Source organism: Cryptomeria japonica, chromosome 9 (assembly GCF_030272615.1).
Source record: "Cryptomeria japonica chromosome 9, Sugi_1.0, whole genome shotgun sequence".
Classification (NCBI taxonomy): Eukaryota; Viridiplantae; Streptophyta; class Pinopsida; order Cupressales; family Cupressaceae; genus Cryptomeria; species Cryptomeria japonica.
The window spans coordinates 682461472-682532626 of record NC_081413.1 but is presented as its reverse complement, the minus strand read 5'-3'; the positions used below and the strand labels follow the sequence as shown (position 1 = coordinate 682532626).

Sequence of the window (71155 nt, the reverse complement as noted above, 5' to 3'; positions counted from 1 at the left end):
GCGAATTCGGCAGTGGCAACGGCAGCAGCAGGATTCAAACCGGCGAGCAGATTGTTGGGGCTCTGATCTATGACAAGGGTCAGGGGAAGTTCAGGTCTTGGAGTGATGAAGCGGACGAAGCTTTTCCAATTGAAACAATACGGAACCTTACGATCGGCAAGCAACCAGCGCTCAAAACAACAGCATGGAAAGATCAATTCCCAGGCCGACCATGGAAGGTGGATGTACCTAATCTTGTGATGAGAGGTAGTAGGGATCTTGGACCACAGAGGAAATCAGATGCTAGTCACCCCTACATAGATAGTAATCTCAGGACAATAAATTCGCAGGCATGGAAGAAAAATGGCTTCTCATGGAGCAATGATGGTTGGTTTCGAAATGCGAAGCTTCCTGCTTCTGATTTGGCGCGCAATTGGAAGTCAATTTTAAAACCTAATCCCTCTATAACGGAGTCAAGAAAACTTAACATCCATAATTGTCATAGGCAAGGTTTTAAACCCCCTCCGGGTAACGGCCCTAATAAATTTCGGAATAGGTGGTTTAGGCAAGACAGAACCTCGCGCGCCGATCGTGTTGAGGCCTAGTGGTCCACTGCCCCGGCTAGAAACCAGCGATCTAATCTGGATCGAGTTTGGAAAAATGAACATTGGCGAAGATACAATCCATTGGCTCATCCAGCCATCCACAAACTGGTAAGGAAAACTTCGAGTCCCACTGTTATTTTGGATGATAATAAGATTAATTTGGCTAGGTCAAATCTTCAAGATTTATGTTTCTTTACCAAATGGGGTGGTGGCAAATGGTTAAGGGGAAATTTTGAGAAATGGTGTAGATCACAATGGGGGGAGAACATTAACTTCAATGTCCTTCTGAATTATTATTATCTGATTGAGTTTATGAAAAATGAGGACATGTTTAATGCTAAAAATAAAGGTCCTTATACTTTGGACGGGATTGGGGTGCATATCATTGATTGGAAACCAAATTCTAATCCCCGGTTCCATAGCCAGCCGGAAAACACAGTCTGGTTAAGGTTATATAACTGCCCATGAGACTATTGGCACATTGTGATCATAAAAGATATTTGCAAAGAGCTTGGCACTTTTGTTTTTGTGGACGATATTATGGATGATAGGGTGTGGGGTAGCTTTATCAAGATATGTATTAATACCAGCCAGATATCCAAAATCCTAGAAGAAGTCAAAATTATTGGGGCCGGAGAGGTATGGATTCAAAGGATTGACAGGGAAGATCAGTTGCACCTTTGCCCCAAATGCTTCTCAAGGGAGCACATAGGTCTTGATTGTGAAGTATCGACCCCTATCCTTAAAAGTTATGCTTGTGTGCAATCTAAGCCGGTTGACATGAAGTTAGTCAAGGAGAATACAGAAAATCGGGAAGGAAATGATGTTGAGCAATCCTTGGCAGCCAATATGAAGGAGATGGAAGAGAATAATCCTGTTGTTTATTCTCCTCTTGTTGTGTCAAGCCATCAACAGGCCCTTTCTGCCAACAGTGAAAGTGCTCAAGCTCTACTAAATCTTTTGGAAGATACTAAAACCCTTCAAAAGGATATTATAACAGAGTTTGCAGCTACTCTTTCCTCAGTACCCAATAAGACCGGTGATTTTAGTATGATGGAGGACGAGATTACTCCCCCTCTACCAGATGGTCCAACCACCTTTGATGATCCAGGCAAGAAAGGCTTCACCATTGGCTTGGAAGAAGGAGAAATTGTTTCCTCTGCCTCGGAATGGGAAGAAGATATTGAACCGGTTGCCAACCTTATAATGGATGATACTGCAAAAGGGTTTGGGAAGTCTGAGTCAGATATTAATGTACCAAACTTCCATCCAAAGGGTAAAAGGGGGTGCAAATCAAGGAAAACAATGTTGATAATCGCAGGTGCAGCTAATGGGAAATCCAAGCTTAACTTAGGGGAGGGGAACCCCCTTCCCCAGGCTCCATGAAACTACTATCCTGGAATGTTAGGGGCCTTAATGCCCCTCACAAGTGGCATTTAATTAAGCGCCAGATTGATGAGACTAAGGGGGATATTTGGGTATTACAGGAGACTAAATGGAGTCAGTCTGAGATTGAAAAAAAAAATGAAAGTATGGAAACAATGGAAAGGTCTTTTAAGGCAATCCGAGGGAGCCTCTGGTGTCATGGAAATAATCTAGAACCCTTTGAATGTTCAAATCACTCTCCTTGGCGAAGATAAATATTGGCAGCATTGTCTAGTCACTAGTTTATGCAAAAATGAGAGTTTCAATCTCTTTAATGTCTATGAACCTTCTGCTGCTAATGACAAACGTGAGCTATGGGAACTCCTGTCATACATATTCAAAAATATCACTATGGGTAGTTGTGTGTTTGCAGGCGACTTCAATGCTATCTTGGCATCTAATGAAAAGAATGGTGGTATTCAGAGGATTTGTATGGCTCAGAAATATATCCAGGATTTTGTTGATAAGAATCAATTATTGGATGTTGCCCCAAAGAATGGTACCTTTACATGGACAAATAGGCGTACCGGTTTCATTGAAATTACAGAACGTCTTGACCGATTTCTGGTGGTTGGTGATTGGCTAGCTCAAAATCTTATTCTTGAATCAACGATTCTACCCCTTATAGGTTCAGATCATTTCCCTATTTGCCTTAATGTGTCTCTAGGACATTCAAAGGGTGGCCATCCTTTCTGATTTGAGTCGTTGTGGCTAAGAGTGCCAAATCTACATGATTTGATAGCAACATGGTGGAATGAACCGGTTCTCGAAAACAACTCGAGGTTGTTCGAGCTAAATAAGAAACTCAAGTATATTAAGATCAAAATCAAAGAGTGGAATTTGAGTCAGTTCCAAAACATCCATATGGAGAAACTCAGGGTTACGGCAGAATTGGAGGATCTTTCCAATTCTGTCATTAAGTCAAGCATGAATGAAGTACTCTTCCAAAGGGAAAGCTCTCTCAAGTTAGAGCTAAATGAAATTCTCCGGCGTGAAGAAATTCACTGGAGACGAAAATCCAGAGAACTTTGGCTCAAGGATGGTGATAGAAATACCAAGTTCTTCCACAGATCGGCTAATGCCAATCGTAGCAGGTCCAGAATATCGGAGGTGGTAAAACCGAGTGGTAGTATTGCCAGAGATTATGAGGATATTGCCCGGGAAGCAGTAAGACATTTTGAATCTCTGATGAATGGCAGTTGTCAGAATGATCAGGAAGCAAGAAACAGAATTCTAGACGGAATCCCTCCTTTAATTACTGAAAGACACAATATAGAGCTCTTCCAACCTATTGACTTAGAAGAAGTCAGGAAAGTTACCTTCCAGTTGAATCCTGATAAGACTCCAGGCCTTGATGGTTTTCTTGCGGCCTTCTTTCAGCATTTCTGGGACATTATTGCTCAGGATTTGCACCTAGCGGTAGAAGAATCCAGGAAAAAAATGACTAAGCTGGGAGCCATCAATCATACCTTTCTAGCCTTAGTACCGAAAAATAAGAACCCTCAGCAAATGGGCGATTTTAGACCAATTTCTTTATGCAACTCAGTTTACAAAATAGTAACAAAGTTCATTGCTAACAGGTTGAAACCTCTTCTAAAAAATATTATTTCAGATGAATTGAGTGGCTTTGCCCCTGGTCGCTATATTGTTGAAGGCATCATCTCTACTCATGAAACCCTCCACACCACTAGGAAGACTAAAGCTTCTTGTATGATATTAAAGTTGGATATCATGAAAGTCTATGATATGGTGGACAGGGAATTTCTTGTAGAAGTATTGAGGAAATTTGGCTATTGTAATGAATGGATCACTTGGGTCAAGAATTGTCTATCAACCCCCAAATTCTCAGCTTTGGTTAACGGTTCATCTCATGGTTTCTTCCCTTCAACAAAAGGCATTCGCCAAGGGGACCCTATGTCACCATTTCTGTTTATAATTATGGCTGAACCTTTAGGTCAGATGATTAAATCTCTTCGCCGTGATGGTCGATGGTTGGGTGTCAATGTGGCTATAGGTGTTGAACATTCAACCCACTTGCAATTTGTTGATGATACTATTCTTTTTGGAGCCTCTAGCAGAAGAGAGGCAAGGATAATAAATACATGCCTGAATGACTACTGCAAGGCTTCGAGGCAGAAAATCAATTGGAACAAGTCAGAAGTTTTCTTTAACAACACGATGTCGAATATGCAAGTTGTGTTATCAAGAATCCTTAATTTAAGAGTGGCAAACTATCCAGGTAAATTCCTTGGGACTCCTCTTTTTAGTGGCCACAATAAGACTTGCTATTGGACACATCTTATTGAGAAATGTAAAGCTAGGCTTGAAAATTGGAAAGGGAAGTGGTTATCATCTGCCGGCAAGCTTACTATGATAAAATCAGTCCTCTCTGCCTTACCGGTTTTCTCCATGGCTTGCATGAAGCTATCGGTTGCCATAGAAGATGAGTTAATCACCATAATGAGAAATTTCCTTTGGAATGGATTGAATGATAAAGGGAAGTTTCCACTTATTGCCTAGGAAAAAATAAGCCAACCAAAAAATGTTGGAGGTGCTTGCATTCGTCAGATTTCTATTATGAATTTGGCTATGGGTGCAAAATTGGTGTGGGAAATTTGTAGAGGCGGTAATTAGAGATGGACAAGAATCCTTAAACACAAATATCTGGACTCACTTGAGCCTAAAAGGATTCTCACAGTTACCAACCTTCCTAGGGGCTCGGTCATTTGGAATTTTATTTTGGAGTGCAGAGAGATCATCAATGATCAGGTCACTTGGGATGTCACAAATGGGAGGAATGCACCTTTCTGGCTGGATTCTTGGAGTGGCAATGAAGCCTTGTGTCATAACCCCGTTCTTCAACCTATAATGAGAGAAACTTGTCGGCTTCGGGATCACAAGGTCTGTGATTATGGACATTCAATTAAGGAGAATGGTATGGACAAATGGGTGTGGAACTCTTTGGACCCATTGGTTTTAGCCCAAAATCAGAAAGACCTTACCGATATTCTAAAGAATCGAATTATTCATCCATCCCCGGACGAGGACATCATTAGATGGTGTGGCTCTTTTGATGGTAAGTATAAGGTATGTTTTGGCTATAAATTGAAAGAAGTTGCAGTAGACAAGAGGGATTGGCCGGTTAGGTTGTTCTGACACAAACATCTTCTTCCCAAAGCAAGTTCATTTGCTTGGATGGCTTTTCAGAGGAAAATCTTAACCAATGAAAGACTCCTTAAATTAGGTATTAATGGGCCTAGTAGATGTGTATTATGTTGGAATCAAGAGGAAACAATTGATCACCTTTTGCTACACTGCAATTTCTCCAGCAACTGTTGGTGGCATTTTATGGGTAAGTTAAATCTGGTATGCTCTTTTTCGAAAGGTTTGGATGATTGGTTTCTACTATGACATAAATCAAAATGCAAGGCGTTATTTGGGGACTTATTTGTTATCCTTCCCTCACTGATGATTTGGGAAATTTGGAAAGAAAGGAATCAAAGAATTTTCCAGGATAAAGGGATGGGCTAGTTAGCCCTCTATGGGAAAATTGAGAACCACCTGGTTGAGCTCATAAACGAAGCGGCCAAGTCCAAATCGTTGAAAAAGAATCTATACACTGACTGGGATTGGAAGTTAAAGCTTGCGTTCCCAAATTTGACCATCCCCTCACTTTTCGGTAATGGTAATCCTGAGATACTGATTAATCCAAGATTGAATGTTAAGTGGGAAACCCCAGAACTAGGGTGGCATAAGATTAACTTCAATGGTGCCTCTGCAGGGAATCTGGGGCGTAGTGGTATTGGATGTTGTATTAGAGATTTTGAAGGCATCTGCATTAAGGAAATTTCTGAAGACATCGGTCTGGCCACTAACAATGAGGCTGAATTTCGAGCGGCATTAAGAGGTTTGCAATTGGGGGCTGAGTTGGGGATAAAAAGAATCCATTTGGAGGGTGATTCATTAAATGTTATCAATGTTGTTCGTAATAACCATACCCCCAATTGGCATCTCAACCTATGGCTTTGACCTATGGTGGGTTTGCTTGAGACCTTTGAAGATTTTCGGATCAGCCATATCTATAGAGAAGGCAATGTGGATGCAGACAAACTATCTAAGATGGCAATTGCAGACGGCGGTCTTGATCTGGGTATTCGGCTCAGGCATAGGTAAATCTTGATAATAGCAATTATTATGGTTTAATGTTGCATTTATTTTGGCAGAGGAATGAACCACTTTGGTTCCCCGAAGTTTGGTCTCTATCGATCGGGAGTACAAACCAGGGGATGTACCCTTACCGAGTACAGGTCTCCCTTTGATGGTGGTTTTTATGGCCCCTACCGATAAGGGTATCAGTCTCGGCTACCCAGTCTTTACCGATTGGCGTTGTCGTTGTTTACATAGGCCTCTTGCACCTTTCCCCCCAACTGGTAATTTGTACGCTTCATTTTAGGATCTCTTCGAAGTTACTACAGTGCCTTTGTTGATGCTGCCAGAATGATTTTCTAGCAAATTTTTTATAAGCGACTGCATTCGGTTCTCTCTCCAGACACCCTGCTCGAATGGAGGCACATCTACAATTTGATTATGGTGATTTTTATGGCTGAAGTGTTACATCTGATCTTGTTCTAAGAAGGGATGTCTGTGCCCCTGGTGGCATTGGCCCCTATCGATTGGTAGTTCTTACTGAGAGATGTATTCTTACCGGCCTCTTGACTATCCCCAACCGGTATTCTTTATGGTTTCAATAGTATGATCCCACCGGGGTCATTAACTCGAGCTCCGGTTTAGATGTTGTTAGAAGATATCTAATTTGCATCATTACTTTTAGATACGGTAAAGTCGGACGACGGCTGACATCAAAGAGGCAATCAATTGCGATTAAGGTGGCATGCTTAAGATGTACCTTGTTTGTGCGAAGTAATTTGGCTCGCTTAGCTAAGCCCTCGAGCTCCACAACCTTTATGAGCTAGCGAGATAAATAAAGGATGACCTGCTTATTTTTAACATATCAAACTCTTCCCATTTCTTGTTATGTTGCTTACAATGGAAACACCAATTTTGTTGGAGGCAACCTGCCGTCAGATGGCATGCCTAGGCAAAATCTGTAAGAAGCGCCTCCAATTGGTTGTCTCCTCGAATCACCCTTTGATTCTGCACTATGTTAAAAGAATTTTGGGGGAGGAATTCCTTAATGCATACCATAGATACAGAGCTAATGCAGACATCTCAACTTTCTTCCTAGCCATGCTACTCTTTATGGGGACTAGCAAGCAAAGGGCGAAGCTTCTCATCCAAATGGTGTTTGAGCATCGCTTTCTTGGGGAAATTGATGCAGTATTGGATAATGTTGATGGCAATCTCAAATTGCCCTTTCCCCAAAATTATTATATGAGTTTGGGAAATGGTGCGAAGGTGCGGAAAATGGTGATCGTATAAATTAAGCATATATTTTTCATTAATACAAACATTGCACTATACTTCCAGATACAATTACTATTGTTACTTTGGGATTGTTGCCTATCAGTTAGAAGGTTGTTAGATGTAGCAACTTGTTTTCCCTCTATTGTTTGATTTATAAATTTGCAATCTCCCTTGTTGTAGTGTTTAATACTTACACACTACACACTCACTCCATCTAATTGTAACAATCTTTCATTTTCATTAAATATTTTCAACTAACCACAATTTCCATTTCGAATGTTTTACAAGTGTATGTGTCTTGCAATCAAAAAATCTATTCAAACGGATTTTATGGTTTTTGAAAATACAATAAAACATGGTATTAGAGCCAAACTAGGCTTGAAGCCCCAAGCACCTAATATGGCTTGAGGGGTGGTGTTGAAAATAAACCACATCTGAACAAAAGATTGATTGGTCCTATAAGGGCGAATAGCTTTGGAAGAGCATTCCAAGATCAATCAAAATTGAAAAGCACAAATAAATGAATTCGGTTACAGCGAATAAAAATAAACAATAAAACATAAAATTTGAACCAAAACATGTTTAAATTATTTTAATAATGTAAATAAAAATCATTAAAAGATAATATGTTTATTAAGTTTAAATAACATTTCATGAATTCTAAATACTATCACTTTATCATACAAAACTAAAAATTATTTGTGTTTGTCATTACAAAATTTAACAATTGGTGAATCACTCTTTATAGATAACAACGACGATTTAATTACACTGAGAGGTGTATTATAGTCACAGATGGATGAAAAAACCTCTGTCAATAAAAACAAAAAGTAAAAATAAAATAAAACAGATTCTATTTATTTTATTAATTTTATAAAAGCAACATTTTTAATTTTAAAATTAGAAAAATAAAATTTCTATTACATTTTATGAAGAGTGTTTTTAAATAACAAAAAACAACACTAAAACATAATAGATGTAATTTTTATTGTTAATTTGATAAAAGTAATGTTTTTATTTATTTTAAAAACCAAAAAAGTAGAAATTCTATTACATTTTATGAAGGCAATGTTTTTTGTTTTAAAAACAAAAATAGAAAATTCTATTTAAATTGAGCAGGGAGAGGAACAATGACAATATCATCTATTCTTGATCTAGAAGTGTTTGACCTATGGAAAAAGGAAGCATTAGCAAAGAAATTCATCAAGTGCATAGATGACAACCCCATATGTCTAGAAGAAGATGAATAACAAAAAACACTCATAATATTCAATTTTTTTCAACATGTAATTTAGGTGGTTTTAGAAAATTTTATTATTGTGATCTTCATTTGGGTGATTGTGAATTGGTAAATGAGCTTGATGGAACATTTTATTTGATCTTAATTCTCAAAGTGATTTTGGTTTTTTTTCATGGCACAATTTTCTTATGTTTATGCTTGCTTGCCCTTGAATTAACGTTCATTGAATGTTGTAAGACCACATAAATAAACTAATAGGTATGATTAAAAATATCAATAGTAACACTCATGCAGAGGCAAAAGAGCCTTGCAGGATTTTGTCTAGTGAACAATTCAAATGCCCTTTACCAGCTTTGCTTTCCCCAAAATAAAATTCTAATGGTGAATTTCTTCTTCAAATTTTTAGGTTGTAGACAATTCAAATGGCATAGTTATAAGATGATGCCTTTAATGTTGTGCTATGCCTGCAAGAGAAGAGAGGAATGGTTTTCAAATTTAATTATTATGTGTATATTGTTTGACAAACAAAATGTCTATATTATTAGATTAAAATATTATCTAATTTTGATTGTTTAAAATTTTCCTTCAAATTCATTACAAAAAAAATCTTTATTATCATTTGTGAATATTATATACTTCCTAATTCGATATTTCTTGGTGTATTGCACTATAAAATTGGGTATTATTAAAAATTGTATAAATTTAATATTTATTTTTAAATCTATACTTAACTATTGCAATTTTAAAATTATAGTATAAATTCGAATTTCATTTTAAAAGTTATAGTTCATAACTATAATTTTCAAAACAATCTAATATCAAATTGCAAGCTTCAACTTTGATCCTTAGATCCTTATAGACTATTGGAAAATTACATATCGTCCCAAATTTTATGTCTATCTATATATACATGGCCTATTGTTACACTAAAAAAAATTATATTTCTCAATTGTAATTTTGAAACAATACAATATCAAATTACAAACTTCAATTTTAATTATTGAAAAATAGCCTTAATTTTTAGTTCTTGCCCTAGGCAGGATACTTATGCATTCACCTGGGTCTTATTTTTTTTAGCTGACCAATCAGATTTAAAAATTTTAAACAAGTCTATAGTTCATATTTGTTTTATATTTTATGTAATTATAAAAATATCATTTTTCTTCAATCTCATTGGATCATATTGAAAATAGTAGGTAGATAATTCAAGTTTCGAAACAAAAAAATCCTGTTTTTATACACTTGATAAATGAAAGCCTAATGCTTCTACAACAAAAGCAGTCAAATAATTTTAAAAATTTTGGTTGTGCTCGTATGAATGGCATGATTATTGTTGTATTATTTGGAAAGAGCAAATTGGAAGAACAAAAATAAATGTGTGGCTCGTCATTCATACTCCATCGTATGCGAGGGACATTTAGTGTGGGCCCCACCCACCTCTAGACATGGACAAACCTGCTGACGTTACCTTTTGACAAACTCCTACATATGCGAGATAAGTTTCAAGAATTTGTGTTAAGTAAAGGCTAGTGGGCTGGTTGTATTTATTATGTAGTTCATAATATAAGAGTATTAATGTATTACTGTTTGTTAAAAATTCGTATGATTTTAACATCTATCTATCTCTCCCCTCCTTACATATTTATCTCTCTTTATCTCTTTCTCTCTACCTCTCTATCTTTATCTCCCCCTCTACATCTCCCTCAATATGTGTCAATCTCTTTACCTCTATCTCTCTATTTTAATCTCTCCACCTCTCTATCTCTCAATCTATTTCTCCCCCTCTCCATCTCCCCCTCTATATTTATACCTGTTTTTTATCTACTCCAAACTAACCACACTATTGAGAGTAACTTGACGCTTTGCGTCTCTTGTTATAATAAACATAGACCTATTGTAATGTTTAAAGTTATATGTATTATTTATAAATGTCATTTGCATTCAATAACTTTATTGTATATTCTCAGTCTGAAAATCCTTATCGATTATTCAGAGACGTGAGATCAATCTTACTCTTCTGCTCACGAGATATGAGTACAAGCTACATGTAATTATAGTTACACCATGGTTATTGTCAAGAGAGGCTCGCTCATTCTTTTACTGTCACATCGTTTATGATTTCAAGATTGCAGCTGTACCAAAGTTCAGCACAAGTTAATTTATAATAGTTCCCCAACAAACTGGGGTGTGATTGTTTCCATGTATATCTATCTTGATAACCATTGTCGAAAAAATGACTGCATCGTATCACGTTGAGTTGAACTACCAATGTTAACAGTCGGAATGATCTTATTCGGTCGCAAAAACTACGAAAAAATAGTAAAAGAGACATCAGAAACATCTTGAGATAAAATGATAGCCTAAATAAAAATAAATAAACCTGTTGAAGTAAACTTACCTTAACAAATTCTTCAAGTTCTACAAAGCTTGAATGCTCGCTGTATGGAACTCCTATAAAATTTACACCCAACTGTACTTTATCACATGTATAAATTGACATTTTCCAGGTCTTACTAAAGACAATTTAACAAGAAATGCACAGTGGAAGCACAAAAATCAAACACGAAGATGAACAACTAAATAACTTTACAGTGAGACAACCCGATAATAAGAAGCTATATGTAGAAATTACTTTAAAAAGGTAGCATGCACATGTAGCACACAATAAACTTATACAGCATTCTAGAAATCTAGAGAGAGCAGCTGATTAATCTACAACACAATTTGAAAACTGTCTAGATGCTTCTTTGATTAGAGAAGTTTGTGTGATGTCAAACTCTTGAATTGAAGTGATTCACATGGATTATATTCTTGATTTCTTGTTCACTGCAAAGTATTTTCTTAAATACCATGTACGTGAGGGCATGTGTCACAATACAAATTATGAAGACTGTATTAGCTTCTTAAGATACTTAAACGATAATAACTATTTATCTTAAACAATAATAACTATTTATCCAAGGGAAACATGGGCAAGTTCATATCCTCTTTTTATATTGTACTATCAAAAGTGCCTCGAGCATGCTTTATGTGACGTTAGTGAGTAATGTTGTCAACAAATGCACTCTTTTTTCATGTGAATGCATTTGTTTAGGTAAGGACTCTATGGATGAATTTCAAATCCCCTAAGTTCAAGTAAATTGACGATTTGTGTGCTTTTAAGACCACAAAAATCCTTTTTGAGACATTTAACTCTTATTTTTTCCCTAGAGTTTCAAGTTCAGCATTCTTCTAAAAAAGAAGGAAACAAGAAATGTTGTCCTACAAAAAGAGAGGAAATGGTAGGCAGAATAATCCATGTCTATCCACCTCTAGCTTTGAAGTCAAGAAAGCAAGGTGTCCGTCTCCTTGCATGATCTAACTTCGAACTAAAAAATCATTTAATTCATAATATTTGTTTATCATTTAGATTGTCCCATTCTATAAATACCACATCAAGCCGCATTAAAAATGAAGACAACCTTGGAGCACAAAAATCAGTCACTCTTAGTGTGACATCTACAAATCAAACTTGATAAATATATTTCAAATGCATTTCCTCCCTTGCCATGCAAAGAGTCTTTCAAATATGAGTGGTTACAACTTGCACGCAAACATTTTCATATCCTATGGTAATATTTATTTCTAATGCTATCTTTTACATTTTGACGAATGTTCTCCTTGCTACCTATTACAAACAATTAAGAAAATTGTTAAAAAGAAGAAAACTGCATCTGTGATGAATTTCTCCTGATTTATATGCTGAATTAGTAGATCCGCAAATGTAATGCTCATCCAGTATTAAAGAGTTCCAATCAGTTGCATTTTTGGGGTTTCTTTTTTCCTCGAAATCCTCTTAGCTTACAACCTTGGCTAAAATGTGAAACATGAAAGTGAGGATACCCGCCACAAATTTTTGGTATTATAATAACATAACATTCCATGTAGAGAGAAACTAATATTGGTAGTCATTACTCAGTGTGACTATTGATGGGATCAAAGGCAACTAATTTGCATGATTTGAGTGGTCCTTTGTTGGAGGAAGCTATGAAAATATGAAGGCAATGGTAGATATAAACCAAAATGAGCAAATAGGGCTATGGTGCAATGCACCTAGTTTGCATGATTTAAGTGGGCCTTCATTGGAGGACACCAAGAAAAATACGGAGGTTATAGTAGATCAAGAAAGAAAATGTCTAAAAAGACATGTAGCATTTTGTTTAATAGGTGGAGAATGTCATCCCAAGGCTGAAGTGTCTTGAGAATGACTTTCAAGATGCGATCATCAATGCAGCAACATATACAGCAAAGAGACTTTTTCACAAGAGAGACCCTATCAGTTTTTTGAAACTTGTGTTGTCTATTGCATTGATCTCCTAATTGAGGACATACGTAAAATTGGATCAAAACCGATGGTTGAGAAAGCTAGAAACATCACAAAATATGTCTACATTTACCCTCAACTACTTAACTTCATAATTGACCACATCAAAGGAAAAGAGCTTGTACTTCACCAACTAGACCACATTTTAAAACATTGCAAGCTCACTAACATCTCTTGAGCTAATATTCGTGGCTACTTGACGGTTGTAGTTCTCTGTATTCCAAGAAATCCCAAGAGAAAATGATCATGAAGGCCACTTCTGAGATCCTCAAAATAACTTATTAATCTTAACAATACAAATTTAAATAGCGATAAAGTCAATAAAGTTTGTAAAACCTATTACATGTTCTTAGATTTAACACTTACTTTTTACTTGTTGCCACTTACTATAATGCAAATTTCTATTAATTTCAATTTTAAAAATTTGTTCAATCTTTCATTAAGGTTCTATGTGTGCTGGATGGAGTAATCAAATCCAATGGGTTGAGGCCATGGACAAGGCCAAGGAGGCAATCTAACATTATACTAGGAAAAATAAATGGAAAACAAGGTCCCATTTGGCACACAATTGATTGGAAGCGGAAGCAACAACTCCAATAACGCATGCATGCAATGACCTATCACTTGAACCTCATTTTTTTCTTCTCCAGTTCCTTAAATCTCGATAAGGAGGTTATGGATGGCCTCAACACATGTATAGAGAGGATAATACCTGACAAAATTTAAGAACACAATTCTTGATGAGATGCAGATTTACAATGCTGTAAGCAGAGTTGTTTTCATCACCTCTATGCATTCAAAGGAGAATGGCACGTCTTAGTAAATAAATTTTGAGTCCAATTGTAATCTTGTAGATACTAGGCTTCTTTAATAACTGCAATTATAGTTTACTTACAAAGTCATATTTGTCCTCTTTGCAATTTATGGTGGGAAGATTATGATGCAAAAATGTCAAATCTTCATAGCCTAACCATATGTATTTTGCTGTAATATCCCCTTCCTAAGCACTATCAGAATGTTGACCGTTAGCTTATTCAATGGATTCTTGAAGGCTAATGAATTAGGATTAGGGAAGTCATTGGGGTTTTGCTGATCATTCAGTCCAGCTAATCCGGCAATAATAAGCGTTGCATTGAGTTCAGTTGGTTAAGAATCTCATAATGACCCTTTTTGGAGAGGATTCAAACAGTTTGTCCATTTTAACTATTCTTAGTAAGTGACAATCTGAACACCGACTTGGTCAGTTGGTAGTATTTCTATTTTGGCAATGTTGGTAAATGCATTTGATGATGTGTAATGTCCCTACTTTGAAATATAATTTAATAATAAACAATAATAATAATAATAATAATTAAAATACAAAAAAAAATATAAAAAATTAAATTAAAATATAAAAGAATATAATTAAATATAATTAAAACTTGATTGAAGTTATGAATGGTCAAAAGGTATGAAATGATAAGTTGTGACTCCCTCAAACGTGAGATATAAAAAGGAGACTTCCTCATTTGAGGGAGGGAGAATTTGGAAAAATCTGATTTAAATAAGAAGTGCAGATCTGATTGTGAAAGGTTGTGTCCCTTTCAAAGGGCAGAAAGAATCAAGCTTGAAAAACTCGGATTTTGCAATAACTCGGCAAGGCCAAAAAAAATTTAAAACTCGGGACTCGCCAAAACTCGGCAAAACTCGGCAACTTTATCGAACATTTGAAAATACATTTTTTTTTTATATATAATTCAAAAACACACATTTACACCAAATTTGTATAACATATATGATTTCCATGATATATAAATCAAATTTTTTTGGTAATACATAGCAACAAATGCAAGTATCATAGCATAAACCAAAAATCAAGTGCAACATATGAATAAGAGTTCAATACATATCAACGTATCATAGTGACAGTCTCATAGAGTTATAGAGTCATAGACCACAAAACAAGAACCTCTGAAATTCTGATTACATATCAAGTTCAAAGTTTGGTATCAATGAAAATAAGAAATCATAAATTGCGTCTACGACTAAAGCTCAAAACAGATTGTGGCCGCTGGGTGGGTGGTGCTGAAGTAGTGGCAACATCCTCAACACTAACAGGTGCCTCTGCTGCATGATCAACCTCTTGCTCCTCCTCACGTGCTACCACTTCCGCATCCCATTCCTCTCCTGCCCTCTCCAACTCACTCAGCTGCTCATTAGTAAGGAATGGATCCAAATCATTATCAACATCATCAGGAGAAGCAACCCATTCTGCTGCATATGGATCAATGTCATACAAGTCAAGTGCTTCATGTGAATCTTGCCCTAGCACCTTCTTCTCATGTAATCGAATGTTGTACCGCACATAAACAAGATCATTCAAGCGTTGTTGAGTCAACCTATTGCGCTTTTTTGTGTGGATGTTCTCAAAAACACTCCAGTTGCGCTCACAACCAGAAGCACTACAAGGCTGTGATAATATGCGGATGGCAAGCTCTTGAAGATTAGGCGTTGTGGCACCATAATCTTCCCACCACAAATCTACAAGGATACAAAATGTGATTTATAACTTGTAAAGATTTCAATAATCTTAAAGAGAGAAATAAATGGTAAAAATTAAACATATGTTTTTTTTTACCTGGTCGTAAGGTGGCTCTCCTACATTTGCAATCAGGTGAAGAAAACAATTCCCCTAAGGCCTTCTTATAACTCTGCAACTCATCAAGTATCAGGTCTCGAAGGATCTCATCATCAACTAATCTCCGAATGCATGTGTCAAGGCCAATTCTAACCTCTGCATCTGCTCTGAAACTCGGAGAGTAAAAAAAATTGGGATTCAAGAAGTAGGCAGCAGCATGAATATGTTGGTGGAGTTGATGGTTCCACCTCCGATCAATTATGCGCCATATGGGTTCATACTTGGTCTTGTTTGACCCATACAAGTGTTGAATCGCCTCTTTGGCCTTATCCATGGCCTCATATAGATACCCCATGGAGTTATGATCCCCATCCACTATTCGTAGCACCCTCACCAACGGTTCCGACACCTAGATATAAAAAATCTAGCAAAATCAGCAGATTGAAATATTAGAAAATTAAATAATAAATCATCAATTAAAGTTTCAAAACTTACATTGATGATCTCCTCCACTATCTTGGCAAAATTAGTATCAAAAATGGCAATCACAACCTTCTCTGCTTCAGGCTTTGTAGCATAAGGACTCCCCAACCATCTTTCACTCACAAACATCCGCTTCAGGTTGGGCAATGTAGCAAGTATGCTCTGCAAGGTGAGGAAATTGGTAGCAAAGCGTGTGACCCCCGACCGCACAAGATCCTTACCTTCAGTGTGCTCTCTCATAAGATTCAGGACCCATGTGTGATTGTAGATGTATTTGGTGATATTCCTTCCATCTTCAACCACTTTCTTTACCCAACTTAGTTTCCCTATGTCCTCAAGGAGCAAGTCAAGACAATGGGCAGCACAAGGGCTCCAAAATAATGTCGGATGTCTAGCCATTAGAAGTTTGTCGGCTGCCACATATGCAGCTGCATTATCAGTCACAACTTGGATGACATTCTGCACTCCCACATCCATCACCACCTCATCCAACATGTTGCACAAGGTCTCCGCATTCTTCACTTCATTGGAGGCATCAATTGATTTTAAAAATACTAACTGTCCTCCTGAAGCAACTAGAAAGTTGATGAGTGTCCTATTCCTACCATCTGTCCATCCATCAGAAAGAATGGTGCAGCCATTCTTTTCCCAAATAGTCCTTTGCTCTTCCACTAATGCATGAGTGTTTTGGACCTCATCCTGCAATAACGGTCCACTTACCTCGTAACGGCTTGGGGATTTGAACCCCTTACCTGCCACAGTCAACGCGGTGACCAATTGGTCCCAAGATGGACTAGAAAGAGCATTGAACGGAACATCGTTGTAGATAAAAAATCTAGCACACGCCACCTTGGCTTGTTGGTGAGCCTCTTTATTCCATGCAGTGCCAAGCAATCCAGGTTGTGCACCAGGAGTGTTACGTGGAATAAAGAAGTTTTCCATGTTGCTGTCCAAAGTTCCCTTTGCTCGTATCCGTGGCCCAAGGGAAGAACCAGATGTTGCCACATCTGTATGTGACCCTATGGAACTCAAATCTGCCCTTGGGGGCTGCCATTGCCTCTGCTGTTCTCTTTTTTGTTGCCTTCCTTTGATCATATGCTTCAAGCATTGCTATTGCATCTCTCGTAGCCTCTTCAGTACATTCCGTACAGCTTGTGGTATCTCAGCATTGAATTTTTGCAAGGTGATATTTGAACCTATTAATGCCACCTTTTACAATTTTTTTGCAATGGTTGCAAAAAACATCTCCTCGTTTTGGACCTGGTCTCCCATGTTTCCAACAAGGGTCTCTCTTTTTGCCACCAACTTTAACTGTAGAAGCTGAATCCATTTTCTTCAAAAAGATGTGGAAAAGAACCTAGCAAAAGAGAGACAACATTTAGAGATAAATAACATTGTTACCAAAAAAAATCACGAACATCCAAAAATTACAATGACTGTATAACTGTATTTTATTTACAGTCATCTATTAATAGATGACTATCTAAAATTAAAATTTTAATTGGTTGTGTATTTTTTTAAGTTTTTAACTTCAAATTTAAATTTAAATGAAATACTTTAATACACATTGACATTACACAGTTGACAGTCATTTCAAATGACTATGAGTATGTATTACACAGTCATTTCACAATTGACTGTGTAATACACAGTCATTAATTACAATGTACATTAATGATTAATGTATTACACAGTGATCAGTCATTTGAAAATGACTGTATTACACAGTCATTTCAAATGACCGTGTATTACACAGTCATCAGCCATTTGAAAATGACTGTGTATTACACAGTCATCAGTCATTTGAAAATTTGAAATGACTGTAATGACTGTGTATTACACAGTCATTTCAAATGACTGATGTATTACACAGTCATTTCAAATGACTGATGACTGTGTAATACAGTCATTTGAAATGACTGTGACTGTGTAATGAATAATGATGACTGTGTAATACACAGTCATTTGAAAATTTGAAATGACTGTGTATTACACAGTCATTTGAAAATTGAAATGACTGTGACTGTGTAATGATGACTGTGTAATACACAATCATTTGAAAATTTGAAATGACTGTGTATTACACAGTCGTTTGAAAATTGAAATGACTGTGACTGTGTAATGATGACTGTGTAATACACAGTCATTTGAAAATTGAAATGACTATGACTGTGTAATACAGTCATTTGAAAATTTGAAATGACTGTGTATTACACAGTCATTTGAAATCATAGTTTTAAAACTCTCTGACTCGCCTCGGACTCGCCACGGACTCGCGAGTCCTTTGGCGCCGCGAGTCGACTCGCCTAGGACTCGCGTGGCGAGTCCAGGCGTGTCCCTGCGAAAGACTCGCGAGTCTTTCGCAAAGACTCACGCGAGTCTTTCGCTCGGACTCGCGAGTCTTTCACAGGGACTCGCGGGCCCAGAAAAACGCGCCCGTGAGGGTTAAAACCGCGTTTTTTTTTTATTTTTTGACTTCATTTTGGTTTTTTTTTGGCTGGAGGAGGTTAGAAGGGTTTGGAGGAGTAGAGGGAAGAAGGAAAAATCAGCAAGAGAGATCTAGGTAAGGATTTTTCTCTTTCTTTTTTTTTTTCATTTGAATCATTTCATTGTTTTGAAACTGAAAAAAATCTTGAAAAACAAGGGGATATGCTGCCAAATTTTTTTCTATTTTCTTTCCTAAGTTATTTCCTCTTTTTTTTTTCTTGTTTTTGAATGCTATTTTTCCCAAATGATTGATTGTCATTTTTTTTGTTGATTTTCCATAAAACCCTGCTGATTTTTTTTTTTCATGTTAAATCAGCAATGGCAAGTTCAACTCCAAGGGCAACCCCAAGGTCAAGAAGACAAAGAGATAAAGCTTGGAAATATGGGATTGCAGGAAGCAAAAAGGGGGAGGTCACTTGCACCGAATGCACAAGATGGATGACTGGTGGAATCAATAGATTAAAATACCACCTTGCACAAATACCTGGATATGGTGTGGAGGCATGCCCCAAATCAACTCCTGAAATTATTAGAGAGATGAAGGCCATTCTTGCTGAGAATGATATGCATAAGGAAGAAAGGCAAAAAACAAGAGAAGCCATAGCAGCTACAATGAATCCCACATTGTCCACTTCGGGTCCCATTGGTCACAGTCGGGGTCGTCAGTCACTTTCATCTTTTGGTGACAATGAGGGTGAGGCTAGTGGCACTCCTGTTAGATCAGACCCTAATTTTTTTGTACCACGCAATGTTCCAGGTGCACAACCTTCACTTGAAGGTACAGGATGGAATAGAGAGATGCATGAACAAGCACGGATAGCAGCTTCAAACTTTTGGTTTTACAATAATCTATCTTTCAATGCAGCAAACAATGTGTATTGGGAAAGTTTTGTTAATGCATGTACAGTGGCGGGTAAGGGGTTTAAGGCCCCAACAGGTCATGACTTCAGTGGGCCATTGCTAGAGAAAGCTGTGAAAAATACAGAAGGTGTGGTTGATGATCAGAAAAGATATTGGAAGAGAAAAGGATGCAGCATTTTATCTGATGGATGGACAGATGGACGGAATAGGACTCTTCTCAACTTCTTGGTGGCTTCAAATGGTGCAATGGTATTCATAAAGTCTGTTGATGCCTCAAATGAAATAAAAAATGCAGAGACTTTGTGTAATCTGTTGGATGGTGTGGTTCGGGAAGTTGGAGTTGAGAATGTTGTCCAAATTATCACGGACAACGCAGCTGCATATGTATCTGCAGGTAGAATGCTTATGCAGAGGCATCCTTCGATTACATGGAGTCCTTGTGCTGCACATTGCTTGGACTTGGTGCTAGAGGACATTGGGAAGATTGGATGGGTGAAGAAGGTGGTTGAAGATGCAAAAAGTGTCACCAAATTCATCTACAACCATACTTGGGTGCTTGCTTTGATGAGAAAACACACAAATGGCAAGGACCTTGTGCGACCTGGAGTGACACGATTTGCTAGCCACTTCATCACTTTGCAGAGCATTCTTAGTGCCATTCCTCATCTTAAGCAGATGTTTGTGTCAGATGCTTGGTTGGGGTCTGCATACTCCAAAAGACCTGAAGCAGAGAAGATTGTGACCATTGTTTTTGATGAAGGGTTCAATAAAAGTGGAGAGGAGTTGACTACGGTAAGTAACAAACACAAAAGTAAAGTTTATACAATCTTGTCTATTTGCTGATTTTATTTTTTAGGGGTTGATTTTGTACTAATTTAAAATTTGTTTTAATTTTTTTAGGTGACAGAACCTTTGGTGAGGGTTCTTCGTATGGTGGATGGAGAGGGCATGCCAATGGGTTTCATTTATGAGGCCATGGATAGGGCCAAAGAGGCCATTTCACATTACTATCGTGGAAATGCAAGAAAATGTGAAATCTTTTGGCGCATCATTGATCGTAGGTGGACAAACCAACTCCACCAACCGATACATGCCTTCGCCTACTTTTTGAACCCGAAATTCTACTTCTCTGATTCATTTAGGGCTGATGAGGAGGTCATGGCAGGTGTTATTACATGCATTGATAAGATGACACCTGATCCTGAGTTGAGAGACAAGGTTCTTGATGAGTTGGAGGTGAGATTTGACATTTGCAATTGCTCTATCTTTATTTATGAATTCGGAAATGTTCATTATTGAATTTGAGTTTGACACTTTGACTATCTAGTATCTATTTCTGAATTTGGAAATGTTCATTCCATTGTTCAAGATCTACAAAAGTGCAGAGGGGAGACTCTTCTCATCACAACTAGCAATTGATAGGAGAGGAAAACAACAACCAGGTAAAACATTTAGTAACTTAGTTCAATAGTGCAAGAAAAAACCTACAAACTTGATTGTTACATTTTTTTCTCAATTCTAATATTTCTAAATGTTTTTTGTAGATTTATGGTGGGAGAATTATGGTGCCGGCACGCCTAATCTTCAAAAGATAGCTATCCGTGTTTTGTCTCAGCCATGCAGTGCTTCTGGGTGTGAACGAAATTGGAGTGTCTTTGAAAGCATTCACACAAAGAAGAGAAATAGATTGTCACAAAAGCGGCTCAATGATCTAGTATTTGTTCGGTACAACCTTCGCCTTCGAGTTAGACAGGTGGAGGGTGTTTCACATGAGGCCATTGACTTGGATGAAATTGATCCATATGGTGATTGGACCATGAATGAACAAAATGATGGTGATGATGTCCTCCTTACCGAAGAAGAAATTGCAGAAATAGAGAGAGGAGCAGCACAAGATGCAGAAGGAGCAAGATTGGATGAAGATGAGGACGAAGATGAGGATGATGATGAGGACTATGACTTTGAAGAAGAATCATCTCACCATTTAGATACCACAACACCCACTGCTACTACTTCTAGCTCAAGGCCTGAAAAATTGAGCTATATTAGGAAAAATACAAAGAGGAAGATGTAGTCTTCTCTTTGGTTTGTTCATTCACATTGCTGTTTTTCACATTTGCAGTTGGACTTGGACATATCATTATATGTAATTTTGTGAACATTTATATACTTATGCTGCCATTATAGTATTATACATTTTAGAGTTGAAAGTTGAAACTTGAATATGCTGCCATGAATGATGAAATTTCAAATATTGCGTGTTTGTACTTTGTAGATCATATAACATGTGTAATGTTTCAATTATGGCACTTATGTTCTCTAAATGCATTAATTTCTTTATGCTTTTTTGTAAAACTACGGTTTTTTTTTTTTTTGCCGAGTCTTTGCCGAGTCTTTCGCGAGTCTTTCACAAGTCCGAGTCTGAGTCCAAAATTTTGGTTTGCCGAGTCCGAGGCGAGTCCGAGATTTTCAACTATGTTTGAAATGACTGTGACTGTGTAATACACAGTCATTTTCAAATGACTGTGTATTACACAGTCATTTCAAATGACTGATGACTGTGTAATACACAGTCATTTGAAATGACTGTAATTACTAATTACTAATGATTGTGTATTACACAGTCATTTGAAATGACTGTGACTGTGTAATACATAGTCATTTTCAAATGATTGTGACTGTGTAATGATGACTGTGTAATACACAGTCATTTTGACTGTGTATTACACAGTCATTTGAAATGACTGTGTAATACACAGTCAAAATGACTGTGTAATATTACACAGTCATTTGAAATGACTGTGAATTCGAAATAAAACAATACAAAAAGATACCTGGTCGCGCGTGCAAATGCAAACAATACACAGTCATTTTGACTGTGTAATACACAGTCATTTCAAATGACTGTGTATTACACAGTCATTCGATTAAAATTTAAAATGACTGTGAATTCGAAATAAAACAATACAAAAAGATCACGAATAAACAAGTAAAAACCTGGTCGCGCGTGCAAACGCAAACCCTACTGGAAATCCGAAATCGTGTGGCGTTTTTTGCCTTCCGAAGTCGTGCGAAATGGAATAAAGACTTAGGTTTTTTTTTTGCCTGCGACTTAAGTCGCATTTTTTTCGCGTTTTGTGCCGCGTTTTCGGGCGGGTTTTGGCGATTAACGGCGAGTATTTGTCAAAAAAATCGCGGCGACTATATGAAAAAATCGCGCCGAGCATTTCCGCGATTAACTCGCGCGCCATTCTGGATCACGATTACTCGCGAGTTTTTTAATAGCTCGCCGAGTTTTGCAAGCCTGGAAAGAATGAAGAGTTTCACTCTTTCAAAGGGTGCTAATGGTGAAAGAGTGTGTCTCTTGCCAAAGGACATACATGATGAAGAGGTGTGACCTCTCCCTCACATTGGGAGATATAAAGGGAAGGAATCAAAAACATCTAGTGATATCACCATGGATCAGATCAAATAAGATCAGAACTGTTATTAAGTTACAGGCAACAACATCCTCATTCTTGGTGGTATGCATGGGGATGTGTTTACTAAGTATGCTTAATATATGAAGCCTGATAATGTTCTTATGCAGAATTAATAGTAATATTAATATGAACTGCAATATGTATGGCAGTCATACTTAATTTCATATATATTCATAATACATAAGAAATTAGTATACTTATAGCAAAGAAACGGGACTCGGACTTGGCTCGGACTCGGCAAGGCCGACTCGGACTCGGACTCGGGACTCGGCTCCAGACTCGGCTGGACTCGGGAAAGTGAAAAACTCAAGAAATTTAGAGATTTTTAAAGATTTAAAACTTGTTTCAGACACCCTTTATTGAATACACCTTAAAGACACAAAAACATCATTAAACTCGGCTCATTTGATTACATACACAAGTATACATCAATCACATAAGCATAAACGCAAATTGTAGCTAAAGAAAATAACAAACATAGATATATAAATATTGTCAAATGTATACAATATTACAAAACTCATGGAATAAAAAATCCATGTCATCATATGATCATCATCAAATGTTTCATACAAATACCAAAGGTAAATAGTAAATACTAAATACAACTACAAGTGTACAAGCCTATGGCTGAGAGGGCCGTGCACCCTCTCACCCTGGTCCCCTACGAAGGCGTTTAAAGTAGGTCCTGGATGATTCAACAGCCATAGTTGCTCCCCGTGACACCATGCCATGCTCACCAACATCAGGAACGGTTGTGTCATGCTCACCAACATCAAGAACAATTGTGTCACTCTGAGTCTCAGTATTTCCTGTCTCTGCTTGTGCTCTCTGCTCCTCCTCTGCCATGGCTACAGCCTCAGCCTCTATATCTACCTGGTTGATCCAATCAATGTCATCATCACTAAATACAGCTGTAGGAGTCCCAGGAGCTATCTGATTCTCATTGGCCCACTCTGCTTCAAGATCAACCACATCTAGAATGATAGGAGACATGTCAACTGTTGCATTCTTTCTCATTCTCAGGCAGAGGTTGTAGTGAACAAAGACGAGATCATTCATCTTCTCCACAGATAATCTATTGCGCCTCTTGGAGTGTATGTGCTCAAACATACTCCAATTGCGCTCACAACCTGATGCGCTGCATGGTTGGCTCAAGATACGAATGGCCAACTTCTGAACATTTGGTGTCTCTGGGCCAAAAAAGTTCCACCAATGATCTGAGTTTGAAATGAGAAAAATAAATAAAATCAGTCTCACTCATGAACTCATTTAACAAGTTACAATATAGTATTGAATAAAACTAAAATTAAGCCTAACAATTTATTTTTACCTGGCATCATAGTTGTCCTACCGTCTTTGGCGACAGGACGAGAGAAGGTCTCCCCTTGTGCATCTGAGAACATCTGTAGCTCTCGAAAAAGGTCTATCTGAGAAGTACCAGCAGGTCCCATCTTCTCCATGATTGCATATAGCCCATTAAGGACCTCCGCATCAGCCTTGAAAGAAGGGATAAAACGGAATGCCAGATTCAGATAATAGGTTGCCGCATGGATGGGTCTATGTAACTGATGATGCCATCTCCTATCAATGATCTCCCAAATGGGACCATACTTGCTCTCATCTGCTCCATAGACGAATCTGATGGCCTCCTTCGCCCTATCCATGCCCTCATATATATAGCCCATTGCGGGCTTATCTCCATCCGCAACTCGCAACAAAACCACCAAGGGCTTAACAAACTGCAAAATTGAAAATATTGTGTAATTTAGAAAAATGAGCAAATAAGAGAATACATATAATAAGTTATAAAATATGAAGCTAAATTGTAGAATTTATAAAAAAATTACCTTCACTATCTCATCACAAGGGACCCAAAAGCCTTGCTCATCAAAAATGCAGTCTGCCATCTCTATCCCTGCAGGGGTGGTAGCATAGGATGAGGAAGACCACTCCTCACCAACAATCATAGGTCTCAAGGCAGGCTTAGACCTAAGCATGGACTGCAATGTGAGGAAGTTTGTGGCAAATCTTGTGATTCCTGGATGATGCAACTCCTTCTACTCTGTGTATTGTCTCATAAGAGCCAACACCCATGAATGATTATATACAAATTTGCAGACATTTCTTGCCCTTTCTACACATCTCTTGACCCATGGGATTTTTCCAATATCCTCCAACATGAGGTCAATGCAATGAGCAGCACATGGAGTCCAAACTATAGATGGGTGCCTCTCCATCAATAGTCTACCTGCAGCAACATAATTTGTTGCATTGTAAATTGTAATTAATGGAGGTACAAACTACAAGATAGTAATTAATTTGCAAACAAAATTAGTTTGTAATCAAAAGTTTACCCGCAGCAACATAATTTGCTGCATTGTCGGTCACCACCTGTACCACGTTCTCCTCACCCACATCTTCAATCACCTCCTCTATCTACTCACATAGATAGGTGGCATTCTTGCAATGGGCGGAGGCATCAATGGACTTGATGAAAACGGTGCCCCCTGAAATAAAAAAATAAAGCTAGGTCAATGATCATTCAATAAACCATTAAATAAAAAATAAAAAATTAAAGACTATATGAAACTAAAATTAATCAATCACCTGCAGAAGAAACAAGAAAATTAAGGAGAGTTATATTTCTCCTATCCGTCCAACCATCAGTCATGATGGTGCAACCTTTAGTGCTCCATATCTGGCGTTGTTCATCTAAATCCTTTTTCACATCATCCACCATTTGAGACAAAATGGGTCCCCTCAAATCACCCTCACTAGGGGCTTTGAACCCCGCCCCGCATATGGTAATGGCATCAACCATTTGTTGCCAATAAGGAGACCTGTCGCAAAGAAACTCAATGAGATAAGTTAAGTATAAAAATTCAATGAGATAAGTATAAAAATTAAAACAATCAAAGTTATCAAACATAAAAGTTAGTAAAACATTCACCTGGCTACAAAGAATGGAATACAGCTGTAGCTCCAAAACCTGCCAATTGCCATTTTAGCAGCATCATGGACCTCCTTGTTCCAACCCATGCCCTCAAGCGACAGTTGGGACCCAGGAATAGTGCGAGGCACAAAGAAGGAATCCAACCTAGATTTACGAATCCTAGGTCCAATGGTAACATTCCCACTACAACTACTAGTGGTAGGAGCATGAGAAGTGGCGGTGGCACTGCCACTTATAGAAGCAGAAGCAGAAACGGAAGCACCAGCAGTAGCAAACTAAGTGGGACGAAATGGAGGTAAGGAAGAAGGGCCTCCAACACAACCTAACTGTGTCCCTCTTCCTAAAACTGTCTCTCCCAATGGCCACTCGATCCTCCTTTTGTTTCTTTTTTCTTTCAATCTCCTCAACCATTACATAACAATCACGTATGGCCTCAGAGACTGCTTTTAGGCATGGTTCGGCATCATGTCCACGCACACCAGCAATATGGTATTTCAGCCTATATATACCTCCATGGAATATTGTTTTGCAAAACATACATTTTGTTTGCCCCTTTCCTTGCCCTGGAAAATCCTCATGATATTTCCAAGCAAGGTCCTTTCTCATGGGGGGTCTAGAAGCTGAAGTAGACATTTTAGAATAGTTTTGTGAAAGTTGAAGTTGAGGCAAATAATAAAGTGAAGTTTGTTGCAATAAAACATTACAAATACAAAATAAAATTAATACATACATTCAAAAAACTAAAGTAGGGTTTGTAAATTTTATTTTTTTTAAATTGTAGGGTAATTTACAAACCATACATACAACCCTACATAGTACAACTACATACTACATGCTACATACAAATTACAAACATACAAAAGATCTTGCATACAAGAAAATGTAAAACTTTCAAAATAAATGAATAGAAAATGGAATTTTTGCATATAAGAAACAAAATAATGTTAAAAAAAACAATCTTACCTCTTACAACAAGCTTGAAATGAGCTGCAAACTCTTCCTATCCAACTCTTGATGCACCAAATCGAAACACAATGCAGCTCCAATGTGACAAATTGAAGAAAACTTGAGCTTCCTCCTTGTTGGTTTTTCTTCTATGCACCCTTGTTTTTCTTCCCAACTCACTTTACTCTTCCTTTTTTTGCAAGTGAATGAAATGAAAGTCACTTTTAGGGCTAGAAGACAATTAACATTAAAAAACGGATTTAAAAAAACTTTCCAAACTATTTTTTTTTTTACTTTTTAGTTGTGCCAACGCCGGCCGAGTCCAGGGCTCGGGACTCGCCGAGTTTGGCGATTTTGGGCCAAAATCGCCAACTCGGCAAATCTGGCGAGTTTACTCTCCAGACTCGGCCGAGTCCGAGTCCGAGTCCGAGCCCCTGGGACTCGTTTGGCCTGACTCGGACTCGGACTCGCCGAGTTTGGGCGATTTCGGGCGAGTCTCGTTTCTTTGACTTATAGTCTAAATCATGTTATTACTGTCAGTATTTAAGAAGATGGGAATGAGATGTTCCAAAAAGGGGCAGTCTAAATCCAAGCAATAGGTTAAGTCCCAAGATAGGGTGGGGATCAGCGACCCGTAAGCCTTGAGCGTATAGACCCAAGAGAGGTAAGGACTTGGATCTGTAAACTTTGAGGAAACCTATCGTAGTTGGTCTCTAAGCGCTTTGGTAACATACATATCCTCCTCCTTCCTTAAAGCTGAAGTATAACCGGAGGTTGGTACATTGCATTGAGATTTATGGATTAGGGATGATAGAATTGATTATCTAGTATGATAAATTGACAATTTATTCATTAATGATTGATAAATTATTTGAACCGTGACAGCTTTGAATAGGGAACATTACAAGATGATATTTTGGCAGTTAATGTGGTCTAGAGCAATTACTTTAAATAACATTAAAAAGTATTACAGTGAAATTTAATATTTAACTTTCACGTTGTTTAATTTATTAAAATCACCAAGTGGGCGGCCGGGGGGATAAGTTGTTTAATTCAAATAAAGTGGACACTTAGAAGTGAGTGCCAGCTTTGGGAAACATAAGGAGAAAATTAAATTAAATTGAAAGTTCAAAACACTAAAAGTAAGCACCTACAACTGGCGGTACCATCTCTAACTTGGGTGTGCCAATTCCTAGAAGTAAGCACCTAGGCTTTTGTGGATTTTGTGTGCTACAAAGAGGCGTCTAAGGTTGATTATCAGCTGCTATCGGATTGGTGATGAAAAGACTTTTTGTTGTGGTCATTTGGCATCCTTCTCAAGGTACAGTTTGCCGGTTTCAGTCATATCAGACTTATCTGTTGAATCAGCAAATGGGTATGTTGGTGCTATGATTTAAATGTATTTTGATCATCTGGGTATTGAAAATATCAATCATATTTTGCTGTCTATATTTTATAATGAATCTAAAAGCATTTCCAGCTTGTGGGTTTGTTCAATACTGGTGTTATTCTCTTTATTTATTGCTGCAAATTGTATATCTGCAATTTCTATTTTGTATTGTGTTATATTTCAAAAAAAAAACGTCCAGCAAATCAGAAAAAAAAATTAAAAAAAGAAACAAGGGTATATATTACAGTGGTATCAAAGTAGTGTATCCTGCCATCTTGAAGGGTTAGGAATGAACAAACAATGACATGTTTGGGTTTGAACATAAACCTTTCACTCATCATTATAATATCTGAAGAAACAGATTGTTAGCCCTTTTTTAAATCACCTAAAATTTGATCAGTTATTATATTCAATATATCCCCTGGTTAGTCAAGTACACATACAATTCTCAAGGATTTGCAACTTGGTGTTTTCAGTCAAAGGTCCTCACTCTCAGTCTTGTGGTGGGTTGATTCATGTAACTTGGCATCTTTTATTATAATATCAATGAAAAACTCTACAATGTGACTCAAGCAGCCGATAAAGTTGTGGGAGAAGATTCTTATGCAGACATTGTATATTGTAGGTCAGTCTTCTTGATGACAATGCATAGTGTATCAACTATTTGGCCAACTTGTTTAAGTTGTTCAAAATGCCAAAAACAAAAAGAGAATAATTGGTGCTTTATTGGTGCTTTATTGAAGAATCACAACTTGCCGATGCCAAATGTAAAGTGTGATATGAATACTTTGTAAGCTTGCTCAACTTTGAAAGGCAAATGATATATCACGGTTTGTAACCTTATTGACAACTTAAACAATAATCCTAAGTTGGCTGCCTCGCATAATGTGTCAATAAAAGTAGTTTTGTGCCAAACATACATTTCACCAAATCCATCGGGTGCAAGATCTATAAGAATAAACTTAGACAAGGCACAATCCACAATGGTTTGGCAAAGACAAGATAAACACTTTTGTTTGTTCAGCTTCCCGAAGTTACCGATGAAGTGAAGATGCGAAGGATAGATGAAGTAATATTGGCAAGTTCGCCAACTTTGCAAAGTATAGCAAAACACCGATGCACACTCACAGTTAATTATTCTAACTTATTTATCGGCAATTTGATCGAGTTGCGAAAGAGAGAAAGTAAGTCATTATTTCATCGGTGATTTGGAAAGGTTGTGCAAAGTTTATGAAAGCATAGACGCCTTCTTCAAGGAAGAGTTAGTTATCATAACTAATTCTTATATCGCTTTGAAACTACACGCACTCGTTAAAATAACTTGGTAACCATCAAGCAAATGTAAAGTGGCAGGTGCGAAGTTGAGCTCTACAATATTTGTCTCCCCATTTTCTCTGTCAGCACAAAAATGGGAGCTTCATAATAGTTATCAACATTCATCAAAGCACAGTGGCTGGGAAACTTTTGTCAGATATTGTAGTTGGAAACATTCCTTTTCTCATGCATGCTGAATTTGGAAAGATAGACAAGCCATGTGAACAAGTTGCTCGAGTCGCCCCAAGAGACGATACCTACCAGAATATGATAATAGCAAGATTTGCAGAAAATTTATTCATTGTGAAGGCATTATTAATTTTCAAGAAAATTCAATTGTCAGGAGTAAAGCCAAGTTCCATTACCTTTGTCAACATCGACGTGGAAGCTCTGTAAACAGTACGTGGGCATGAACCAAAATAAAATGGTGTTCAACTATAATTAGAACTTGTAGTTCCAACTGCCTTGGTGGAAATGCATGCAAAATGTGGAAACATAGCTGAGGCATGTGAAATGTTAAACATGATGTATCAAAGAAATGAGGCCTCATCACAGCATATACAAAGAATGGATTTGTTGAAAAGGCTTTAGAAACTTTCAAGCAAATACAATAAGCCGAGTTAAAGCTGTGGTGCATGTGTGTGGATATGTCTTTTTGGTGCCTGAAGATCATATATGAATATGCATTGGTCATATAAACAAAGCGCTTGAACAGTGGGATAGAATCACTCCAAAGAAATGTCTCTTGTCGAATGCATGATTGCAGCATATGCTCAAAATGGATTTGTTGAAAGCTTTAGAAACTTTCAAATCGAAGCATGTCACAAAGATCAATGAAGAAGATGAAAATGGATAAGTACCTCACATTGGTCCTAACTTGAAAGTTATAAGTTTCAAGTTGTTTTGTTGTAAAAGTGCCTATGTCATCCAGTGTAACACAACTTCGAATTTGAACCTTTTGTAAAAGTTAGTTAAATCCTAACTTATTTGTAAAGGGTAGTTATTCTAAGTGTTTATTTAGGCAGTTATCCTAAGTGGTTAGACTAAGTAGTTGCAAGGTAGTTATTTTAAGTGCCAAAGTTGGGTAGTTACTCTAAGTAACTATTTTTCTAAAAAGAAAGTTAGTTGTTTCAAGTTGGTGCACTTAAAGAGTTAGTTATTCTAAGTAGTTATAAAAGTGGTTAAGGTAGTTACCTTAAGTGGTTACTAGCCTCACTTATACATACTTCTTTGTAATTCAATCATAGCGGAGACCCTTACAGAAGGGGAGATGCTGGAGAACTTTTGGATTTTACATTTTGTCCTCAAAGTACTCAAAGCTTTTGAACTTGTATACTTTCAAAAGAATAATCAAGAATGCATTTAATTTGTGTGTCTTGAATGTACTTCTCAATTATTGTTATCAATTTCTCGTATGTTAAATTGATAATTTGTTTATGTACTTGTGCACTCTATTGATCTACAGTTCAAATGATATATGTATATGATGAAACACAATCATAGCTTGGTATCTTGGTTTGAATGTGATAAGATAACCTGTTTCCTTGTAGGTTGAGATTTGTTATCCTTCTTTTGTCTTTACATATCAAACATATTTTGTGCTCAAACCCCCTTGTAATAGTTATCAGTTGTGGAATCTCAGTGTGTATTCGTATGCCTACCATTGGGGTTTTTGTTATCTACTTTCATTAGTTTTGTGTTTTCCTTCCTTTATGTACTTTCAGGTTAAAAGTACACAAAAATCCTAAAAAAAACCCATCATATGAGGGAGCTGCCCCTCTCAAATGCAGAGGAAGATTGCAGTTTGATTGCAATCTCTCCAACTGTTGGAATGGTTGTCACTGCTCTTCGCCCAAGATTGCAGTTTGATTGCAATCTCTCCAACTGTTGGAATGGTTGTCACTGCTCTTCGGGCGAACAGGGTCAATTTTGAAGGAGAATTCACAGTGACAAATCTGTTTACCAACACAGATCTAACCCAAACTTAGTAGCAAAAGGTGAACAGAGAAAAGTAAACAAGTGATAGGGATGCAAAACATGAACATGTAATGAACCTTTTGAAATACTTTGGTTAAGGGACAGGAGGAAGCAAATCAGCATGCACATGAAACATATCAGCAGATTGCTTAGTTAAAAGACATGATGGCTCAGCATTTCAGAGGCAACAACAATAATGGAGGCAATAATAGACATGGAGATAACTCAGTTAACAACAGAACTGTAAATCAGTGTGCGGAAACTAATAATTATAGGCCACTAATGCCGGTGTCTCCTCATAGAATACAACCTTAGGTAGATAATGAACATCCAACAAAATGATTTGCAAGATCAGTTCATAGAAGATTGGACAGATGGAGGTGTGGATTTTCATGCTGTGATATCTTTCAAAGATTACATGGCCTCGGATTGAAGCATAGGCCCTGTGCAGGCGGAAGAACACATAATAATGATTTGTATAAGGTTGGGAAACTAACCCTTTCTTATTATGATGGATCCTAAAAGACTTCAACAAGAACTCGAGTCCAGAAAGTGGACACATTTTAAGCTTGATCCCATGCTAGAAGATGAAACTATCAAATATGTCAATATTCACCTGGATGGTATTGTTCATATTGGTGGCATCATGGGATGATCACTATAAGACATGAACAAATTACTTCATACGCAGAGTTCATTGAGAGGCTTATTAATAGATTTGACAAAAAAGATCTAGAACTGCATTTGCAGGAGTTTGCACGAAAAAAAAACAATGGAGTTTAGTGGATGTTTTTATTGCTGATTTTTGAAGATTGTCTGTTTTGGTGACAGATATCTCAAAGAGGAGACTTATTGTTCTATTTATGGATGGTCTATTAGATCCTTTGAGGGGTTGGATTAAGGCATTCAATCCACCTACTATACAAGAAGCCATCAAGAAGGCTAGGGACATGGAGTCTTCAACTTCTAGGAACAAGTTTTAGTCAAAGGGATTCCCACACAAGGACAAAGATAAAAAAAAACATTTACAGGGAATCAAATAAGTCAAGGCATGAGGCAAACAGATTGGATGGTGATCGACTGAATGACCTAAGAAGGAAAAAACTATGCTTTCATTGTAGATAGCCATAGGATCCATCTCATTAGTGCAGTGTTAAGGCAAAGGCTAAGCCAATAGAATACTTTTCAGCTGATGAATCTGTTTCAGATAAATCAGATCAGCATTCAGGTTGTGAGAGTAGTGGAGATAAGAGTTCATCAAAGGGCTCAGGGAAAGAACAGGGTTGTAATGGGACCATTGCCCAACTCTCTAGCTTTCAAAAAGTGGGATCATTTAAGGTTAGAGGTGTTCTGCAAGAGCAAGAAATAATAGCTCGTATTGGTACAAGTGCCACCCACAATTTCATTGATGAGGGACTTGTGGCAAAGAGAGGGCTCCAAACAAAAGAATTTGAGGGGTTAAAGGTAATGGTAGCAAATGGGTAGAAGCTCAATTGCACTCATAAGATTTCTAATCTGCACATAGAATTGGGAAAATATGAGTTGAATTATGATTTCTATGTGGTGAATATAGAGGATACTGATGTGGTCCTAGGAATGCATTGGATGAGGACACTTGTGCAGTTCACAATAAATTTGTAGGCTATGGAGATGAGATTTGAGTCTAATGGGAAGGAGATTGTGCTCAGAGAAATGTTAGATGGTGGTCCAAGAGTAGTCTCCCTTAGAAGGATAAATAAGCTAATTAGACATGATCAGGTGGAATAGGCAGCAGAGTATATCATAATGCCTACAGTCACGGAGCAGCAAAAGAGAAGTTATCATCCGGACATTAAAAAATTGCTATCCAAGCATAGCAAAGTGTTCAGTAGCATACCTCTTGAAGTACCACCAGAGAGGCTGTAATGTCCCAGTCTGAGGGAGTACCTGATTTTTGCCCAAAAATAACAAATCCAATAATACAATTTATTTACAAGAGTATTATTTCACTAGATTACACAATAGCAATTGAATTTAGGAAAAAATTAATTAACATCAAACAAAATGATAATGAAGATTCCTATTGTAAACATGCACACTATAGCTTATTCCTAATAACCAACCACATTAGAAACTTGAGGGGAAAGCACAATAGGGCGCCGGGAGACTGTCCTACACAACTAAGCCCAAGAGCGCCAAACAACCAAGTCAATCCAACCCCTTGGCCCACATGCAATCCAACTTAATGGGTGGTCTACTTATTTGAGGGAACCTGTACTCCTGCATCTCCCTAATATGAAAATCAAATGATAGTTACTAATTCTAAGAATCTTGACGGATTGGTGATTTAAATAAATAAATTAGTTCTGTTCCTAACCAGATTCACTAATTTATAAATAATAGTTCAGCATGTCGCATATCAATCACTTCAGAAGTATAACAGTCTGCTGCAAGTCACTGCTTTTTTTATTTCTTACTGTTATAACTCAAATACTGTAATGTCTTATTATTCCAATCAGATCTGTTTTCCATCCAACCACTGATCCTTTTTTTTGGAAGCCTTTCTTGGATAAATTATTCTTCCTTCTATATCTCCTATTTGGAGGGAGTCACACCTTTTAAAGTGGGAGAATCGCATCCTTTCTTTTGCAAGGGATACATCCCTTCACAAATGGGTTACTGCTCCTTGTTATTTATTTATTTACTGCTAGTAATACCCTTTAACTAAACTCGGTCAACCTTTTGCTTTTAACTATAATCTTTTAAATCTGGGTTGGTCTTTTGAATTTCCATTAATTATCTCGCATAGGGCTGTTTATAAGGTCCACTCTTTTGAATTTCCATTAATTATCTCGCCTAGGGTTGTTTGTAGGGCAGGTCCTTTTGAAATTCCATTGATTATCTCACCTAGGGTTTTGTAAGGTCAGCCATTTTGAATTTCCATTAATTATGTCGCCTAGGGTTATTTGTAAGTTCGGCCCTTATGAGTTTTCATTAATTTATTACCTTAATTTTATCTATTGAAGTTTCGATCTGTGTTACCAGGGCAGGGGCATGACAGAGGCATAATATTTGGTATGCAACCTACGATGAGTGGAATGGTCTCTACTCCACAAATACTCAGTCTGACCTAGCTGATGTTTTGCAACAACCGACAATATTGAACCAAATACCTTTCCTTGACTATGAACTTAAGGAAAGGGTTGGGTATGTCCACTCACATTGTGCTATGCATTGCCTTTCTTACCAACTTTTTTGTAAACTGTAAAGTAGGCTCATACACCATCTTATAGTGTACATTTTAGCATATTGAACCTACAATGCCTTCAAATTTACTTTTGTTGCCCTTGCATGCAAAAACAAGTTGAGAATTACATTTGTCAGCGTTCTCTTTGCATGCAGCCTAAGCCTTCTAATTGTACGCTTGGATTAATTAAACCATCTATGTAACCTCATTCCATTTCCTTTAACTTAATTAACGGTCTTCCAAACACTTCAATGCTAATGATTACATCTGGTTAGCTGCCAGTTTTTCCAAATAACTGTCTTTCTGTTGTGCACTAAGACAAATGATGTTGTGAATGCTACAAACTTGTCCTACAAACATATTTGGAGCAACTTCAAGTTTATGCTAACTGGCATTGAAGAATTTAACTCGCATTTGGAGTTACTTTGGTTGAACATTGTCAAATCTTCAAGGTTGTCAAATGCACTTGGCCACTCAATTTGATCTATGAATTGATGGCCAGACCAAGGTTATCAATTGCACCTATGTCTATCTCTCAACACTTCTCATCAATGAGGTATGCATTGGGATAGCTATTTGCAAGTCATTCGGCATAGCTATAACCAAGCTACCCATGTTTTTAACTTTTTACACATCATTCTCCTTTGGAAGTATGTTTAGCTTTCAACCTTTGGTACCTTATGAGAATAAAGTTGGCCAAGGATCATACAACAATTCATAAAATTCTCCAAAAAACCTCAAGGCACTTGATGATTGACATCAAATACATCAAAATGGCAATCTTCATTTTGTGCACCAAGACAACCAGTGCCCCCCATGTTTCAAACTTAATGTGCAAACAATTTGGGGCAATTTCAAGTTTACGCTAACCAACATTAAAGAATCACACTCACATATCAAATGCATTTATCCACTCCATTTCATTTGAGAATTGACGACCAAATCAAGGTCAGTCCACTTGACACTTTTCATCAAAAGGATTTGCAATGGGATGACCACTTGCATGTCATTCAACATAGCTAAAACCATGCTACCCATCTTTTAGACACCATTCTCCTATGAGTATGCAATGGCTTTCAAGCTTTGGCATCATATGACATTAACGTTGGCCAAGGTTCATACAACAATGGTAATCATGTTTGGATTCACTTCGATAGAGGGAACAAACAACGTCAAGATTTGAAGCCTATAATATACAATCATTAACTATTCTCTAAGAAGTAAGAGCTAACGCATATATCCTCAATCTTCTAGCTCAAGTTGACATCCACAATGTTATCATTAATAAATGAGCACATTGAAGTTGTATGAAATCAGTTGAGGAAGTTTTTATAAAGTCATCATGAAGCTATACTATTCCCCATTTTCAACACCTATTAACTGAAGATACTTTGGTTGATGCTTGGACTTATACCAATCACAAGTAGCCATCACATACCCTGTGAACAACAAGTACACCCTATTCATGCAAACCAAGCAATTCTCTTCAGTTTTCTTTCTAACAAAAGTTCCCAAATCAAATGCAAGAGTTATGGGCAATTTCCTCTATGCAGAGAGGAAATGACAAGGACATCTATTGTAAATAGTATGCTAACTATTGCTATTTACTATAAATAAGTCAAATTCAAATGCCAATGGATTGCTAGTGGATTGCCAGAAATATTAAGTGGCTAGAAAGAAATAAATTAAGAAGAGGTGGGAAGTTCAAAATTGCTAGGTGGGATTACAAAACATTTAATCCCTTTGAATTTGTTTGAAATGATTTTTAGCATACACATTGCAGCTATCATTGTTTTCTATAACATAATTATTTAAAATGATAAATTAACAATGGATATGGTATGCAATGAACATGTAATTCTACAAGTATCACTAATATCCAAAATCTTACTTTCCGATGGATGGTAAGAACAATCCATCCTTGGGACAATGTCAACATGCATCACAAAAGAAACGAGGGTAGGATAATTGCCACATATGCATATTTGTTAATATGTAAATTTACAAAGATGATTGAAGACACATTTAGAGAAAGGGAATACATACCATAGATTGTCACATTGTCCTTAGTAATAGGCTTAATAGATTTCAGCACATTTCCAATTTTATTAGAGTATGTCCACCCTACAATAAAGGAACATAGAGGAAAAGAATTAGAAAACATAAACATAAATAACCTAGGCAAAATCTTAACTTGGCTTACCACAAAAATACATTGGATGTCCAAATCATTTTTCATGAAAGCTACATGTCCCAATTTACACAATCTAATATACATGTATAAACCCATAGGAGCTTGCTCATAATAATTCAAAATGGATCATTCAAAAACATGAAAGATGCACAGACATGCCTTAAAGATAGGAGAGCAAAAATTGACTGAACATGCAAAGTTGATAAAGGTGCAGACTATGATGCAGGAAAGTGTCATAGTCAACCAGTTGTCTCGAGTCAATTTTATCAGAGGGTTCCATAACACTGCCAAGACAAGTAACCAAAAATTGGGTTTATAAAAGCCATTAGCAGCACCCACAAGGCTATGGGAAGGTATTTCCATGGACTTCGTAGAGAATTCCCTAAGTCAAAGAAGGAGCGCAATTACCTTTTTGTAGTACTAGATTGTTTGAGAAAATATGCACTTATAAAAGTAAGAAAATCATAGTAGGTCAGGGGGCTGCTGATTTATATTTTTACCAATCTTTGGGTACAGTTTGAGTTGCCTAGGACCATTGTCTCATTGAGAAATTCAATCTGCTTGTGCAAGTTTTCAAGCACACTGTGTAAAAGAACAAATACCTAGTTGAAGAGGTCCCAACACTTTCTGTCCAAAGCCAGATTGTCAAACAAACAGTTAATGGAACATTCATGTGTCTCTTGAGGATACAATAGAAGACATCCAAGAACATGCTTTAACATTCATGCAATAGACCAGTGCATATATCCACTAACAAATCTTCCGTTGAAGCATATTTTTGTTAGTTGCCTCTTTACACTTTCAATGTTTTTATGGACAGCTGAAAGAGGGTGACAAAGAATTGAATTCTGAAATAGCAAGGATTAAAATATTTGTTATCAAGATCAATAAAATTCATCTTTTAACTGCAAAACAAGCACAAGGCATTTCAAGCCAAAAATAAAGGTAGCCATAACAAGTAAAAAAAATGAATTTATTTCCAGCTAGGGACAAGATATGGCTTTATTTGAACAAAGATAGACTCCAAGGTCAAGCTAAGAATTCTAAATCTTTGAGGTATGGAAAATTTGGGATAATAGATCAAACTGACGATAATGCTTTCAAATTCAACCTCCTCCGTGTATGAAAATGCATTCAACCTCTCATATTGACGTATGGTACAAAATTTCAACCGGATTGACTAGTTATAATAGTTCACTATCTCTTTCATGTAGTTCAATAACTTAACCTGTAAATTTAGTAACATGTGAGCCCCTGTGAGCCCCCACATTTATGCAAATCATGTTACATAGCAGCAAATCATAAGCAAACAGAATATCATTTCCAAATATGCAAACATAGTATTAAAAGTGCAACATTCATGATCAAAATGTTATAATGAACAGATTTAAATTAGTTAGTATGAGATTAGCAAGAAATCAGTTATTGAGTACTTTGCAGCTTGAGCAAATCCATTGAACACTAAGTTATTAAATGCATTCCTATGTGCCTCAAACACATCCTCTCATCAGATAAGCATCAATTATTCAGAACCAGCTATACAGTTATAGATTGTCTATGAAGAAAACAAGATTTCAAGGTTATAAAGATAGCAAGACATGTGAGTAAAATAGAAAGTTGCAAAAGAATCTTACGTGATAAACAAAGCTCACCAATCAAAAGACTTGAGTTTTAACGAGGGAAATACATGGAAACATACTGCCTTCTTGTTCCTTATGATTTCCTCACCTTTGCCCTTCAAATATTGATATCGGTAAGAGAGACCTAAATGCATCATCTTATCACTTTTCATCCTCTCATCAGATAAGCATCAATTATTCTAAACCAGCTTTATGTTTAATAGAGTATCTATGAAGAAAACAAGATTTCAAGGTTATCTAAGTCGCAAGAGATTTGAGTCAAATAGAATGTTGCAAAAAAATTTTGCTTGCTAAAAAAGGGGTCAACAATGCCATTGTGACGTGTGAGCCAAAAGACATTGAAATCAGTAACAGAGGCCTACATGTATCAAATTATCTTTTTTACTATACATCTGGTCACATTCCAATACACATTTTTTGTATGCTTTGAGTTGGAATCTTGGATCATACATCTTCATGTTAAATTCTTCAAAAATATAAGGTTTCTTCCTCTAAATTTACAAAAGGGTCCAGTTTATTGGCATGTTTTCTATATTGATGATGTCAAGAACCATTCTACAGTGGCAGCAATGAGTCTCATGTCATGACTGTGTACATAAAAACAAAAACATGACCAACATAATTTTTTAAACTAAAACTATAAAATCAAAAAATAGATGACATAATGCTCAGCATTTCCTTTAATTCAGTTCTGGTAAGAAGGTTAATGTAGATGTCTTAAAGCTATTCTTCAAGAAGTTTTCATGATATTTCTTAGCAGATGGGGAAGGGTGCTATGTGGATTTGGATTACACTAACGCTTCACTAACCTATGAATTCTAGATGTGTGATGAACTGTTTACAGAAGCTCAGGGATCAAGAAGCAGTTTTAGGTTTCTACTCAGTAATTAGAAGGTGTTGAGATGGTCAGACAGCAGCTTGATAGCTTTTGTTAGTCTCTTGTATCATATGTATGGGCTGTGGCATCCAGTCACGGGTTGTATCATCCGGTTGGACCCATTCTCTTATTTGTTCAGGAATTGGCAATGCCGGCTTGATGTAATTAAAGTTCAATTTAGGAATTTATGAGCTACAACTGGAGGTTTTCTTCCTAGTTCTTTCCTGCCGGTATGCTCTCTTGAACCAGGATTGACGTAATCTCTTTTTTATTAATTAAATTTCTCGGCTACGGCCCTTTATGTATTAAAGAAAAAAAAAATAGCTGACACAATTAATATAGAAATAGAACATATGAATATAAAATAAAAATAGATAACAAGACAAATATAATTATGGATATAAAATAAAAATAGATAACAAGACAAATATAATTTTATTTTACTTTATCTACTTTGTCAACAACAAAAAAAAATACATATAGTAAACTAATTATTTTTTTTAGTAGAAAAGTAATTATTTATTTTTTAAATATAGAAACATCAAAATTTTAATATATAATAATGGCTACAATTGAAACTATTTAAAACAAAACAAAAGAATTATTGAAATAATAGATGGTGGCTTTTCCAAAACTAAAAATAAGAGTTACATACAAAAGTAAACTAGCTTTTCAAATAAGAACAAAGTAAACAAAGTAGATAAAATTATATAATTCATAACTGAAAACTGAAATTTATTTATAAATGTAGATATGTGGTAAATAAAATAGCTCCAAAGTAAAATAAAATAACTCGAAATTGATATTTCTCAACATTTTTTAGATAGATGTATTTAAAATATCTATACTAATAAATAAATTCATTTTGACTTTTTAAACAAGGTTGAAATTGTAGATTCTATAAACCAGACCATATAGTATTATTGTAATACAGTTGATCATACTCTCAGAAACAACCAGGCAGTGCCCTCTAGTTTGACGTTGGGTATGTAAAAATACACACGAGAAAGAGAGTTAATAAAGTACTACAGGATGAAGACTTCAAATGTCGTAAAAATGTGTCCATTTAGCATACCTGTAGGTCGAAAAGCCAACACTGATGTGAACTGCGATTGGAAGGTTTGTGTGTATTGCTTTAATTTCTGCAAATAATGAGCACACACAAATTACTTTGACTAATGATGTTGAAGACCAATAAATATGTGCCTATCTACTCTCTAAGCATTCAAAAGTATTGAAAAACAAATATGGCTCAACAGATGCATACATAAAAATGAACTTATCAAGGTTCTTTTTCTAACATGAACACCACGTGTAGGCCTAAATAAATCTACTTTCTTTACTTCGATCTCACCTTACATAGGGTTTGCCAACATTACTTTTGACAAAACTAACCTTGTTTGGCAATCAACGTCATCCTATCAAAAATAAAACCAATAATGGAAAGACCTATTAACTGTCCAAATAAAACCTTTTATTTTAAAATAAATTCTCCCATTACAAGAAATTTAAAAGCAGCACCCAAATTCTATCAAGCATTAAACAAGAAGTGCTTCTGCTGATAAAAGTAAGCCCTCATCATAACACAGAAATTGCAAGCCTTGGACCATTAGCATAACAATTAACTATTAATTTTCTTAACCTCACCTAACTCTACTTGAACTTGTGCTGGCACTTTCATGACCCATCCAGGATATAATTCAGAGGCATCTAAATATTTTCACAGTATAGAATCAAACATGATCCTTTTCACATGGTCCCTTACAGTGGAGCACATGATGGACTCTTTTCGATTTAAATTTTATTATTCAACATATAGCTGCATTGTAATCATTATTGATACTCTACTAGGGCTCTTGATCTTTAGGGCTCATTCAAACTGTCATCACTTAACTTATTATGGTCATCATTTTCATATGATGCATTGTATCATTATGCCGAGAGGCATCTACAATGAGATTAATGTCAATAAACAAAAATTTCAATTTTGAAACAATTTGACATGCAAATGACGGGTAAATGCATGAAATATGTCATCTTTTGGTTTTTGTGGAGGTGTTATTTTATTACTCCGAATAAAATAGAACCCTTGCCGCTTGTCTCCAACTATATGAAACTGTTACATTCAAATGATAGTGGAAGGGTGCCATAAAATTTAAAAGGGAACAATCAATAAAATCAAGTAGCATTGAGAGGTTAGTGGAGGAGTGGGCTTGGCATTGTGAGTATCTAAGATTCTAATGATTCTAAATTCCAGGTTCATGCTGTCGTTTTAGATAATGCTGGTACATACTCAAGCAACTCTATTATTATCCATATTTTTGAAACTCTTGTATACTAATAATATTGCTGCAATCAACAGATTCCCTTCTATTACATGATATCTCTTGGCATAATTTACCTATATTTTTTAAATATAGATATACTAGTCTTAAATCTCCTTCATGAACATGATTTTCATAAGATGTATTAATCCACTGTTTTGGACCTATTAAAAAATAATAAATGTGCAATCATTAATGAAAAAGTGGGCAAACGTCAAGAACTTAATAACAAATGATATTTAATTGTGCTTGAATAGGTGCTCAACATTATTCCTCGTATCTCCAAGAAAGTAGCATTAACCCTGCTGGCACTTACTACTCTCCCTTCTAAAATTTCAAACTTCATGTAAAGTAATCTTCAAAAGGATGGGATATAAGAAACTAACTTTAGAAAGGCAATGTTTGGGCAGAGTGAGGTGAGATTCTCACACATTTACCCATTCAATCTTTCTTTTTTATTTTACGCATGATCCGTTCTTCTTGTGGCATTCTTTGTGGGTTTTGTTTTTGTTTCATTAGAAAAAAGTGAATTCTCCTTAAACACTGGTAACTGTAAAAACTGGGCTCAGGTTATATGGTGGCTAACATCCAACAGCAAACCACTCAAAATCCAGAGAAGGCATAGATAATGTTTCATCAGAGGAATATGGAGACGAGTGGGGTAGGGAACATAAGGAATATGGAAAAACACCCAGACAGGCACGCTAGTACCATGCAGTTTACTATACCCCACAAAGAAACAAAACCCTCACTCATTTATATCAGCAGGGGTTTTAGAAATACTCTTGCACTTTCAAAAACAACGATGCATGCGAGTCAAAGAATCAAGCACAAGAGAGAAGCTAACATTTGTAAATGCCAAGCAATACATTTTACAACAAAGGCAGGCAAAAATAGCAAGAAAGTTAAAATGTTTGAGCAGCAAAACAATTGTCACAATCCTACATAATCTCACGAGCAATACTCGAGCAGCAACCAGCTCTAAGGCAAAACAAAGGCAAGCAAAGCCACCTGTAGGACAAGAAAACAACGAAAACCAGCTAGAGGTAGTGACACAACAAGATATTGAATCAACTCAGCCAGGGAAACTCCAAACCCAAACAGGTTATGTTTTACAAGGAGTAGGCAAAAACAAATATAGCCCAAGGTGGCATACTGAAAATCACCATATCAAAAGCAACAAGGGTGTGAAGCGGCAGGAAATGGAAACAAAGCTAGAGGCTGAGTATGAGGACAGACATGATCAGCACAGTCCTAATTCCACTCCGTTAATTTGGTCCTCAAATCTGTATATTTGTGAGCTAATGGGTCTAAATAGGAGACTCAAAGGCTTAGAGGTATCTTGGCAGATGATAGGTAACAAATGGTAAGAGATCATGGCTACCAATTAAAAACTTACTCATGAAAACAAGCTACTTAAAGATGAAATAATCAAATAGGTCAACAAGAAATTTTGACCATAAAGCAAGAACTAAAACAAGTAAAGAATAGGAATATCCCTAAGTGTTGACGTGTATTTTGTACACTGCCTAACACAGAATAAAATACCCAAGGGTACCTTATCCTCTCTTGAATAAAACCTCTGATTGCTGAAGATGTCGCAAAAAAGGATCAATCAGGATGACTCCAAGGTTCTTTAATGTAGGGTCTCTACGTGTGGATAAGCACCAGTGGTCGTTGTGAATGCCGTTTCATCAAGGGGCCTTACGTTTCCGTACAGGAACAGAATTTCCTAAAACTAACAATGTAGCTGAATATGAATCCTTGATTCATGGGTTATTGATGGCTATCAAAAAGAAAGCAAAAATACTGCAAGTATATGGAGATTCAGAAATAGCTATAAGGCAAATCAGGAGACAGTACGTCTGTCATGACAAAAGGTTGACCAGATACCGAAATCGAGTCTGGGACCTTATTGAGAGTTTTGAAGCCTTCAACATCAAATCTATATACAGGCATCAAAATCAAGTGGCTAATTCCCTTGCACAGGCCGCCAGTTCTTTGATACCACTAGCAATGGAAGGATTAAAAAGGTTCACGGTGGAATTAACATCGGTACCTTCAGTCCCGGATAACATCACCAATTTTCAAGTTTTCGAAGATGACAAGCACATACTGGATTTCTTGACCAACACGGATGTCTTCCTAGCTCAAATCATTGATGAAGAAGAAGCCGAGGGAGCAGAATTGGATGCTGAAGGAATTTTGAATTTAAAGACTAACACTATTCCAAAAGGAATGGTGGAGTTAGAAAGAATTTTTGATCCCGACAAACTGAAAGAGATGAAAAACCACAGCATGGAAGGAAACATGTGCGACACAATCAACGTAGGTGATGATATGCAAGTTAAGAATGTGTTCATTGGAAAGACCTGCACCGCACCAGAAAGAAATGGAATCCTGAGAAATATGAGAGATTTCCCAGATGTCATCGCATGGAGTTATGAAGATCTCAAGACTTATGACACCGCAATTATCACTCACACAATCCCTTTGAAGCCAGGAAGCAAACCATTTAGGCAGAGACAGAGGCCAGTTAATCCTTTATTGGAACCCCTGATATATCAAGAAGTTAAGAAGCTGCTCTCAACCAAAATCATCTTCCCAGTAAGGCATTCAACGTGGGTCGCCAACCTGGTTCCTGTCAGAAAGAAGAGTGGAGAGATCAGATTATGTGTTGATTTCAGAAATCTCAACCGAGCTTCAGAAAAGGACAATTATCCGCTACCATCGTTGGATGAAGTGTTGCAGATTGTCAATGGGTCACAGATGATGTCTTTTCTTGATGGATATTCAGGATATAATCAAGTTTTGGTCGAGCCTGAAGATCAACTAAAGACTGCTTTTACTACCAAGTGGGGAACATTTGCATACAAAAGAATGCCCTTTGGACTTATCAATGCCAGGGCCACATTCCAAAGAGCCATGGATATCGCCTTTAGAGATTTAATTGGAAAATGCATTATTATATATATGGATGACATCACAGTTTTCTCCAGGAAAAGAGAAGATCATGTGGATGACTTAAGAAGTCTTCCAAAGGTGCAGAAGGTATGGGGTATCTCTCAACCCGAAGAAATGCATATTTGGGGTAACAGAGGGAAAGCTTTTAGGACATGTCATTTCAGAAAGAGGAATCTCCATCGATCCTGAAAGAGTAAAAGTTATATCTACTATCAATTTGCCAGCCAGTAAGAAAGAACTCAAATCATTCTTCGGCAAGATCAACTTTGTTAGAAAATTTATCACTGGATTTGCTGAGATAGTCAAACCTTTGAACGAAATGCTGAAGAAGGATGCAAAGATCGAATGGTCGCCACGAGCCAAGAGGGCATTCGAGGAGATAAAGACGGCAATTGCAGAAGCGCCAGTATTGATCAGTCCTGATTACCTCAAACCCTTCTACCTGTATTCCTTCGCTTCTGACTACACTTGTGCCGCTATTCTCACCCAGAGAAGTGAAGAGAGAGAGATAGAGAATAGCAGTTAGAAGATTAGAGCTTTTGAGAAGAAAGTTATTTTGTAGCAAGATTGAGCATTGAAGAAAGAATTTCAAGCAATTGTTGTCTATGTTGACTTTGAGATCAATAAAATATTGAAGTTATGGTGTTTTATTGCAATTCTCGTGGTTATCTTCATGGTTGTTTACTTTCTTGAATCATTCTCAGTCGAAGTAGTGTTTAAATTTGAAGGACTAAGTGTTGAACTTGATCTTTGGTGAGATTCACATTCCAAACCACTAGCTTCTTACTGATTGTAAGGACGCCTTGTGTGGTCAAATGGAAATATTTGGATTGCTTAAACCTTCAATCATTATTGAATTATTGATATGTACCTTCATGGTAGTGTCTATGATTCTTGATGATTTGAAAATCAATAATCACCTTAGAAGATCGCATCAATCTCAGTAGAGTTGTAATTCCTTGGCAATACTGAAATTGGTCGGATCTTACCAAGTCTAGCCTACATTGAGTCATTCTTAGGATTAGATTAGGATTCATCTCTTGCAAACCCTACCTTTTGATCTTTTTGAGAACTTGTTAGTTTTAGGAAATTCTGTTCCTATACGGAAACGTAAGGCCCCTTGATGAAACAGCATTCACAACGACCACTGGTGCTTATCCACACATAGAGACCCTACATTAAAGAACCTTGGAGTCATCCTGATTGATCCTTTTTTGCGACATCTTCAGCAATCAGAGGCTTTATTCAAGAGAGGATAAGGTACCCTTGGGTATTTTATTCTGTGTTAGGCAGTGTACAAAATACACGTCAACACTGAGGCAGCGGATGAGAGAGACTACTCACATTTACAAGAATATCAATCAGCAATAGCAAACATAGAGGTCAAAGAAGCTAAACTAAAGGAACAATTGGAAAAGGCGTAGTCATGGGCACAAGTGGCAAAAGAGCCAACAAAGAACCAAAGAGAACTTGTAGAGAAGCAGGTCAAACTGCGAATGTTGGAGGAAAGAAACTAACATGATAGAGAAGTAAATATAATTAAAGGGCTAAAAGACGGTGGGAAGGTCAGCACACTAGCAAGCAGAATTGAAAGAATGATGTAGGAAGGCAATAATAGGAATGTAAGAGCAACCCTGAAAAGCATAAAGGACATGAATAGAATTTTAAGAAACAAATGATTTCTTAAAGGTACACATTACTACATTGATGAAGTTTTAACTCCATCACAATTAGAAGAAAGAAGTAATAGGAGAAAGTCGTATTGGCAAGAAATGCACGTAGCAAAGTATGGTTGTGCAGAGAGAAAGCCCAGATCAGCAACAAAATAGCACATAGGAAATAGAAACGCAGGGCTCCCCAAGAACACATCACAATGGTAAGCTAGAATTGCAAAGGTTACCCTTGGAGGAGAGGTCCTGGTTTAGGGCCCATAGCAGAGGGAAAAGTCATCATTGTCCTCATCGAAACACATGAACATGAGGGCAGTAAGGTTATGAATTTTGAGGGTTACAAAAAGATTTCAATTTGGAATGAACTGACCAAAAGTGGCAAGGATCATGGGGGTGTGACAATTCTAGTAAGAGAGTCTTAAAAAAGGAAGATCTAGGTAACCAATACATACGGACAAAAATAATGTTTAGAGAATCCACAATTTATCTTGCTATGTGTTACTTGCACCGCATGGCTCAAAATTTTATAAGAACAACCTAGACAAAAAGGACCCATATGCAGCTTTGACAAAGAACATAACAGCATATAGCACCATAGGAGAAATCATTTTTATGCCTTAGAAATGAGGAGGGAATAAAAGACAACCCTTTATGGTTAGAAGAGGAAGAGAATCAAAAGTGGGAAAGAGACTCCCACAATGAAAAAGGAGGTATCATGCAATACAGGGTAGAATTGTTGGGAATGTGCAACCTATACGATCTAATCATAAGCAACGGAATAAAAGCACGGCCAAGCGCAAGGTGCATTACATGTCAAACTTACAATAGGCAAAGTGTGGTGGATTATGTTATATGTTCTCAGAATCTGATGACAAGGTTAACAAAAGTAGAGGTGAAGGACTGCCATATAGAAATGAAATCTGATCATGAGCTGTTATATGTAAAGATCAATATGTAGAAGGTCACAACAAAATCAAAAGAAAGAGGCTCCTCAAGGCATAATCCTTTTGACACATGAAAACCAAGAAATTTTTTGGACAACACATGAAAACACTTACAAGGAATAGGTGATATTGGGATGGAGAATATAAACAACAGAAAAATAGGCTAGTTCAAATTGATAATCCACAAATCTTTTAGTTTGTGCAAAAGGTCTAGGCCTAAGAGAGGCAACAAAAACAACTTTCCAACAAATTTGTGGTATGGTGAAGACTGCAAAGCAACAAAGAGAATATTCAAAATCCATGGAAATAAAAAGGAATATGAAAAGCTAGTGAGATTTAAAAAAGAGGATCACATGCAAGCAAGATGTAAAGAACTAGTTTTTTCTAGGGAAACACAACCTGAGAGGCTTCTGGAAAGAATCTCAAATAAAAAGCATAACCAAAGAAAACAATAACACAAAATTCGAATGGCTGGAATATGCAAAGGCATTGTATGAGAGAATTCAAGATAAAACGTCCCCCAATAATCAATTAAATGGCTAAACTTTTCTCCATGAAAGACATCAAGAAAGGAATTAAAAAGTTTGCAATGGGTAAAGCACAAGACATTGATGGCTTACAAACAAATACATAAAATGGGGCATGGATGCCCTCACACCACACATCAAAAAAATATTTAAAGGGGTCATTGAGCATGGTTTTCTAGCAAATTGGACAACTAGTGTCACCATTGCCTTACTCAAAAGTGGAGATGTCAACAACCCTTCAAACTACAACACTATAATGATCTATTCTCTTTTCAGAAAACTCTTCGAGAACATGATAGAGCATCAACTCAATATTTGGGCAGAAAAGGAGGGAAAGAGGACAAAAGGTCAAACAGGTTTTAGGCCTAAATACTCTACAATTGATCACTGCATTACCCTCAAACACTTAATTGAGAAGATTTGGGATAAACAAGAAGAATAGATCTACTATTGCTTTGTCAACTTCAAGAAGGCCTTTGACACTATCCCTAGAAGCAAAAAATGACGTAGAATGGAAAAGTAGGAATTCCATACATGTCTAGAGTTGCTGTTCTATACTTCTACCACATCCCCTAGAAACCCCTTTATTTTCTTGTGAGACTCTTAGTCCCATTGTAATTTGGAGTAGGGATGGAACTTGTATTTGCAAAACATTGTTGGTGTGTGTGCATGAGGGTGTGGGTGTGTGCGTGTGTGTGTGCATGGGTGTGTGTGTGTGTGTTGGTTGTGAGCTCTTGATGTTAATATCTACGAAACCCGGTGACGCGTCCCCTACCTGAAAACCCCCGTCCCAGTCCCGGGGACGTTTCGGGGACTTGGGGACGGCCAGGGGACGTCCCCCCCCCGTCCCCAAATTGTCAAAATTTTGAGGGGACGTCCCCGAAACGGGGGGACGGCTTCCCTAGCTGTGGGGGATGTCCGTACGTCCCGGGGACGGCTGGGGACGGATTGGGGACGTCCCAGCCGTCCCGGGGACGGCCAGACGTCCCCCACATCTAGGGCTAGGGAAAAATATTAAAATAAAAAGTCGTATTTTCAATTTTTTTTAATGATGTTTTTTGCGTAATTGAGGGAGTGAAATATCTCATGAAGGGTTTTTTGCCAATAGAAAAATAACACCTGACGCCTATATAAAATAATAAAAGTATTTTTGGCCTCGCGGGGCGCTGCCCCTCGACCCCGCCCTGTATCGCGACAGGGAGCGCGCAAGGGGCGCTGCCCCTTGACCCCGCAAGGGGCGATGCCCCTTGACCCCAAGTTGGGGGCGCTGCCCCCAAACCCCCGTTGAAAAATATAGGGGGGAACTGCGCTGATGGAAGTAGTGAAAATTTAACCTCTGAGTCTGATTAGGCTCCATTATGTATTTTATTTCTTTAATATCTATTATGATATGCATATTGTCAATGTGAATGAATTGAAATTCTGAATTATGAGTGCATATTGAGTATTGAGTCTATTGATAATGTTGTATGTTCGATGTTTGCATTCTAAAATGTTTTCATAGTATCATACACATGCTATATCCATGTTTTCATATGAATATAATGTATAGATGCATGCTTTATCCATGTTTTCATATGAACATTTAGAATTTTTCTATATATTTTAAATTTTCCCTATATTTTATACAGCCGTCCCCTTTGCCGTCCCCCCCCGTCCCCAAATTTGGGAAAAAAATTTGCCGTCCCGGAAACTCGTCCCCCCGTCCCCCCGTCCCCCCATCCCGGAAACTTGGGGTAACGTAGGTTAATATTAATGAATGTCATTACTGTTATATTATTTGTCAAAATTTAATGCACTGATTAGTGATTACTTTTTCGACCAACCCAGACTAATATTGATCGGTGCAAGTGTGCAAAGGATATGCTTGATTGTAGGTACTTGGAGTGCAAAATGAGGCGGAATTTGTGGTTCCACAAAGAGAGTGACAAGTAGACCACAATGCCAACCTTTATGTCAAGAATTTTCTGTTAACATTTTGCCAAATTTACATAACCCAATATAAAATATGCAGTGTGGTGTTTAAATATTTATATTATCAATAATAGTTGAGTCTATGGGGACTTGTCTAAAACCTTTCACCTAACCCTAGGACCAAGCACCTATTCAATTGCATTTGTTCACTCATTTCTGATTATGTTTTTGGCAGGCATTGATGATAACCCAATTTAGTTCTAATAAACCTTAGGTATTGAAACATTAAAAATAATATCATTAAAATATAAATAAACATATATAACCATTCATTATTGTGCCCATCAACCTTTGAATAAGTCAAAAATAAAAAGGAAAATACAAACATGGAGAAGGGTGAGAGCTACTACAGCTTGACCTAAAGGTTTGGCAAAGAATTAATGGCTTGGTTGGCCATCTCCAGCAAGACGCTCGAGGAAGACCATGCCTCTTCAATTAATCACTCATGCAGCTGAAACAAGACACCATTTCCAAAGTTTGACCAAGAATGGTGTGCCAATAGAGAACAGACCCACAACCTCCTTTAAATCTGAATCTTAGGGGCTCATTTCAACAAGGATAAAAAAGGGAGGGCTTTAAAAGGAAATTGGGGAGTTGTGACAAAATTCTGGAAAGGAAGGAGTTAAGGGCAGCTGGATACAGCCAAAAGTAGCTCACCATTTTACCCACTAAGGTCAAGTTTGGATGCCATCAGCAAATTCTTCCCCTTTTCTTTTGTCCGCACTTGGTATCAATGCTTAGAATGTTTGTTTAAATCAATATTTTGAACACCAGATCTGGGAGAACATTTTCTCATTTGCTTGCTGCTTATCATCCATGGCTATTTAGGGTTTGCAAGTGGGAATTTTGACTAGATTTAAGGATTTACTAGTTTGTTGGTTTTAACTACCTACTATACTAAATTAGCACGCCCATTCAGTGACTTTCAAACCTTATCCATAAGGAATAGACTGTGTACCAATACCAATACCAAAAATTCACATCATACCAATACCAAAAATTCACAAGATGGCCATAGACGATGTATATCCTAAGTCTCTAGGTTGACATATTCTGAATTAAGGGTCTCTTTTCCAAATATAGAACTAAGCTTGGTAGAAAAGAAAACTTCCAAGGCAACACTTGACAAAGGGAGTAATGACTCTATCAGAGCATATGTAGAGGGTGTATACTGTTGTTTTTATGATCAGAATTAAATTAAGCAGAAATCAAACAATTATTGAACAATTGACACAACAATATACCCTGGGAAAACCCTCCCACTTGAAGGGAAAAACCCAGCAACAACATTTCTTATATATATTGAAACAATTTGATTACAATATGGCCAAACACAAGGCCAATAATGAGATCAGTTACTAGATAGATCTGCAACTAATATAAGAGCACCTCTTTATTAACAAGAGCAAGTATTAATCTCCTTGAACAGGTATTTGAACTGCTGTGTATGAGTGTATGAAGCAAACTGAAGAATGTATGTGTATTCGATGCAAGTGAATGAGCCAGCCTTATGTATAAATATGTGGATCATACCCCTTCTTGAATAACCGGCCTCCAATAGAAGCAACTATTCAAATGTGAAGAGAGACGTCTCTTTAATAGAGGCGACTCCTCCTTGAGTCAACCTTAAGAGACACATCCTCTTAATAATTAAATAAACATTATTTAAAGTGGGCGGCGATTCTTAATGAGCATCGGCCTCTCAAGGAATATATCTCCCGCCACTACATACTTCAACATATGCCCCCTAAAATGTTGATTGTTCCTCTCCTTCTGAGGTGATCACCAATTGATAAATCCTATGACCTGCATAAGATAAGCTTCTTGATGCTCCAATTTGATGACAGTCGAGGAGCATGCTCAGCCTATAGATTGTCTAACCATACCCCATGGATAACAAGATGGTTTCCACCAATGGCTTGCAAGCCCTAAGGCCAACAAAATGCAAGTGATGAATGCCCTATAGCACTCTAGATGCCTAGATGGTTTCTACCAATGGCATGCAAGCCTTAGTGCAACAACATGTAGGCAATGAATGCCTAGTACTACTCTAAATGGTTGGATGGTTTCCACCAATTGCATGCAATCCCTAGGGCCAATGACATGCAAGTGATGGAGTCATATGTTAACGCTTAACCATCTAATGGACTCCAAGGAAAAGGGAGTTCTAAATAAGAATAGGTAAGTAGGAGTTGGTCAAAACCCCATACTCAAATCCTTGGCATACCCTATCATGGCAAGTGGTAACTCAAATCAGCAATAGTAGGAAACTCCTTGACCCAATAGTTAATAGGTAATTACCTTGTGCACTGTAGGCTAGCATGATTGACATTTCTAAATTAGCCACAAACTTGTTGATGTGTAGCTAGATCGGATCCTTCTAGGGCCAACCTAGTACACTTGATGGCTAAATGGCCTGTCAGCCTTAGCCATATCGTTGATTCATTTTTGATATACAAACCCTTGTTTGGCTCTGGCCCTAATTGGGCGTCTCATGTAACTTGTAATTGTATTGGACAAGACCTATCTACATGTAACTTGTAATTTTACTGGGCAAGACCTATATGTAACTTGTAATCAATAGGTCTGATCCTATTCTTGGCGCCAAAACAATAAGGCCGACTTGAGGTCTATTGGGAGGCATTGATACATATATATACGAGTTGATTTATAATCATTCAATATCATTAACAATCAGTGAAATACTTCTGCATATTGATCAGCAATCTACTACAGATATTCAAGCCTTGAGGTCAGCGAATTCACTTGGATAATCCTCCAACATCAGCGAACTCCTGTTTAGGATTGGCAGGCATCATACAAGGTTGGCGAATTATCATAGAAGATTGGTGAACATCATATGAGACTGGCGAACCTTGTTTAGGGCTGGCAAACTTGTCTACTGTGACAAGGAATACACCTAGGGCTCTTCAAGGTCTATGAATTCATCTACAGCTGGTGAATTCACTTACAAAGACAGCAAACTACACCTAAGGTCTAGCGAACTCAGTCTCAAGGGCAACGAACCTGTAGATCACCTTCAGATCTTCCATATAGTCTACAGTAGACTCTTCAGATAAGTCTGTCATAAGTTCAAGTCAGTTTGCTGCTTCATGTGTGAAGCTAATTGTAGATCTAATAATGATTTTCCAGTGAATACAATTAAGGATTTGTTGCTGGGTTTTTCACCTCCAAGAGGGAGGTTTTCCCAGGGTATCACTGTGTTATGTGTGCATTTCATGTTTTTTGTTTCTTACTGTCAATCTGATTGCTAAAATTCAACATGGTATCAAAGCTTGGTTAGAATTAGGAGTAATCAAATTGATTGTAGTTGTTCCTCCTCTTCCTATTTGCTCTTATCACTTCATTCGAAATGTTGAACAGTCTCAGGGTTGAAGATAGCTTGTTTGGTGCATCCAACTTCACATCAAGGAGATTCCAAATCATGCTTGCATTGAATGGAAGTGATCTTGCAGACTTTGTGGAGAGATCATCCATTGAACCTGAGGCAGAAGAGGAAAAGACTTCATGGAGGAAGAAAGATTTTCAAGATCAGAGAATGCTGGTTGACTCTATGAAGGATCATATTGTACCGATCATCTCCAAGCTGAAGACTGCCAACGAAATGTTCAAGACATTGGAAGAGATGTACGAAATCAACAACACCAGTTGTGCCCTAGCTTTGAAGCAGCAGCTTCATCACATCAAGACGATGAAAGGTGAATACGTCATAGCATACTTCATGAGGATTTCTGATTTGAGAGATCAGCTCTCATCCATTGGGAAGGTTGTTGATGACAGTGACTTGACCATGCTTGCTCTCAATGGTCTTCTGGCATCTTGGGAGTCTTACATTCAAGAAATTAGTGCAAGATCAGAACTTCCCAAGTTCGATCGTTTGAGAGCAGATTGCATATAAGAAGAGTCACAGTTGATAGCAAGAGGAATTGAGCGTGATCATTATGATGTAGAAAATCAAGTCCTTGCTTCGCATATGGATAAAGGCAAAGAAAGAAAGTGTGATAGAGACAGAGATTCAGATCCTGCCTCTAAATCAAAAAGGAAGGACTTATCTCACATCCAATGCTTTAAGTGTGACAAGTATGGTCATTTTGCTCGGGATTACAAATTCAAGTCTACTCTTGCTTTTTCTACAGAAGTTGGCATAGGGATATCTCAGGAGAAGCAAAGGTCAAATGAAGACTTCCTTTTCTAAAAGGAGGAAATGTCACAGGGAGCTTGACATCTTTAGCTTCAAAGGGAGCTTGTCAGGATCAGAGGGAGCCACATCTTTTGGTTAATGCATTCTTCTCTAGGAGAAGTCTGAGGTTAAAGCCCTCGTTCCACCCTCTGCGAGTAGGTATGGTGGATCCACCCTCTACGAGTAGGCATGGTGGTGATGCATTCTTCTCTAGGAGAAGTCTGAGGTTAAAGCCCTCGTTCCACCCTTTGCGAGTAGGCATGGTGATGATGCATTCTTCTCTGGGAGAAGTTTGAGGTTAGAGCCCTCGTTCCACCCTCTATGAGTAGGTATGGTGGATCCACCCTCTGCGAGTAGTAATGGTGGTAATGCACTCTTCTCTGGGAGAAGTTTGAGATGAAAGCCCTCTTCCACCCTCTGCGAGTAGGCATGGTGGACCCACCCTCTGCGAGTAGGTATGGTGGGTATCATGGAAAAAATTCCATATTGTGCTTGTTCATCCTCTGGGAGTAGCCATGGTAATTGTATTCATTTGCATTTTTATGGGAGCAGCCATGATGGTAGTCACTATGTGACTCGGTTATTGAGAAGGAATCCTCCTTAGCTAAGAGGGAGTGTTGATGTGTAGCTAGATCGGACCCTTCTAGGGCCGACCTAGTACACTTGATGGCTAAATGGCCTGTCCGCCTTAGCCATATTGTTGATTCATTTTTTATATACAAACCCTTGTTTGGGTCTGGCCCTAATAGCTATATGTAACTTGTAATCAATAGGTCTGATCCTATTCTTGGCGCCAAAACAATAAGGCCGACTTGAGGTCTATTGGGAGGCATTGATACATATATATATGAGTTGATTTGTAATCATTCAATATCATTCACAATCAGCGAAATACTTCTGCATATTGATCAGCAATCTACTCCAGATATTCAAGCCTTGAGGTCAGCGAATTCACTTGGATAATCCTCCAACATCAGCGAACTCTTGTTTAGGATTGGCAGGCATCATACAAGGTTGGCGAATTATCATAGAAGATTGGTGAACATCATATGAGGCTGGCGAACCTTGTTTAGGGCTGGCAAACTTGTCTACTGTTACAAGGAATACACCTAGGGCTCTTCAAGGTCTGCGAATTCATCTACAGCTGGTGAATTCACTTACAAAGACAGCAAACTACACCTAAGGTCTGGCAAACTCAGTCTCAAGGGCAGCGAACCTGTAGATCACCTTCAGATCTTGCATATAGTCTACAGTAGACTCTTCAGATAAGTCTCTCATAAGTTCAGTTCAGTTTGCTGCTTCATGTGTGAAGCTAATTGTAAATCTAATACTGATTTCTGAGTGAATACAATTAAGGATTTGTTGCTCGGTTTTTCACCTCCAAGAGGGAGGTTTTCCCAGGGTATCACTGTGTTATGTGTGCATTTCAAGTTTTATGTTTCTTACTGTCAATCTGATTGCTAAAATTCAACAAAACTTGGATGGGGTGGACAGGGACTTGTATCCACTTGGGTAGGATCATATTGCACCCTTTTTTGAACCATGGGCAAGATAAGGCTAAGGAAACGACTTGTCTTCAGGAGAACAATAAGGGATGATTTCATTTAGTAATAGCATTTAACCTTCATCGATTTTATTGTCATGTTCAGATTTGTATTGTATAAATGACATCTTAGTTATACATGACTTCATGGAATCTCATATTTCTAGTTAGGTATTTGGTAATACATTGCATGTGTTAAACTTGCAATTGCTGGGATCTTTTGTGCAAATATTGTAAGGGTTTATTAAAAAATCTAAAACTCTAAACCCTTCAGCCTTAGTTTGTGCCCCAATGTTATAATTCATGTGGACCAGTTGAGCTTGTCTTGTGCACTTCAATGTCCTCAAGCAAGCAGACAAGAAGTGCGAGACGAAATCATATTGTAGTGGTGTTTTCAAATCTACAAGTGTAGATTTAGGGTTTTCAAACGTCGTGAATGAGTAAGTTAAATTCCTTCTTTCTATTTAAGTTAAAGTGTTTCAGTTGTTGAAGTTGTGATTACTAGGGTTTCATGGATAATATAGTGATTGTCTATGACCTTAAGAACCCTAGTTGCCAAAAATTATAAAAACCCTAGTTCTTGTAGCAAAACCCTAAAATGAGCCAAATGACTTCTCAAAGAGGAAAATGAAGAGAGGGCTTGAGCAAGACTTATTAACTCAATTGCTCAACTCTTCCAAAAGAGCTAAGCATGCCAAAGGAACTGAAAGTTTGTATGACGCATTGATAGGGCAAAGTCTATAAGAGATGTAGTTATCCCTATTCAAGGTTGGGATTTATTCAACTATCACCATAGGCGTAGTAATGGTGACCATACCATCTCAAATATTTGGAGCTTGGACTTAGGGAGGTTGGTAGTGCCCAATATATTCACTAATGTAGAATTAACTAGGGCGATTGCCACGAAATATAATGATCAATCAAGAACCTTGTTGAGCGCTAAATGTGGACTCATGATGTTCAACAGAGAATTAATTTGTATGGTGTTCAACCTAAACATTGCAGCCAATATTCCCATATATTTTAATACATTAACAAGAAATATACTAAAAACAGATATTGTTGCAAGGTAAGATGGTTGCATCACCACAAGAAGAAGACCTAAGATAATAAGCTCACCTAATTTGCCAAAGATGAAATGGAGCCCTTCAATGTGGACATCTTTAAAGAATACTTTATCAAGGCATGCTATGCCTTGTGCCAAGTATTGGCAGTAGACTTCAAACCACAAATGCCAATGCACCTAATTATGATGGTTGCAAGGACTTGAAGAGAGATTGACTTCGCCACATACATTGCAAAAGGAATCCACCAAGAGCTTGTAACTGTGAAAACTGATGATAGGATCTTGCATTTCAAGTGGTATTCCATCTTGTGCCACATTCTTTTGCATCGTGGAAAAGATAATTGGACCAAGACACTACAATTGTGATTGCAAATATCTGATGGAACTACCATGCCAATCCAAGGCCAAACTCACAAATGGGATACGCATTGCAAGTCTTCAAATTATGTTTTGTTTGAAGAATACTTTGTACAAGTGGTATTGAGGCACTTGGGTGTTCAAAGCAACAAGATGCCAAAGATTGCGATAAAATTCTTGAGGCCCAAGAATAAATGGCCTAAGAAAGGAATAAGCCACGATTGGGGTTATTGGTCCCTGCATTCCTACACTACCCCTATTAGGGTTTATGGTGCAACAGTGGAGCCACATGTATTGCCAATACATGTACCAAAGAGAATTTGCCTATTTGGAAATTTTGGGGCAATGGAACGAACCAGATAAGTTGCATTTGAGGACTCCCAAGAAGGGTTCTTTATTCCCTCCAACAATTATGAATTCTTACTTCTTGATCACTGTGTTAGCATATTTCTGCTCTCATGCTTAATAGCTACACAACAAGTTGCTACTGGATGTTGGAAGAATATGATGACATTGGAAATCGCAGGATTGATAGAGTGCTTCACAGGATGCTGCAGAAGGGCAATGTTGCTAACAACAGCTATATCATAGCACACCGGAGTGGCAGAGCAATGATTCTGAGATTGATCTGGGATCTTACAGTGGTATCAGAGCTGTCCCAAAAATGCATCCCCCCATCCCCTACCATCCTTGACTCGAAAACTTGGTGGAACATAGGTATTTTGAAGTCTATGGGTGAGGTCCCCAATAGAACCCTCTCTAAATTAACCAAATGAATATATTTTATACTTTAATATATTTCACGATAATGTTTCTAAAAATAAAATCATCTCTAAAAGATGTAAAGATGCCTAAGAAACGGCCTTCAACACGAATTTTGCATTGTAGGGCCTTTAAAATGCAAATGTCTGCTAAACATCACATTTCTTGCAACAAAGCTACCTTTACCACAGATTTCAGCAGCACTGTAAGCAACATACTATAGATCAAAAACATACTTGACAGCCTAATAAACAGATCAAGCAGCAAACCACCCTAGCACAGAAAAATGTTTTTTTTCAAGAAATGATCATTGACCTAATAAGCAACAGTAGAACCATTTACTGAGAAAAACAAGCAGTGATCAGCAACTTTGTACAAATTTAACAATATAAAATGCAGATCAAAGTGTTCAATCGTAATCACTTTACGCATCACTTATTAACTTTATTTACATTGGAGCAAAAAGTATGTTTTCAAGGAGACCCTGAATTTTAGATCAGACAAAAAACCACCCTGGCATAGAAAAATGTCTTTTGCAAGGTGTGACCATTGATCTGACAGACAACCATCAGAAAACCATTAATGGAGCAAAACAAGCAGTAATCAACTTCATACAACTCTGTCAACAAACCATGCAGTATAAAGTGCTTAATGATAAATCATATTTCCAGTATTCATCATTATTTACAATGAAGCAAAAAAATATCTTTTAAATTGAACACCCTGAATTTATTTACTTTAAAATCCAGGCCAGTTGGTCCTGAAAAATGGCTTCCATGGCAACAAGAATTCAATTAGATCATAAAGCCTAAAGAAATATTGATCAGACTCAATTTCCATAATTAAACAGGAAAGAAGGACGTGCACATGATTTATTTATGCCAAAAAGGGTTATCCTGCCAGTAAAAGACTCTTTCTTTTGTTTGCTAGAAGGAAGGACCAAAGGATGTCCACAGGAAATAGGCTGGTAATCCATTGGAAAGAGATCAGTCACACACCTCAGGATGCAAAGATGACATGGGTAGAACATGTAAAAAAGTGCACTGAGCATCAGAACAAAGCCTCTCAGACAGTTCAGGCCAATCTAAACATGTCAAAATGCGCCTCCGTCGAGTATCAGCATAGACCTGCACCTGCATAACTCAAAACTAAGCAACTGCCTTTAAGTCAGCTGATCCAGAAAACAAAAAATTAAAAAATACGGCCACCATGTATCATACAGATCTTCCCTGACAAAAAAAATTCTATAGCATGAGAATATGTACACAACTGATTCACTTCAAAGAAGCAGACAATGTTGCTACCCTTACCCCAAGTGCCTTTGCAATACCAAGAAAGACACGCTCCTTTCCAATGCTGTAAGCTCCAACCACAACTAGAGTTTTTGGGTTCTTAGAAATTGCATTCTTTGTAACCTCGATAACATAATTTATGACATCTTTCTGGGATGGAAATCTGAACAAAGATCAGCATCAGATTCCTTTGGAAGCTGAGAAAACAAATACAAGTGACTGTACACCAAATTTTTAAAAATAAAATAAAGAACGATGCTTGCTTTAGTTGCACCTGTATTTAGGATTACAATACGTTGTATCAAGATACAAAGTATTGATATGCACATCTCTAAATATAGGATAGCTATGCATTTCTTTGCATGCCCGAAAGTCCCCTGTATGGAGAAACCGCCGCCCATCTCTAAGTTCAAAATATATCAAGGCTGCCCCAGGACAATGGTTGGCTTCGAGCATCATGACTTTAGTCCCATCAATAACATGTACATTGTCTATTTTTAAGGGATGTATATACCTGAAGAATAGCATCATCTTTTATCATCCAGCAAAACATTTGACATGGTTAAAATTTAGTCAAGGCTCAATTTAAGAATTTCTCACGACTTACACAAACTGCCTTACAAAATTATATTTGTAAATAAAAAATTCCAAGTATGGGTTAAGAAAAAACAGGCATCCTTAGCTCCCAAGTTAGAAAGATATCTCCCTCCATTAGATTAGGAAGAGAGGATAAAGGCACAGTCATAAACGGCTTATTTCATAGTCAAATCCTCTGTACATAATGCACTGTGAAGACTATTTTAAACTTCATAACTCAAAATTTCTCTATTCAGAAAAGTACTCACTTTGAATCAACAGAAAGACACAACTTTAATAGGCGAGAAGTAGCTGGTGTGCAGTAGATTGCACCATGTGTCCATTTCTTGCTTAAACCACCATAATGATCAGCGTGAAAGTGTGTCAAAAAGTATGCACTACAACCATCTACTGATCCGTATCGAAACGCATCAACTGTGAAGGATGTACCTGTAAAAAAGGCTAATAACTAAGAATTGACAACATAACCACAGGTAAAGGATGCATAAAGGATGCTATTTTGAATGGATGGCAACAATGAAATACAACAATTTCAAATTTGGAAACTGTAAATAAAAATTAAAAAACTCAGATCAAAAAGGGAGAAGATCAGTCATGGCATCCAAAATAGGAGGTTCATATAGAATGAGGATGGGAAAGTCCAGCCTAATCATCGTTCCACCCCCCCACAAGCCTGCTGTGCAACATCCCACATCAGCTACGACAACTAATGCTTAAGCCTTAAAATCAAGTATTTCAGACAAAGGGAGGCAATGAAATAAAGAAAATGAAATAATTGAGCAAATGGAAGAAGCTAGATGGCCTAAGGCTGTTTCAAATGACATTTTGTGCAAAAGAAAGAAGACCTGGATGCAATAAAACATGAAGTGGGTGAGTAAATGGAATATCTACTTGAATATGTGTCCCACGAATCGTGAAGAGATAAAGGCTTTTGTTATGGATAAGTTTCACAAGTGTATTCGGGATAAAGAGTTAACGAGAAAGAAAAATTATTATATCGGTGAGTTCAATCCCACTTGTGATCACCATCAAAAAGCATACATAGGGACTAATATTTCGTGGAAAGCCAAAAGTCTTATCACTCAATTAAGAACTAACACTCATCAACTCCGTTGTGAAACTAGTCATTGGAAATGACCAAAAAAAACTTGGGAAGAAAGAGTATATTTTTTTTTCATGTCTGGGAAAGTAGAAACAGAAAAACATTTCATTTTAGAATGTGATGCCTTCAAGAATTGCAGGGATAAGTAAGGTAATATCTTGACAGCTGACTCTTGATATAATTTATTTAGCAAAGACTTTGTTGAGAAGTTGGGGCCACTCATATCACCTTGTATAGAAAATGGACAGAATTGCACCCGAGACTATGGTGGACGTTAAAACTATTTCTTCTTCTTCTACATGGAAAGTGGCTTTAAAACCTTTCCTTCCCTTCAAATAAAGATAAATTCAAAGAGCAACACACCTGGGATTTTCTTATAGAAAGGGCACGCTCTGACCCCCTGCTGCTGACGCATTCCTGCGCCGCCAACCGCTTTGGAACTGGACAATTTCCTTTCAGCCTTGTACTCGCCTTCCTCCGCCGCCTTCTCCTTGCTCTTCAGACCCCACATCATATGCAATTTTGCTTGAACAAGTTGAGTTTTCCCCTCTGTTTTTCCTTTTCCACCATTGGCATGGGAGCGGAGGGAGGTCCAGTCAGCACCGCTTGCATAAAACGAATGTGCAAAGCTAGGTGACCTACAACCTTCATCAGAACACTCGCCCTCGCCCTTGCCCTTGCCCTCATGGGGAATTCCATATTCATCCAGCTCGTAAAGATTTTCAGTTAAGAAATTCTCCTTGTCGTTATCATTATTTTCTTCTTCGTCTCCTGAGTTTCGATCACGCGAGCTGCCGATATGCGAGGACTGCCAGTGTTCATCGGCCTGCAACTTTACGCGCTTCATGTGACCGAGGGCTTACTAGATTTCCAGGCAAGCTTTGGTACACTGATTCGAATTTTTACCCCGCCAGTGTACAGACTAAAAAGCCCTGCGGCGGGAAAGGAAAACGAGGTTTTCTTCTTCATTTGAGTATTATTTGAGTAAATATTTTTTAATGCAGAAGCTTAGGAAACGGAAACAGACTTTCTCTTCAATTAATCAGGCCCGAGGGTTCAGTGACGTGCTTATTTTCTCTTCATGACACTAACGAACGTGAGGTTTAAACGGTCAATATTTCTCATGGAAAAGCTTCATCTTTCTAGAGGAAAATATTTTTGCATTAAATAAAATTAATTAATTAGTAAATAATCAATTTAGATAAAATCGTCGGGAATCCAAATAACAAATGTTCAATTGTGATAGGTAATTAGATTTTGAAGAAAAAAAATTAAGTTGAAGGAATTCATTGAATAATATTTTGGAATTTTGGGATGTGAAATCTCAAATTTCACAAAATAGTTATTTTACCTTTGTTATATTCATAGAGACTTGATGCACAAAAATGAATTATGACTCATGCACCTATTAGAAGGTTGGATTGTTGGAATGTGCTCACCTCAATTTTCTCATGTCTAAATTTGCATAAGGATTAGTAATTTTTAGGGACAACTTCAGAGAATCTATCAAATTGTGAGGGTCAAGTTCTTTCCAATCAAACCCCTAGATAGGCCTATTCAACAACAATGAATGAAGATTTAGGACACAATATAAGCACACAACAAATCTAGTAACTTATGATGATGCAACTATGATAATGCTCACTCAAAGATATTAAATTTTCACAGTTCATTCTCTCAACGGCTCTCTCTCATCCTAATGATGGATCGTGGAGTTTGATCTGAAACGTTGATGCAGACAAAATACACACAGTTGAATCCAGAAGCTTATCATAATATGATTATGCTTTAAATTTTGTATTCTCTAACCTCCTTAATAACTCCTAGATGATCTCTCACAATCCAATATTATTTCAAATGATTGAGTGAATGTCCTTAAATTCAATAGAATAGTACTTGAATCAACACAAATGTGAACTAAGTCAACTCACAATTGCTAGTGAAAATATCAATGAGGTGCGAACTTGAATTTTGAGTTTTAAATATCAAAGTTCAAAACCATGATTGTGAGAGTAACCTAGGTCGAGTTGACACCTATGATCTAATTAAAAGTGATGAAATGTGGATTTAGGGATTAAGCTCATCGACCTTTTGGGGATGAATGATAATGGGATTTATTGGTAAGCATATTTATCAATGTGATTTTCACTAAAATTAGTATGACTTGTCCAATGGATAGGGAAAATATTTACAATATTTAAAAAATTACCTTCGGATTGGTGATTTCCTTTTACATTTCTAAGGGGTGGCACTCTCATATGATGGGGATATTGCGGTTTTTTCTATTTTTGATCTAAAAGTAAAGAATTTACACATATGGGAGAAAAACAATAAGAAATTCTAAATACATTCATTTGAGACATTATTTAAGATTCTTTGAACAAAACTAGAATGAACAAAGTGAAAAATAAAAATAAAAAATTGTAATAACTAATGGAGAGAAAAATATATGTTAATGATTTACCCCTCCCGATGCGTCTAGGAATACGGCGGGAGGAGAGAGCGTGAAGCTAGCAGCTTGGCGGCGTGAAGCGTGAAAGAGGGGAAGAGAGGGTGCCACTTCGATGTATGTATGATTTACCCCTTTAATGTACAAGAAAAAATTGAAGAATCAATTGTAAATTAGACATTTGAATAATTTATAATAAATGAAGAACATAAAGGCACAAAGTTTTCAAATATTCCTATCGATCCTTTTGTATTAACTATATTTCTTGTGTACCAAATGCATAAGAAAAATATGAAGAAACTGATTAAAAGTTGAATCTATGGATAATTAGTTGATAGGCTTTGTTTTATGTGGACTTGCCACACTACATCTTGCCGCAAAAATTGTCTCACACTTGAAAATAGAATGCTAATATAATGTGTATGAAATTTCCTCTCCCACGCATGAATCTAGAATGCCGAAAAATAGGTAAATACTAGCACTTGCACCCTAAGGAGGTGCAAGGGTTATGTCGATAGGAAACAATAACTTATAATCGTAGATGGTTATTTTGATATGTGATTTGTGCACAAAATAGTTTACTTTGAAAGATAAATAATCAAAGTATTTATATACAATCTTTGTTGAGACATAAAAAAACTATCAATCTTATACATTTAGATCGTAAAGATTACTTTTTTCCTTGTTTGGTATGAATGAATTTGAGGTTAGCTTTGTTTTTTTTTCTTTGATTTTGTTATGCACAGTGAAACAAGTAGTTAGTATTTTTTTAGGAGGAATGCATGCATGGTTTTATATAGAAGGTTTAAAAGTAATAAATGTGGAAGTTTGCGAAGCAAAGAAAGGAAGCATTAAGCATTTGATGTAGCAATTTTGGAATAGCAGGCAATAGAATTTTTATTTTATTTTTGTATAGAATATAAAAGTGAAATTGCTTACCTTTTACTCATTACAATGAGAGTTGTTGTAGTCAAGACTCCTCCTTTTTCCTAATAATTGTGTATGGATTATTCTTCATTCTTGAATATCAATCAAAAGAGAATGGTGGTTCTATACGGAGGTCCTTTATTGATTTAACCCTTGCTATAGCTGTAAAAGTTAACCCTTGTCTTTTTGTTTTACCTATATCAATTGTAGCTTTTGGTAAAGTTAATCCTTGGGATTTATGTATGGTAATTGCCTAGGCCATGGATAGTGGAATTTGTCTATGATTACCTAGGGATATTGGTGTTATAGGTATACTTTCGAGTCATCTTGGTTCCAAGGTGGGCCATTGTAATTATCAAACCGTACAACTACATACAAAGGTAAATCTGGTGGCTTAGAACCAGTTGTGTATGCAATATCTAGCACCTCTCCATGTGATCCATTGACAAGGCATGCTTGTATCCATAGGTTGGTTGTTAACATTGTCTGTTGGCCTCTACATAGCAGGAGTTCGTGGGGAAGTTGATTAGCATCATTGTCGGCATTTGGTTTAATGTGTGTTTTGATTGCAACACTAAGTGCAATAGGAAGATTTAGTAGTTTAACCATTTTTTTGTTGTGCATTGTAACTAAATCATTACTGGAGTATAGGTGCATTTCTTTGTAAAAAAAAATTCTTCATCAATAGATAGTAGTTTTTTTGTGCGTTTCATTAGTAATTCCCAATCTTGTTCAATTGGTTGTGCATCACGTATGTTTTGTAATATTCGACGGAAGCCAATTTGATCTTGAGAATCACCCTATTGACGAAATATTGTTTGAAGTGTCACAATTGTAGTGAATTGCTCCCATAAAAACTTGGCATTTGAGTGTGATGCATAGATAGGCTTGTCCATAACAGGTGGTAGTTGTGTTGGGTCACCAACAAGTATGATTGATGTCCCACCAAAGCACAAGTTTTGTTGGTGGGGGAAAGCTTCACGCAGTCTGTTATCTATTTTCAATAGTAGCTTTGGTCCTATGAAGCTCATCTCATCAATAAGGAGGTATTTTATGTGTCTCATATGTTCTTGAAATATTAATAGTGATTGGCCCCTTAGTGGTTGCACTTCTTTTATTGGAATCTTAAGGGCATAATGTATAGTTGAGGCATGTATGTTGAATGCGGCAATTCATGTAGGAGCAACAACAAGGAGTGGGTTATAATGTTTTGATGCTAAACTCGAAAGTGCATGTTTAATGCAATGTATTAGGTAGGATTCGCCTGTCCCTTTTGTTCCTTGTATGATCATGTGCAAGGGTTGGTTGAAGGATTTTTCATTATAATGTTCTTGAATAATGGTAAGTGCAGGTTCTTGTTTGGATGATAGTGGATATGGTGATTCATTGGATTGTAACATGGTTTCTTCATCTTGTTCATGCATCTTATTTATGCTTATGAAATGTTCAACAGTGCCATGTAAATGTGGGGGAATAGAACATTCATCCCAATTATTCATGTTGTCAAAGTCATGTCTACCAAGCATTTCAATGACATTTTGATTTCCAGCAATACGAAGCCCCATTTGTGATAGCAACTCCCATTCATTCATATGTACAATGGTTTCTAGATTTATCTCATTATCAGTGTCCTCATCTTTTTCATGGTTTTCCTCTATATCAACTATGTGATTGACATGCCACACAAAATATTTATTTACATTCATTTGCTTCCAATTTGTAACAATGTCTTTTTTGGTGAGACCTATTTCCACTGAAATGTTACGAAAATGCTTGTATAGAAGTAGGTCACTCCAACAAAATGTTTCAAATTGTTCAGAATCCTCGTTTAGAATAGCACAAAATCGAGGAAAGACATTGAAATTTGCATTTTATTTCCCTTTTTTCCATTTGCATCCTTTGTGAGTGGCAGAAAATGTAAATGATCTAGCAGAATCAATAAATGTTGTTGTTTCCATCTCAAGAGGGTGTTGTATGTAGGAGTGTAGATAGTTCAATTGTAATGCAATTTTGTTTTGGTTTCTTTTGATTCAATGGAATAGTTTTCTTCCAACACTTAGTGTCATAAGTGAGCAATTGCAAACAACAAGCGGTAGTTTTTGAAGCATATGGCATGTCTCTTGTGCACTTATATCACGATCTACAATGATTTCAGCTATAAATTTGTGATATGCTACTATTGCTTGGTCCTCAATTGCTTGTTTTTTACAAATTCGTGTTAACGTATCAATACAAGACTCTAATTTTCTTTCTGCCTTGGATGCATATTTTGTAATATATTTAAGAACAAGTGATTTCGATACAACTGGTTGGCAATCCATATTAGCTCTCCATATTGAAATCATTTATGGGCAATGTATATTCAATCTATCATCATTTCGTGCAGGGGTATATATTTTTTGGCCAGATCTGTCGCATGATAGGGAAGAGCTATCACATTCAGTCCAAGGAGCCTTGTAATCACACTCTGTAAGGTGACATCGCTTGCATAGGCATGTTGCCTCAGTACATTTTGTGTGCCTTTGAACATAGTTGATCAAGTCTTCATAGTCAACAAGTGTATTTCTAGAGAAGATCTCACCTATATGTAGCAAACAAGGATCTTCTTCTGAAGATCAATGTCTTGTGTTGTTTCTATCTAATGATGCACGACGATTGGATGCACTAACATATTTGTCAAAGAATGACTTAGCTATTTCTATAGCAACAAGGTTGTCCCAATCGAGTTTGTCCATGTCTAGTGCATTGTCAAGCCAAATGAATTCATGTATATGTGCAGATCCTCGATGTTGCCATTCATATCTATACCAATATTTTTTTGCACACAGGAGTTTCTCTATTACTTCTTCATGAAATATTGTGAACCATTGATGCAAATATAGGGATGTTGTATGAGGGTTATTGATAATGTTTTTTGTGCAATCTTTATTAGTTTGCAGTTTGGTCGACGTGCCATTCACAAATAGTCGTTGTAAATCTAGTGATTTTGTATCTGCGAAACTTAATGTGAAGAAGAGAGTAGGGGATCATATTTGGATTATCATGTTTGACAACTCACCACGATACTCGTTCCAATAAGAGCGGGTCCCTCTTAAGGAAGAACCAAAATGCATCAATTCTTCGGCTAGCTAAGTATTGGGCATTTGTTGTAAGTGTAGGTGAAGACTATCGATGGTGTTTGGTATGGAATCCTCTACATTTTGTTTGACAAAAATGGAGGAAAGTCCTTGGTTGCGATGTCTCGTCATTAGATTGAATACAAAATATCAAACTCTTGGATGGCATCCAAATCTATTATCATGAAACCTCATCAAGTGCAACACATGTTCATGCATTTGAACTTCTCTATAGCGTGGTTGCAATTGCAATGCAATACCATTTGGGAAGAGTGTGGGAAAAGCCACGTCTAGAAGGCCCTCGGTCTTGTATTCATTTATTGGTGAAGGGTCAAGTTGTGGCCATTGAATAAGGCTATCATGTTCATCTGTAATTTGCAAGGTATCTTTGATGATTTCTAGTTCAGGACAACTATTTGGTAATTTAGCCATAAATGATGTTGAGTAAGTTATTTCATTTTCATGTTGACCCTCAGCAACCATATATTTAGTGTTTTTTGCTTCCATTTGTTCATGTTCAAAACCAATGGTATGAAGCATGGTTGAAATGTCTATATTTGTATTCGATAGTTGTGCTAAAGAATCAACATCTATTTGAACATCTTTGTAGTATGGGTAATATTTGATCTTATATTGTAGTGCAACCCACACACGTACTCTACTTACATAGCAATCATAATGGTCCCCTTGTGCATGCAGTATACAAACTACAAGGACATCTAAGTCTGTAATTATATGTGAGAAATATTTTGCTATTGTTTTGATATCTTGTGGGAAACTAATTGTATAACCACTATATTTTTATTGTCCTCTACGAGCATGACTTGCTTGAACTATTGGACTTACCCGTGCTATGAGTATCTCTTTGACTTGGGTTAGATTTTTTAACTCATCTGGTTGTTTGCCTGGGTCTAAATTATTAGATGCCGAGAATCGATGTCTACCTTTCTCACGGAAATATATAGTACAAATTGGACCATTGTTTGTTGCATTTGTATGTATTCCAGGGTAGCATTCACAACATATTGTGCATGTTTGCAAGTCTGATAATGCATCTGTTCTATTGCGAAATCTTGTTGAGGTTATTATGAAGTCATTGTTTGGTTGTGGTTTGGGATGGTTTGTTGTCTTTTTTTCTTTGCGTGTCATATGACGACGAATACTTATTTCTTCTTTATGGCGAGCATAGTACTCTTGACTTCTTTTACGAGTTTGCAAGTTTTGTTTTTCAATTTTGGAGGATCTAGTTTGAGAATTTTGAGGGGTGTAGTTCATCATCTGCAAATGAAATTTTAAGTGTTATTATCAATGGTAAGAAAAAAATTAATATGTAGAATTGCAAATTATTAATCTAAATGAAAAAAAAAAAGTGTTAATTATATGCATCATGTAGTAAAAAAAACAATTTGAGGAAAGGTAGTAGACACATTATTTTCATGAAATGAACTTAAATTGTAATACAAATAAATGTGACATTGTCTTGACACATATTATAACAAAAAATATAAAAAATAAATATACAGATATTTAAAAAAATATATATATACATATCATAAGCAATGAAGCTTGATCTAGGTACTATTATTGTGCATATCATTGATTTTGGCCAACAAGGAGTTGTTCTCTGCAACAAAATCTATCTTCTCAACTTTGGTGATTGTTGTTTTCATTTGACCTTGAACACCAGTTGAATCATTTACAAATGAGATAGTGAAGATAAATTGATTGAATAAAGCTTGCTTAATTATAGCCTCAGCATTGATCTCCACTTCTTGGTTGAATTGTAGCATATATAAATTCGTTGCAGAAATTCCAAGGAGGTAGGTGGTTGCTTCTTCAAAAGCAATAGCCCACCGTGTGCCTATGTGATATGCTAGCTTTAGTTGAAGTATATATCTATAAATACAATTTACAAATGTAGCCTTGCACTTAGAACAATTATATGTCTTATATGGTGGAGCGGAGTGGGTTCTCTGGTTTCCGAATACATGAGGGTTTCAGCTACAGAGGCAGTGCAGAGAGGAGATGGCCTTTCAGGAGAAATCGCAGCCACGGATGGAAGGCGAGTAGCCGAAAAACACCGCTACAAGGCCCTTGGTCATGGAAGGCTCTGGGGAATGATAAGCCTGGAACAGAGGGAGAAAAGAGGGTCCCAAATCACCTTGGAAACAAAAGGCAGGCTTCTTCCGGGGGTATCGAGAACTCGGAACCGGCCCTAAAGTTGATTTCAGGACAGTGCAGGAGAAGTTCTAGTGGCCAAAGATATCTTCAGAAGAAGCTAAGGTTTTAGAGGTAAACCCTAATGTCGAAATAAGTAGAGTAATGACGGTTGAGCTTTCAAATGATGCATGGAAGGACTCTCTTAGTTTTTTGTCAGACAAAGGCCTTTTTGTTAAATGGGAAGGAATATGGCCGACCTTCACCAAATTTAGGAATTGGTGTGACAAAAACTGGGGGGAAGGCATGGACCTAAAAATATCGGGCAATGGTTACTATTTAGTAATCTGCCCAACAGCTCAGGATAGAGATTGGATTATAGAAAATGATCGTTTCTTTATTGAAGGGAGAGGATTAAACATTTCAGCTTGGACCCCAAATTTTAACCTGTGTGAAGCCTCAATCGAAAAAACCCTCATCTGGATTAAATTACAGGGTCTGCCTTAGGAATATAAGGATATAGAAACGTTGAAACAAATAGGTAACCATTTGGGGGATTATGTAATGTCGGAAGAGCTTGTAGACCCATCTGATTTCAGCATGATTTCAAGACTATGTATAAACTGGCAGACAGTTCATAACATGTCGGATACCCTAGAAATTAAAATAGGGATGGGGATCTGGAAACAAAAAGTTATGCTAGAGGTAGACACAGAATCATGTGCTAAATGCACCAGCAAAATTCATCCATCGGGTTTCTGCAAGAAAGAAACAAAAGGCAAAGAAATAATGCAACAACATCTGGAGAAGGAGATTATTAGATTGTCTGAAGGATATCTTGGAGAATATCAGTGGAATGTAAAAATTTGGGAGATTCAATCACTTGCAAAAAATGGTGGAAATTGTGCAAAGGGATGTCAGATGGACATAGTCGACTATTAGAAGAAAATCATTGATGAGACTTTTATGATAGAGGCTCAATCTCATGATCAAATCAATAAGGAAATTGAACCAAAGAACGTTAGTGCAGGTCGGTTCCACATTGCAACTGGGAATGCAAGGAGTTTGTTAGTGAACGGAACTCTAGATGGTGATAGGAGGGAGGTGGCCTTAAGTGAGGAGGGTAGCAAATCTTATCCTCTGAAAATAGGTCTCCTCCACCTGAGGATAAAATCCCAGCCCCACAAATGTGTAAGGTAATCGATCAGGCACCACAGTAGGGGAACATGATGGTAACTCCCCCTTCCAACACAAAGAGTTTTATGGAGGACAACATTATCCGATCCAAACAGGAGACTGAGAGAAAATTGGAGCATATGCACTCTCCGTGCAACTCAAAGAAGATGGGAAGAAATGCAAACTCTCCAGGGGAGGACCCAATATATAAGGATATCCAAATTTCCCCAATCATAAACCTAAATAGTTCCTTTGAAGAGGTTGAAGAGAGCGGAGGGAATTTTTCAGGGTCAGATTATGACTATGAATCCTCAAGATTCTAGGATGAAGAGGATGAATTGGGATTGGCAGCAACAAAAGGAGTGTAAGGGAGGTGATCTTTGGAAACAACTCTATCCCTTCAATCCAAAGCCAAAGTGGGGGAGAAAAAGAAAAGAGGTGCAAAATCAAATAAGTTCAAACTAGAATTGGCGGGCAATGCAGCAGGCCAAAGCAAATTGAGATCAGGAAGAGGCTATGCCT

At 37.1% G+C, this 71155-nt stretch overlaps 4 protein-coding genes across 6 annotated transcripts; 1 reads left to right on the top strand and 3 right to left on the bottom strand.

Annotated features, from left to right (window-relative positions):
- Positions 1-10567: 10567 nt before the first annotated feature.
- LOC131073977 (DNA cross-link repair protein SNM1) lies at positions 10568-61869 on the bottom strand. 2 transcript variants are annotated; one of them, XM_058010513.2, is made up of 10 exons: positions 61172-61869; positions 59955-60135; positions 59384-59623; positions 59128-59272; positions 58816-58950; positions 40561-40627; positions 36821-36898; positions 33425-33474; positions 11072-11124; positions 10885-10979 (listed from the first exon to the last, which is right to left on the bottom strand). In XM_058010513.2, the coding sequence occupies exons 1-9, from the start codon at positions 61653-61655 to the stop codon at positions 11092-11094; spliced, it is 1413 nt and encodes a 470-aa protein (XP_057866496.2). In that variant the 5' UTR covers positions 61656-61869; the 3' UTR covers positions 10885-10979; positions 11072-11091. The 2 variants fall into 2 exon arrangements, with proteins under 2 accessions (XP_057866495.2, XP_057866496.2); XM_058010512.2 differs by lacking the exon at positions 33425-33474 and having other exon boundaries at positions 10568-10979.
- On the bottom strand, positions 14483-17585 carry LOC131073978 (uncharacterized). The gene is made up of 3 exons (XM_058010515.2): positions 16149-17585; positions 15654-16062; positions 14483-15556 (listed from the first exon to the last, which is right to left on the bottom strand). Exons 1-3 carry the CDS (start codon positions 17229-17231, stop codon positions 15042-15044), a joined length of 2007 nt encoding a protein of 668 aa, XP_057866498.2. The 5' UTR covers positions 17232-17585; the 3' UTR covers positions 14483-15041.
- On the top strand, positions 19668-21764 carry LOC131858062 (uncharacterized). Its single transcript, XM_059210959.1, has 4 exons — positions 19668-20276; positions 20385-20720; positions 20854-20926; positions 21029-21764. The coding sequence occupies exons 1-4, from the start codon at positions 19731-19733 to the stop codon at positions 21556-21558; spliced, it is 1485 nt and encodes a 494-aa protein (XP_059066942.1). The 5' UTR covers positions 19668-19730; the 3' UTR covers positions 21559-21764.
- Positions 22548-33415, bottom strand: LOC131073976 (uncharacterized). Of its 2 annotated transcripts, XM_058010510.2 has the most exons (6): positions 25920-33415; positions 25577-25809; positions 25324-25476; positions 24817-25217; positions 24300-24708; positions 23433-24186 (listed from the first exon to the last, which is right to left on the bottom strand). In XM_058010510.2, the coding sequence occupies exons 4-6, from the start codon at positions 24964-24966 to the stop codon at positions 23618-23620; spliced, it is 1128 nt and encodes a 375-aa protein (XP_057866493.2). In that variant the 5' UTR covers positions 24967-25217; positions 25324-25476; positions 25577-25809; positions 25920-33415; the 3' UTR covers positions 23433-23617. The 2 variants fall into 2 exon arrangements, with proteins under 2 accessions (XP_059066943.1, XP_057866493.2); XM_059210960.1 differs by having other exon boundaries at positions 22548-24186; positions 24321-24708; positions 25577-33415.
- Positions 61870-71155: the final 9286 nt, after the last annotated feature.

Excerpts from the sequence above, each read along its gene's own strand:
- LOC131073977 (XM_058010512.2), bottom strand. The coding sequence starts at position 61,655 with ATGAAGCGCGTAAAGTTGCAGGCCGATGAACACTGGCAGTCCTCGCAT. Across the intron at positions 60,136-61,171 it reads TTTCTATAAGAAAATCCCAG|GTACATCCTTCACAGTTGAT; the intron begins GTGTGTTGCTCT and ends CCTTTTTTACAG. Across the intron at positions 58,951-59,127 it reads GTATTGCAAAGGCACTTGGG|GTGCAGGTCTATGCTGATAC; the intron begins GTAAGGGTAGCA and ends TGAGTTATGCAG.
- LOC131073978 (XM_058010515.2), bottom strand. The coding sequence starts at position 17,231 with ATGATCAAAGGAAGGCAACAAAAAAGAGAACAGCAGAGGCAATGGCAG. Across the intron at positions 16,063-16,148 it reads TAGTGGAGGAGATCATCAAT|GTGTCGGAACCGTTGGTGAG; the intron begins GTAAGTTTTGAA and ends TTTTATATCTAG. Across the intron at positions 15,557-15,653 it reads GAGAGCCACCTTACGACCAG|ATTTGTGGTGGGAAGATTAT; the intron begins GTAAAAAAAAAC and ends GTATCCTTGTAG.
- LOC131858062 (XM_059210959.1), top strand. The coding sequence starts at position 19,731 with ATGGTATTCATAAAGTCTGTTGATGCCTCAAATGAAATAAAAAATGCA. Across the intron at positions 20,277-20,384 it reads GTGGAGAGGAGTTGACTACG|GTGACAGAACCTTTGGTGAG; the intron begins GTAAGTAACAAA and ends TAATTTTTTTAG. Across the intron at positions 20,721-20,853 it reads AGGTTCTTGATGAGTTGGAG|ATCTACAAAAGTGCAGAGGG; the intron begins GTGAGATTTGAC and ends CCATTGTTCAAG.
- LOC131073976 (XM_058010510.2), bottom strand. The coding sequence starts at position 24,966 with ATGCTTAGGTCTAAGCCTGCCTTGAGACCTATGATTGTTGGTGAGGAG. Across the intron at positions 24,709-24,816 it reads CTTGTGATGAGATAGTGAAG|TTTGTTAAGCCCTTGGTGGT; the intron begins GTAATTTTTTTA and ends TCAATTTTGCAG. Across the intron at positions 24,187-24,299 it reads TAGGACAACTATGATGCCAG|ATCATTGGTGGAACTTTTTT; the intron begins GTAAAAATAAAT and ends TTTCAAACTCAG.